The sequence below is a fragment of the Chrysemys picta genome, unplaced genomic scaffold, assembly GCF_011386835.1.
Source record: "Chrysemys picta bellii isolate R12L10 unplaced genomic scaffold, ASM1138683v2 scaf235, whole genome shotgun sequence".
NCBI lineage: Eukaryota > Metazoa > Chordata > Testudines > Emydidae > Chrysemys > Chrysemys picta.
In genome coordinates this window covers 13372-83617 of record NW_027052942.1, presented here as the reverse complement: position 1 = coordinate 83617, position 70246 = coordinate 13372, and the positions used below count along the sequence as shown (strand labels likewise).

The 70246-nt window shown below is 48.6% G+C and overlaps 3 protein-coding genes and 2 long non-coding RNA genes across 5 annotated transcripts; 4 read left to right on the top strand and 1 right to left on the bottom strand.

Moving 5' to 3' along the window:
* Positions 1-20007: 20007 nt before the first annotated feature.
* LOC135978383 (protein MROH8-like) lies at positions 20008-35490 on the top strand. Its single transcript, XM_065579336.1, has 10 exons — positions 20008-20126; positions 20799-20878; positions 21435-21579; positions 24613-24708; positions 25635-25739; positions 26450-26585; positions 27336-27445; positions 30318-30470; positions 31500-31619; positions 35431-35490. Exons 1-10 carry the CDS (start codon positions 20013-20015, stop codon positions 35488-35490), a joined length of 1119 nt encoding a protein of 372 aa, XP_065435408.1. The 5' UTR covers positions 20008-20012.
* A 1640-nt stretch (positions 35491-37130) lies between these two features.
* Positions 37131-38325, top strand: LOC135978385 (maestro heat-like repeat-containing protein family member 7). Its single transcript, XM_065579338.1, has 3 exons — positions 37131-37294; positions 37855-37992; positions 38162-38325. The coding sequence occupies exons 1-3, from the start codon at positions 37140-37142 to the stop codon at positions 38295-38297; spliced, it is 429 nt and encodes a 142-aa protein (XP_065435410.1). The 5' UTR covers positions 37131-37139; the 3' UTR covers positions 38298-38325.
* Positions 38326-39102: 777 nt separating this feature from the next.
* On the top strand, positions 39103-44496 carry LOC135978384 (maestro heat-like repeat-containing protein family member 7). Its single transcript, XM_065579337.1, has 6 exons — positions 39103-39532; positions 41771-41935; positions 42520-42675; positions 43075-43197; positions 43827-43926; positions 44340-44496. Exons 2-6 carry the CDS (start codon positions 41822-41824, stop codon positions 44408-44410), a joined length of 564 nt encoding a protein of 187 aa, XP_065435409.1. The 5' UTR covers positions 39103-39532; positions 41771-41821; the 3' UTR covers positions 44411-44496.
* Positions 44497-54602: 10106 nt separating this feature from the next.
* Positions 54603-58363, bottom strand: LOC135978382 (uncharacterized). Its single transcript, XR_010595787.1, has 2 exons — positions 58225-58363; positions 54603-57373 (listed from the first exon to the last, which is right to left on the bottom strand). It is a non-coding gene; the product is annotated as an uncharacterized LOC135978382 (long non-coding RNA).
* A 5246-nt stretch (positions 58364-63609) lies between these two features.
* On the top strand, positions 63610-65780 carry LOC135978386 (uncharacterized). Its single transcript, XR_010595788.1, has 3 exons — positions 63610-64231; positions 64364-64455; positions 64843-65780. It is a non-coding gene; the product is annotated as an uncharacterized LOC135978386 (long non-coding RNA).
* The last annotated feature ends 4466 nt before the right edge of the window (positions 65781-70246 follow it).

Genomic DNA, 70246 nt, shown 5'->3' with positions numbered 1-70246 from the left:
ATTCTGTCCCATAAGAAATTCTGACACTCGTTTCATCCTCAGTTGGGCAAAAAGTCAAAATATTGAAATACATCATGGAACAAAGTTTCAAAACATTTTTATTTGGAAAGGTTTAATTTCAGTGGTTTTGATCAAAACTAAAAATTTCTACATCCTGGAATTGACACATTTCATTTTGGTCTCTCTCTCTTTAATGAGGAGCTGTGGCAGCTCAACCATTGGGATAGACAGTGGTGCACCAAGGGAAATGTAGTCTGCATGGCAAGCAGGGACCATTGGGGTTAATGGATGTATGCGGACTACAAGTCCTTGAGGCACTCTGTTCCAGGCAGACATAGAGAAATAAAGTTGATTCAAAACAAAATGTTTTGTTTAGATGTTGCTGACAGAAAATCCAGCCAAAATCTATCTTTTCCTATGGAAAATTTAAATTTCAGGAAAACATTCCATGTGAAATTTTTTGACCAGGCCTATTTATATAATTTCTGGGGTAAGAATGCAGAGAGTGAATTTGCTCTGGTTTCTTATTATTCAGTGAATGTGTCTCATGGCTTTACTATCTATAATCGCCATCAATTACAGCCTTAAATCAGGGGTTCCCAGACTTGTTCCAAAAGTTTAGACCGTATCTCATCTTCATGAACAGACTGTCTCATGCATGCGTCTCCTTCCACTCATGAGTGCAGAGACTGCTTACTTGTGTTCAAGTAGCGTCCCCATGGCAAACCGTGGTTGCTCACTTGGGAAAGGAACATGAAGAAAGTATTTATGTATTTTCAACTGTCTTTAATGTGATTCAGCAACTTGAAGCAAGGAGGGCCAGGTGGAGCGTTGTCATTTTGGCAGGTTCTGCATGGAATAAGATCTTAAGCAGAGTTTTGCCAGGCCACTCGAGACGTCTCATGAAAGTTTGCAGGTGTGGCTGGTCAGTCACTCAGAGTGACAGCTAGCTGGAGTTACTACCTTTCAATGCAGTAGGGACTAAAATCAACTCCCTGGCTACAATCATTCTGAGTCATGTAAGACAATGTAGGCAGGAATTAATGGGGACCTGCCACCGGGAAAAAAATAGCTCCTGAAAGGGCTTCTTTGTTTCCTTAAAACGCAAGAGTATTTTTGTTTACATTACAAATTTGGGTCTTGTGAATGCTGGAAGACTCTATGGATGGCCAGAGACATGATAGGTTTCACTTGATGTCATAATCCTGACTGACTAACTGACAGAGGAAAGGATCATCTTATCCTAATTGTTTAAAATTCTCTGGGCCAGATCCTCAGCTGGTGTAAACTGGCACAACTCTGAAATTACATTGATTTATAACATCTCAGGATCTGACCCTGAGTTAATTCTTTATTTTTGTTAATAACCATCCTGGTCATGTGGCGCATATGTTAAAAAGAAGACTCAAATGCCATGTGAATATCTGTGGGGTAGAAGGGAAAGAGTCCATGTCTGCTACCTTTGCAATCCGGGGCTGAGAGAGCTCAAAAATAAATATACCGTGACATTATTAATGTCTGTAGATTTCCTTTCAAAATGACAGATACCAAAAATGAAAACTTTCAGTGAAGTAGAACGGGCGTGTGTTACCTCCTACTAACACACAGCATCAATGGATGGGGGAGCACTGTTTTCAGACCTATAAGCTATATATATGTAATTTTATGAGACTATTCTAACACCAACAAAAAAGTAACAGTTTGAAAATAGTCTGGAATGCTGCCCAGTTTCTTCATTTGATTTCCTAAGTGTTCTCTAGCCCTGTCACTTCTCAGCCTGTTTTTGCTCTCACTTAGCAATGGAGTTGTGCCTATAAAAATGTATTTAATGCATGCTATATAAATATTAAATGTAGAAGATAGGAGCTAATAGGTGATACAAGGTACCTCGTTAAACTCCAGTTAAGAACACTATGGCCTAGCGGGTAGCACCTTGGATTACAATTCAGGAGACTTGGATTCTAGTCCTAGCTCTACTACTGGCTGACTTTGGGCAAATCACTTTACTTTGCTGTGCCTTAGTTTTCCCATCTGTAAAATGGGGATAATGATACTGACCCTGCTTTGTGACCTACTACTGAAAAGTACTATACAAGAGCTAGATATTACTTTGTATGGTGGTGTCTACATGTTGATCACATCTCACATTTGATTTTGTTCCTTTGTATTTGCTGCGTCAGAAAAAGGAGATGGTCCAAAATTAATTAAATCTGCTGATTGCTTTCAATAAACACATAACTGACATGTTATTGCATTGGGATTCTTTGTGCTGACTTACACCATTTCCTGTAGGGTTTTCTGTGAGAGTTGGACAGCTCTGCTAGCCATTTTCCTTTGTTTGTCGGCCTTATTGCTATTTAACAGAGCACCTGAAAATACTCGCTGGGATTAATTTTGCTGTAATACCAAACTTCATTCTCTAAAAGCCTCACAAATGGTGGGATTGTTATTTTCTTGCTCTTCGTTTTGGAGGCACACAAATAGATCAGCCCACTTACTAACAGCTTCAGCGCCGACACCCCGGTTTCCATGGCAACACACCAGCCTGCGCAAGCATCCAAAGACTTTTTAAAAAAATCATAAGTACTCAAATAGCACTAGGCAGTCACTTCAGACAAGGTGTATATATGTCATAGCCATTTGAGATACGTCTAACTCCACCAGACTCACTGATTTCACACCACGGCTTCTCCTATGTGCCTACAGCTTGGGAGCATAGGGCCCCTGGCAGAATTAATTCATGCTTCAATTTATGCACACACACTCTTTTCCCATGTAGTTTACAGGAATTAGCATCCGATGTTTCCTTGTTGGCTCTTTTTCCCATACCAGTTTTTTAAACAATCGGAGTCCAATTACCAGATGAGCAAGTGGCAACCAGCACAGAAATGTATTAAATGCATAATGTGTGTGGCTGTATGACTGCTAGGGTGACTAATGGTGTTGTCACTTGTTTTAATAATGTTGCATGAAATACTTATTTCTACAGTGAAAATGGATTTGATGAGCTCTGATTAAGAATTATTTTTCTCTTTATAATAGACCATTGGCCTGCTAACAGGGGAGAAACTGCCTTAATCTCTTTAGAAAATGACAGCCAACAGTTTCTTCAGTCTGCTTTCGAAAAATAATCCTCTGGCCACATTTCCAGAGCTACAGTAGGTGTACCTTCTATTTGTGAACATGCATGTTTACTTGCAAACATCTGTATTTGCACCCACAAACTGGGTAACTGCACAAACAAGTACCAGTTTGCACATTCAAATATTCACTTTGCACACACAAAGGAATATGCCTGCATGACAATGATAGTTTGCATGTGCTACTAGTGTGTGCACATAACCCACACTAGGACACTGTGGATCTTTGTCCACCTCTACCAGCTGATTCACATAAGAAAATAAGTCTTCCACAGCTACCAGTTCATTAAAGTCTTTTAATGCTGAAAGTGCCAGGTTCAAACTCTCCTCATGGCCCATGGTAGGGAGCTGTTATAAATATGGCACACCGAAAGGGGGCTTGAACTCTGGTAGGCCTCAGATACTCAACACAAGCTTTCCCAGGCAGGGAAAGTATTTAATGCACGTTAAGTCATTGTGGGTCTATGTTCTTCCCTAGTGGCTAGTTAGGGTGACCAGACAGCAAGTGTAAAAAATCGGGACGGGGGTGGAGGGTAATAGGTGCCTATATAAGAAAAAGCCCCCAAAATCGGGACTGTCCCTATAAAATCGGGACATCTAGTCACCCTATGGCTAGTCCACATAAGAAGCTGAGCGTCTACTGCAGCTGCCAGCTAATGGAGTTAATGCTATAGCTCAAGTAGTACAGCCTCATGCTTTTAGGACTGCAGCTCCTGGGGTCAAATTCAGCCATCAGCCCAAGTAGAGTCATAATTTGTACATTTTTGGGGTGCATCTTTGTGCCTTTTTAAAATTTGACACAGTCTTCAGTGCTCCAACCCCCTCCAACAGCACATTTTCCACAAAAAAGTTGCCTCCTGTGCTGAAAAATGTAGTTACATTTACATGCGTGAATATTTGTCAATAATAATATGGACGCATTAAAAAGTAAAGGATCTTATTAAAATTTCACATTAATAAAACAAGTTATAAGTATGTCAGCAGGCCAAACAAAAAGTCTGCCTTATATAGGCATCTTAGAATAATAATTCCAAACTCTTCAACTAAGGGGCAAGAAAAAGACATATGTTCAATAGATGTCAGTGTGAAATTTCACAAATGTCCAGGTTTCTTTTCCCATCTTTTGACCAGCTCTAATGGATAATAGTTTTTTATGTTAGACTCACATCTAGAAAAGCAACTCTTTTCATATCTTTTGTTCATCAACTGATATGATGGGTATACAGAATTTATTACTAAGCCTTGATGCTTATTCTACCAATCCTCTACTTGGCCTCTGATATAGATAATTACATGATTCCTTGTAGAAGACCCAGTGGAAGATCTATCCAGACTAGAGGGTGCAGCATTATAATGGCTCCAATTATTCCTCTTAAAGTAGAGTGGTGATTGGCAGCTGCTTGCGATATCTCAGACCCCTCCAATGCTGAGTTCCAGAAGGATCAATACTATACTTCTGTTCTGTTGACTATCTATACGACACCTCTTGGAAAGTTTGTGAAATGCCATAGCCACACTGTTGCCAACAATACACTGACATCTAGCTTTGTATCTCCTCAGCAAAGACAACCAACACCAACACGCCACAAGGTGTCATCCAGGTTCTAGATTAGAGTCTAGAAGAGTAGCTGCCATAAACTGAACACACTCCGGACTGAATGATGCTGGTAGGAAAAGAACAACATGGTGACCTCTCCCTTTTCAAACCCACCTGCCTTCCATTTGCCAAGGTAGTATGAAATCTAGGGATCTCAATGGATGTATACCTGATCCTGATTTCAAGTCACTGGCGTGAGAAATGTCTTCCAAACATAGCTTGCTTGGAAACTATGTCCATTCCTCCTCACACGTGGATCTAGGTCCAGTCAGCTACATGTTCAATACATCTAGACTGGACTATTGTAACTTGCTGATCTGAAGGTGAAAGCAACATAGCAACTCCAATGTGTACAGGATGTAACAGCCTGCCTCATCCCGGGAAAACCACCAAGAGCACATCACACCAGTATGCCACACCCCATTCTGCTCTCAAGTCACTTCGAGTACCAATGAAATGTCTTGCTTTTGAGCTCTAAGGCCTGGTCTACACTGGGGGGAGGGATCGATCTAAGATACGCAACTTCAGCTACGAGAATAGCATAGCTGAAGTCAACGTATTTTAGATTGAATTAAAATTACTTACTTCGCGTCCTTGCAGCGCGGGATCGACGGCCGCTGCTCCCCCGTCAACTTTGCTTCCACCTCTCGCCGAGCTGTTCAGCAGTCAATGGGTTAGCGATCGGGGATCAATTTATCATGTCTACACTACACACGATAAATCGACCCCCGATAGATCGATCGCTACCTGCCAATCCGGCAGGCAGTGTAGATGTACCCTAAGGCCCTCGGCTAGTTGGGGCCCTGCTTTACCAGAGCCAACTCTTCACTTGCAACTCACAGACATGCCTATGCTCCCCCTGGAAAATGCAGCTTTTGAGAGACAGAGGCATGGTCTCAATTGTGGCAAGACTTGGCAGAAGAGAGAAGATTGAGGCTAGGCATAGCTGATTTCAGAGTCTGCTGCAAGTCTCACCTGTGTGCAACAGCCTTTCCCGCAATGACCAGAAATAAACACAGGAGCAAGCAACATCCCTCAAATAAATAATCTGCAGTAAGTAAACGCTGCCAAACGAGGGAGATATAAAAGGAAGAGTCCATTGTGAAAATCTTTATGGCAAGCTTACAGTGTTTGGCACTTAGATACAGATAAACATTTGAGCCTGTTAAATCCACTTGGGAACAAGTTGTGAAAATTTGTAACCACTTTGTAAAGCCAATGATAAATGTTTGAGTAACACTTCCAGTAGATGTTTTTGTTTTGCTTTTCAATAGAAGAGATCATTTAGGGCCCTATCCAGCTCAGATGTTCCTCTATAGCCCCAGATTGATAGGGTCATAGATTATAAGGGTCTATTGTGATCTAGTCTGACATCCTGTACAAAGCAGACCAGAGGACTTCCCTGAATTAATTCCTGTTTGAACTAGAGCAGATCTTTCAGAACAAACATCCAATTTTGATTTTAAAATGGCCAGTGATGGAGAATCCACCATAACCCTTGGTAAACTGTTCCAATGTGTAATTATCCTGACTGTTTTAAAAAAATGAAATTTATTTCTAGTCTGAATTTATCTAATTTCAGCTTCCAACCATTGGATCTTGTTATACCTGCCAATACAAAGAGCCCTCTATCAAACTTGTGTTCCCTATATAGGTCCTTATAGACTGGATGTGCAGTAGGGCCACTATAGGAGGACTTACCAGAAGCAGCAGAATAATACTGATTCTCACCTTTCACAGTCACCTTAGCCTAGATGCTTCTCAAGTTAGAATGGCAAAAACTCGGCAACCCAATTGTTATATATGCACACAGATTGCAAAAGAGGCTAGTAGGAAAGTGCTTAGCATATGTCATAGAAATAGTTTACATGTATTTAAAATTCCTTCTAATGTTTGTAACCTTCTAATCTAATCATCTAATTATCAGCTGCCTCTGACTTGACTATTGTGTTCATACATCCAAATTAAATGTGGACTCGTGTATTGCTTATTTAGGAAATGAAATGTTTTCTTCCCCTTTTGAAGTTTGAATCCAAATATCTATGTGGCCAAAACGTATACTTCTAAGAACTGATAGAATAATAGAAGAATGTAGTCTTCATTCATCAGTATCCTGGCATTGTAGCTGTATATCCAAAGGGGAAAAAAATGTATTGACAAGTTCTCCTTCGAATGATACATCTCCAAATAACTGTTTGAAATTAGTCTGTTTTTAAAAAGTTTATAGACCAGGCCTTTTTTCCAATATACAGTCCAAGCAGAACTCCTCGTTATGTGGCTGCTCAGATCTTCTTACACTGGCAATTTTGGATCTCTGTATCAGATCTTTACCTAATTCTTGATTTCCTGTGAGGTTCCAAAGATGTGCTTTTCCTATGCATCAATCCTACCCTCCCCCCTGCACACATATACACTCTGGAGTATCACCTTCTGGTCCTTGCATGTCTTCCTAACAAAGCCTCCTACAAGCCTCTCTAAAATAAATGACAAACATTTCCTGTCTTAATGCATTTAGTAACAGTAGCTTAGTTGACCATTTAATTTATGAAGGGCATAATAGAATTTTCCCACACAATTTTCCCAAGGAAAGTGGTGGGTCTCCTATTACTAGAGGCATTCATGTTAATACTTGATAAAACACTCTATCCAGTAGAGAACAATCCTCCAGCGGAAAGGGCTCCTGATTTGGTTGGATCTGATGAGCTAAGTAGTATTTTCCATCTATAATTTCTAAGGTTCTGTGATAATTTTTGAGTGACAACTGCAGATGAATGACTAACTTTCAAGATTCACCTTCTGTCTACATGCTGAAAATGGCATGGCCTCCACATTATTGCACCTGAATTGGATGTATTGAATTCTCCATGACAACCATGCTGCAGTTATGCTGCTGTAGCATCATAGGGTAGACACGTCCTACATTGCTGGAAGGGGTTTTTCCATTTATGTCGATAATCCACTTTTCTGAGAGGCAGTAGCTGGATTGACGGAAGAATCCTTATGTCATACCTAGCCGCACCTACATAGGGGATTAGGTCATCCTAACCATGGCGCTCAGGGCAAGACATTTTTCCTAGTCCCGAGCAACATAGCTAGGTCAACCTAAGTTTTAGATGTTGACCAGGTCTTGGAGACAGTAACTGATACCTTAGGGGAAGTGGAGGAAAGTTCAGTTTGGGAAATTAGTGAAAGTTGTCAAGGTAATGAGATACCTTTTCTTGTTTTCAATCCAGCCAAAATCCAGGAAATAGAACTTCTGTAGAATTATCGATATTGGCTCGACTGCTCACAAGCATTCAGTCTGTATTCCGTTTCTGACCTGCACAAACAGCACTGCTTATACTGTGTTCTTTCTGCCTCAAAACTATTCTTCTCCTTAAAAAGGTACAGCCTGATAAAGCTGAGATCTGCATCCTTGGAACATCCAAATGATGCCATATAAGTGATGTTGAGGTACCTTCCCAGGATGCATTTCTATAATCATTGGGGATGATTCCTAGAATAGGTACAAGGAGGGGGCAGGGGTAAGCTGTCAGAAGTTCAGTGGAGATGAATGACAGCCAGGCTGCATTGAGTGTAATAATACTTAACATTTATAAAGCACTTTTCAAAATATCATTATATCCATTTTGCACTTTAGGGAAACAGATAGAGAGCTGAAGACTTGGGCCAACACTTTCAAACCTGGGTGATAACCACCAGTCCTTAAAGCAGGGGATTTGCAGACCCAGCCAGAAAAAAAGCTGGGTCACTCTGGAATGCACATTAAGCCCTGTTTTACCAAAGCTGCTGCTCAGAGACTGACAGCCCTCTTATCTTTTTTTCCCCCAGACCATTTTAAGCACTGCCCACAGCTCGGCATGTGAATCCATATTTAGTTACATAAACAGAAGGGGCATGTTCCCTCAATGGTGCTCAGCTTTACTGTTTAGTATCGCTGAAAACAGTTGACTATTTTGAATTTTCTGGGCTTTTGGGGCTTGTCACTTGCACCAACTGATCCCTGGACTAAAAGGGGGCAATTGTTTGTTTTCGGCCACAGTTCATTGGAGGCATCTTCCCCTCTCTCTGTGTCATCCTGATCTGTTCCCTGCCGCCCCACCCTCACCTGATCTGCCATCTTCCTTCCCCTGGTCTGCACCTCCATTACCCCTGTGAATCTCCAATTTGTCCCCCTCATTCTGCTGCCCACCCCTTACACACTGTCCCCCCATTCCTTGCATCCCCATTTTGCTCCTCATTCTCATGCTCTCCCATCTGTTTCTGCTTCCCCATTCCTTGTACCCCCACTGGACTCCGCCATACCCACTTCTGTTCCCAAATCCCTTGCACATCCCCCTGCTGCACATCCCGTACCAGGGCCGGCTCTAGGGTTTTTGCCGCCCCAAGCAAAAACAATTTTGGCCGCCCCCCACCCCGTTTTTTTTCTTACCCCACCCCCGGCCCCACCTCAACTCCGCCCCTTCCCCAAATCCCCAGCCCTGCCTCCTCCCCGCAGGCTTTCAAGCCTAGGAGGGGGGGAGAGGGAGAAGCAGCGCGTGCGCTGCGGCCACTCGGGGTCTCCCCCTCCCTCCCGGGTTTGAGAGCCTGGGAGGGAGGGGGAGCAGCGGGCTCGAGTGGCAGCAGCGGAGGTGAGTTAGGGCAGCCGGGGCACATTTTTAGGGGCGGCATGGCCCGCGCCAGAATGCCGCCCCTAAAAATGTGCCGCCCCAAGCACCAGCTTGTTTTGCTGGTGCCTAGAGCCGGCCCTGTCCCGTACACTCTGCTCTGCCCTGTGCATATCTACTCTGCTTCCCCATCCCTGTACACACCCACTCTGCTTCCTATCCCTTTCACACCCACTCTACTCTGCCCTGTGCATGCCCACTCTGCTCCCCATCCCTGTGCACACCCGCTCTGCCCTATACACGCCCACTCTGCTCCCCATCCCTATGCACACCCACTCTGCTCCCCATCCCTGTGCAAACTCTCTCTGCTCTCTCCTGAACACGTCCACTCTGCTCTCCATCTGCACATCCCCTGCTCCCCATCCTGTACACTCTACTCTGCCCTGTGTACATCTACTCTGCTTCCCCATCCCTGTGCACACCCGCTCTGCCCTATACACGCCCACTCTGCTCCCCATCCCTATGCACACCCACTCTGCTCTGCCCTGTGCACACCCACTCTGTGCTCCCCCATCCCTTGCACATCCCCCCGCCCCCCATCCCGTACACTCTACGCTGCTCTGTGCATATCTACTCTGCTTCCCCATCCCTGTGCACACCCGCTCTGCCCAATACACAGCCTCTCTGCTCCCCCATCCCTTGCACACCCACTCTGCTCTGCCCTGTGCACACCTACTCTGCTCCCCATCCTTTGCACGCCCACTCTACTCTGCCCTGTGCATGCCCACTCTGCTCCCCATCCCTGTGCACACCCTCTCTGCTCTCTCCTGAACACGTCCACTCTGCTCTCCATCCTTTGCACATCCCCTGCTCCCCATCCCGTATACTCTACTCTGCCCTGTGTACATCTACTCTGCTTCCCCATCCCTGTGCACACCCACTCTGTTCATGGCAACAATGACATAACTGCTGCAGTGTGACCTCACAATGCTGTGATTTGAACACTGGGTCAGTTGGCCCTCAGTGTCAGTTGCTTTTACTTGGACTGAAGGAGAGGCTGGGTATTGTGCTGTCTAAAGTCGATTTCAGATCCAAGATCTAATCTATTACGGAGGGGAAAAAAGTAAGTGGGCTTTCTTACTCCCCATGGCTGTCCTACCTCTGACCAACAGAGACCCACTTTGCTTAAATTCTGTTTGAAAGGGGTCACCAAATTAAATTCGTTTTTTTGGCCCAGAACCTCAAAGATATTTAGGCACTTAACTCCCACTGAAATCCATGGGAGTTAGGAGCCTAACTCCCTGACTGAGTAAAGGTCAGAGTAAAGGTTAATCCATACTGGTTAACCACCTGCTCATAGGGAAAAGCAGGAACTTATGCCCCATTTTAGACAAAACCTTAACCTTAACTGGAGTCGCCACCAGGCACCTCCATAATACTTTATGTTGCTTATATGGTTAACAACCCTTGGTCCTTCCTTTATTACCCGCCCGTGTTCATGGCAACAATGACATAAGTGCTGCAGTGTGACCTCACAATGCTGTGATTTGAACACTGGGTCAGTTGGCCCTCAGTGTCAGTTGCTTTTACTTGGACTGAAGGAGAGGCTGGGTATTGTGCTGGCTAAAGTCGATTTCAGATCCAAGATCTAATCTATTACGGAGGGGAAAAAAGTAAGTGGGCTTTCTTACTCCCCATGGCTGTCCTACCTCTGACCAACAGAGACCCACTTTGCTTAAATTCTGTTTGAAAAGGGTCACCAAATTAAATTCGTTTTTTTGGCCCAGAACCTCAAAGGTATTTAGGCACTTAACTCCCACTGAAATCCATGGGAGTTAGGAGCCTAAATACCTTTGAGAATCTGGGCCTTTGTTCCATTTTATGTCTCTCTCGCTCTGGCATGAAAAGTGCCATCCTAACAGAATCCAGGAGGGAATCCAGCTGTCTGATCAGGGGCTACTTGTGCCCTACCTCTCTCTTACACTCAATTCTTTAGTTCAGCTGTAAAAATTGAGGCAGATAGGGAATAACTCCAGAGTTGATAAGGCTGCATGGTAAGGTTATATTTCATTAACCCAGCAGGGACTTCTGGAGATCACTGAGATCCCTAGAAAGACTTGCCCCCTCTGGGAGTCTCTTCCGCTGATCCCTCTCTGGGACCCTGTTCTAGGATCTCACACAGGGCCCTTGTCTCTGAAGTGGAGAATGAAAGGAAGTGGGTTCTGTTCCAGGCCTCCATTCATCTGTAGACGAGCTCCATACGCACAGACCCCAGAGGACACAATCAGGGGAATCGCCCACTAACTTCAATGGGCTTGGATCAGGCCCAGATATAGGCCCAATAAAAAGATGGCTCCTGCTGTCCCTGCAGCAGAGTGTGGAAAGGAGAGGCTCTTTGCTATGGCATTATTTCCTCCAGGTGCAGAATGGACAGTAGGGGATTTCCACTTCAGTTCCTGGAGATTTAGGGAAGCTGATCCCCATTCTGTGGCCTCATCCTCACAGCTGGCATGAGAGGCAGCAATTGGGCTCGAGACATGGTCCTTAAAATCTGCCTTCAAGTTGATTCTCCATAATTCTCCATCTTGGATGAAGAATAACATTTCCTTTCCCCACTATGGCAGATCATTTTGGTTTTGCGCTGCCCATTTCAGTGTTTAAAATTTTCCAGGATTAGGATGGAATGAGGAGATACATAAACATGCTCTTTAATGCTTTTGGGGGTGTGTCAAGGCTGCTTCCCCACTTGGAACTTTAGGGTACAAATGTGGGGGCCTGCATGAAGACTTCTAAGCTTAACTACCAGCTTAGATCTGGTCCACTGTCACCATTCCCAAATGGATTCCCTTCCCTGGGAAGCCTTGAGAAACTCTTCACCAATTCCCTGGTGAATACAGATCCAAACCCCTTGGATCTTAAGGCAGGGAGAAATGAACCATTCCCCCTCCTTCTCCCACCAACTCCTGGTGAATACAGTTCCAACCCCCCTGGGATCTTAAAACAAGGAGAAATGAACCATTCCCCCTCCTTCTCCCACCAACTCCTGGTGAATACAGATCCAACCCCCTTGGATCTAAAAACAAGGAAAAATCAATCAGGTTCTTAAAAAGAAGGCTTTTAATGAAAGAAAAAGGTAAAAATCATCTCTGTAAAATCAGTATGGAAAATAACTTTACAGGGTAATCAAACTTAAAGAGCTCAGAGGACCTCCCTCTAGCCTCAGGTTCAAAGTATAGCAAACAAAGATAAACACTCTAGTAAAAGGTACATTTACAAGTTGAGAAAACAAAGGAAAACTAACACGCCTTGCCTGGCTATTTACTTACAAGTTTGAAATAGGAGAGACTTGTTTAGAAAGATGTGGAGAACCTGGATTGGTGTCTGGTCCCTCTCAGTTCCAAGAGCGAACAACTTCCCAAACAAAGAGCACAAACAAAAGCCTCCCACCCCCCAAGATTTGAAAGTATCTTGTCCCCTTATTGGTCCTTTGGGTCAGATGCCAGCCAGGTTACCTGAGCTTCTTAACCCTTTACAGGGAAAAGGATTTTGGAGTCTCTGGCCAGGAGGGATTTTATAGTACTGTACACAGGACAGCTGTTACCCTTCCCTTTATAGTTATGACAGGGTGCAATTCTTCTCCGGGCTGAGGGTCAGCAAAAAATCATGTACCTCTTACATCTCACTAAAATCCAGAGCCTTGGAGAGTGCAATGAAATTTTGCAATGAATGTGAAGAGCTGTAATTTTTCCTGCTGTCTCCAGTGGAGCACAAGCAGCGGCGGCTCCAGGCACCAGCGCTCCAAGCACGTACCTGGGGCGGCAAGCCGCGGGGGGTGCCCTGCCGGTCGCTGCGAGGGCGGCAGTCAGGCTGCCTTCGGCGGCACGCCTGTGGGAGGTCCGCCGGTCCCGTGGATTCGGCGGTAATTCGGCAGCGGGTACGCCGAATCTGCGGGACCGGCGGACCTCCCGCAGGCGCATCGCCGAAGGCAGCCTGCCTGCCGTGCTTAGGGTGGCAAAAAAGCTAGAGCCTCCCCTGAGCGCAAGCATGTAGATTAAAAGTTAAATCTTTGACAGAGGATTTAAGTAATATTGGAGCACAATGTGATATTTTGAATACAGCTAAACTTTGTGTTGCCCACTAGACTAAGAAGTATATTGTGATATTGATTGATGACCATCAAGCCTGTAATCTTAGCTTTGTGAACTTCTTTCTCCATCTTTGTTCATAGCTCAAGTATTGGAGGAAACCAATGATTGTGAAATTAGTTAAGAGTCCCAACTTCTAAAGCAAGTAAACTTCGGGCTTAAAATGTGTTGGGTTTTATGGGCCAGATCTTCAGCTGCTATAAATGGACAGCTCCATTGACTTGAATGAAGTATTCTGATTTCCAGCGGCTGCGGATCTGACTCAACAAATGTATTATTCAAATGAAACGCGTATGTGATGGACAGTGTTCAATGTGGGTTTTTTTAGAAGCACCATAACTGAATTTTGGGTTGGCAAATATTGTGATACATATATATTTGTTTGGATTTTTAGGTGCTTTATAATTCCACTCTTGGTGCCGTCATTGTGTCAGGTTAGTTTTGTCGCCTCTTTTCTCTTTGCAAACATTAACTAAGTAACCTTCCTCATCCCTGGGAGGTACAGAAAGGTCAGTATCATCCCTTTTTGGTACATGGGGAAACTGAGGCACGGGGCGGAGACGTGAGTTGCCCAGCATCACACAGTGAGTGAGTGGCAAAGCCAGGATGAGAAATCTATTTCTGGTTTCCAGTCCCATACTCAAACCATTAGACCACACTGCTTATCCTTTGCATAGTTTTGAGTATATTTATTGACTTTATTAAAACAACAAAGTTCCAGAAGGAACCTCCAAACCTTTGCTAATATACAATTTGAGTCGAGGATTTATTTCTGTAATTAAAAGAACTAGATTCATTACAGCTGAGCATTTACATGCTAAAAAGGAAGGCAATTCTCAACTGAGGTTCTGGCACCAACCTTTCATCTGGCCCCAGCTACTTCTCATTTTGTAGAATCACAGAACTGTGGGGCTGGACGGCTCCTCATGAAATCATCAAGTCCAGCCCCCTACGCTGAGGCAGGACCAAGCAGGGTGCGATTCCCTGCTTGAGGAGACATCCCTGCGCTAGCTGTCATCAAGCTAGCGTGTTAAATAGCAGCGTGGCTGCGACAGTTCAGGCAGTGGCTTCGGCTAGCCGCCGGAGAACATACTCATAGGGTCCGGGTGGGGTTGTACTCGGGGTGGCTAGCCCCTCTCACCGCTGTCCATGCTATCCTTGCTACAGTGCTATTTTAGCAAGCCAGTGCGAATATGTGTATGCGAGCTGGGTATCACACCCCCAACTGCAAGTGTAGAGATACACTTGGTGGGGGGATTGGCAGGGGGTGCAGGGTCCAGGCCCAGATTCTCAGAGGTATTTAAGCTCCTAACTGCCATGGATTTCCATGAAAGTTAGGAAACTCCATACCTTTGAGGCTCTGGGCCCCAGTTCTCGGGCTCTGCTGTCTGTGGCTCACATTTTTAGCCGGAGGACGACGCACACATTCTCACTAGCTTCAGGCTGGAAATTGTCCCGCAGACAATAAGATCGACTGAAACAAAACTGGCCACCCTTCCTGACTTGTTGCAGAATGGACGTGCACAGCTTGCCAAGGGAGGAGAAGGAGGAGGACGCGGCTGCTGAGGGCACGTCCACCTTGGGAAGAGAGGAACATTCCAGTGGGAGTCAGCGTGAGCCGGAGCTGGCTCGAGAAGATACTCAAGATGGCCCAGCCAAGATGGTTCCTAAGCAGAGTGGGCCCATCCTAAGGTGTCTAAAGCGAATCTGCCAAAAAGTGAAGAGAGGCAAGATGCGATATCCCCGAACTGTCACTACAGGTAAAAGGAAAGGCTAAGGATGCGCTAAGGGGTGGGAATGAAGGGAGGCAAACTCAGTCTCAACCCCCATGTGTTCAAAGATTTGCAGTGATCCCAAAGGCTCTTGGGTTTGTGTTCCACTTAGGGGAAACTGAAGACAAGGCACAGAGAGGGGGGGGGGGGAAACATGGAAAAAGTGGAGGAGGGGAGAACAAATAGATGTGGCTGCATGGCTTTGCTAGTGGGTGGACGGTGCTCTTCCATGGCTGAGTCTGCATGCAGCTCGAGGGCAGCCCTCTGTTCTGCACGGGGGCAGAGTTCACTGCTGGAGCTTGGCAAATAAATAATGAGCTAGCAGTAATCAGTCCCAGTACTAATCATCCCGGAATCTCCCAGAGACTGGAATGACAGGAGACAGTGTTCCTGAATCAGGACCAGTTTGGTAAATGCTGGATCTCCGTGAGGTCCTTCCATCCCCAGTGTGAACACAATACTTACAAGCCCTGATACAAACACTAGACCGGGTGACGGTCAGACCCCTGTATTTCTAAGGCTCCAGCACTGGTGGAGGTGATGATGCCCCCAGAGCCTGTATTTCTCTGGGAATATCTGGCTGCTGGAAGAGGAAGGGCAGTTTCTATTTCTCTCCACCACACACTGCTCTCCCTTCTCTTTCTTACCCTTGTAGTGAAGTCATTGCTTGGAGCAGGCAGAACAATACAACACTAGGGATGACTGACTAGCCCAATACCTGGGTTGGAATGGGAGTCCTATTTCTGGATCCTAGAGCCTGGTTCTCATTACACTAAGGCCTCTTTCCACTGCTCTGGCAGGTACATCTCTCTCAGGAACCATAAGGAGGAATGGGGAGGGAGTAAAATGGGGCCTAGGTGTGGCCACGCCTCTGCACCCAGAAGTGTGCAAAGGAGACACCCCCACACACACTCTGGGCCCAGCTGGTGCCTCTCCACAATAGGGCCCTGCTCTTGGAGAGCCCGTAGGCATTACTGTACTAAAAATCTTAAATAACAGCTAGAGACTTACATTGTTTCTAAATGAAAGCTTAGATGCTGCAGAACAAAAAGGCATTAGAAAAAAGAAGCCAATATGCCAGGCCACCGCGGCCCATCCCACGCTGAGCCCTGGTTTAGTCCAGTCTAGTTTTAAATGTCTTTAGCCAATGTTTCTCAAACAGTGGGTCTTGACCCCAGATGATTACACAGAGCAATCAAGGGAGTCAGGAGGCATTGAAAATTGTATTATAACCTAAAGCAAAAATAATCTTGCTCCCCCACTCCCTGCACACCTTTACCCTTCAAGGTCAAATATTCTTGGCCAACCTCTCACAAAACACGTGCAGGTGAATTCTGTAGGGCTAACGTTGTTAGCAATGACACATTTCTAACTCTTATAGTGAGTGTAAAGGCGAAATTCTTTGACTTTGAATAAGTGGCCAACCTGAAAACCACAGACTTAAGCAATGGGGCTTCCACCACTTCCCTTGGGAGGATGTTATCCTGGCTGTTCCACCCATCACGAGCTCCTAGCTGCTTTCCCATGCTGCTGACGGCGGCAAAGCAGGATATGTGAACTGAATCCTAATTGCAAGAGCATCAGCCAGTCCTATTCAGCCATATTTGGCTGGCTAATGTTCATGCTGTCGGACAAATCTATTATTTGGTTGGCCCTATACAGTACAGCGAGTCCTGGTATTTCTTTGGGTCTGTGCTCATTCATGTCCAATCGGAGAGCACAAGATATTTATTGCGTAATGAATCAATAACATTTATCCAAGAAATAAAGGGGGCAGAGGATGTGACTGGAGTCAGGAGAACTATCTTCTATTCCCAGCATTGCCAGTGACCTGCTGTTTGACTGAGCCAGTCACTTCACCTCCCTGTGCCATGGTTTCTCCGGCCATAAAAATGGTGGTAATAATACCGGCCCACCTTTAAAAGCCATTTGGAGATCCTCCACTGAAAAACTCCATAGAAGTGCAAAGGAGTCTCATTCTGGGTCTCTCTTATTTTGTTTTTGTTTTTTAAGGAATCCCCAATTTGATTCTGATTTTGATCACCCCAATCTCTCTTGCTTTGAGAGTCAGTGGCTTATTTCACCAGCATCACAGTTTCCTTCACTTCTCCCCTGCTCAAGCAGGATATAGATGTCTAGCCCTATTCAAAACAAACGGTAGGAATCAAACCAATCAAGCCAACAAACAAAAGATAACCCTACCCAGAGCAGAGATAGCTTACCCCAAAAAGGGAGATGTGCCAGTGACGCCAAGCTTTCCACTAGGAACTTCGCTATTGCTCATTGATTTTAGCTGGAAGGAGCCCAGATACCACGGTGATGGGCAGCAGTATACAACCCCAAGACAGACAGACCATGTCCTTTCTTTGGTTTAAATGAACTGTCTTTTGGGCACCAATCAGTCCATGAATGACACCTCAGGGCGCGTTCGTTCCCCTTTAACCAGCAATGGCAGTAATTTCTTTCTTTCTGTCATTCCTTCTTTCTTATTAGTCCCAGATATCTCGTGCATGGAGACTATTTGGGAGGCGGATGAAAGTGGACGTGAGCAGCATGGCTGTGCTACGGAGGGAGCCATGCTCCTGCTGGAATCATGGAGAAACACTGTTGACTACTTCAATTGTAACAAAGAGGTATAAACCTTCTCCATCTAATCTGTAAACTAGTGTCCCCTCACGCTGTCCGTCCCACCTGACCCAGCCTGGGACATCCCAGAAGGTTTATCACATAGGGTCTGACTTCTCTTCAAACCCTTTGCCTACAGCACTCAACCTTTCTTCTTTCACTTACTCCAGACAATCCAGCCTCTGGATGCTTTTCTCCTATTATACATATTAGGTGCCTTCTCCAGATACATCCCACAAACTCTTTGGTGATCTCATGCCCCGTTTGTCGGTGGTATCCTTGATTTGCAGGGATTTCCCACCACTCTGTGCTAGTTTCAGTAGATTCTTGCCCGGCTACTCCCCTGCCTCACATTATCCGTTGGACTCAAGGACGAGACATTTCCACCCAAGGTCTCCCCTGGCGACTGCTCCTCTCTCAGGGCTGGTCTACACTGGGGGGGGATCGATCTAAGATATGCAACTTCAGCTACGAGAATAGAGTAGCTGAAGTCGACATATCTTAGATCGATTTACCTCGGGTCCTCACAGCGCGGGATCGACGGCCGCGGCTCCCCCGTCGACTCTGCTTCCGCCTCTCGCTCTGGTGGAGTTCCGGAGTCGACAGAGAGCGCATTCGGGGATCGATTTATCGCGTCTAGATGAGACACGATAAATCGATCCTCGATAGATCGATTACTACCCGCCGATCCGGCAGGTAGTGAAGACGTACCCTTAGACCTTCACTGACAAAACAAATGGGTCCAGCTTTGTCGCTTATACACATGGTGTCAAGGCTGAATCCCTACTCTGGCACGTCGAGTGCAGAAAGTGGAGGCTTGCAAGAATTTAAAAAATCAATACTTGCCACTCCAGGATTGTATTACACTCCCAAGGTTACAGCTTTTCTCTGACCTTGTCTTGGTAAACGCTGCCACCACCCAAATGCAAAAAAAACCCTTGGATCCAGGAAGGCGCACTTGGGAATTCTTCCCTGTGGGGTATCCTCAAGCCCTTTCAAATCCCGCCCCCCCCCCCGCCCCTCCCGGGGAAGAGCTGAGAAAGAAAACAAAGGAAATCTGCTGTTGCCACCAGCTAATTAAACAACACGCACAAACCTCTTAGGACACCAAAAATCCAATTCTGTTCTTAAAAAAGGTAAATTTTGTTAAAAACAAAAAGGAAGAAAGTACATCTGGAACTTAGGCTTTTTGCTAGATCTTAAAAGAAAACAATTACAAAAATTAAGCATCAAGATAGCTCTCTTGAGGTTCAGCTTCAAGGTTACAAGCAAAACAAAAGTATCTGGGGTTAGCACAGAGGAGATCCACAAGCCAAAATAAAGAAATAAACCTGATCGCGTCTAGTTAAACATTCCCTGTCCAATGATTTTTCTCGGTATGGAAGATGAATTTTCATACCTGGTTCCAGCCTTACACAGAATTGCTGCTCCGTGTCCCGTCTCCAGAGAACAGACACAGACAAAGAGAAGTTTTTTCCCCATTTTAAAAAGTTTTAACCCTCCCATTGGATCTTTTGGTCAGGTGCCCACTCCTTTTCCTTTAGCTGGGGAACTCTGTTAACCCTTTACAGGTAAAGCAAGCAGAGAACAGCCACCAAGAGGGACTTTATAGCTAACTGGCTGGCTGGGTGTTCATAAAAGGGAGCCCCCCCCTTCATTTATTACACATGGTCACGCTACATCTGGCTACTTGTCCTACAGAAAACAGACCCTGTGTGGAGTCCTCCACATGGAGTCCCATTGCTGTTCTGCTTGTTCTCCTTGATCCAACCCTTCTCTGAACAAGTAGCTCACACAGTCAGGTCCTACACAATCCAACATTCTGCTGGAAGCCATCAGAACCCTTCTTAGACTGTCAATTCTTGGGAGCTGGGCCTGTGTCTTCCTTTGTTTGCAGACAGAGCCCAGTATATTGTAGGTGCTGCCCGGATACATCATCATCCTCAACTCACCACGATTTCTGATCCTGACTATTCATTGCTCTGCAACATTGTTAATTTATCTACCAGGTGTTCCGTGTGGAGGGGTTTTGAATGAAGGTAGAAGATTCTACCCGATGATGTTCTCTATCTAAATCCCTTTCACCCTGATATATATTTTTTCTCATTTTGGTTTAGGATTTCATTATGAAAAAAAGTTTCTTAAGACTCTTGTTTGTTCTCAGCAAGAGCATCGACTGGCATAACATGCCTGACTTTTTTATTTACAACTTTGCATCAGACACTGCAGGAGCCATAGTGGTGAGTCAATAATATACACAGGGTCCGTGTTGTTGGTTGGAAAAGATTGATGAACTGTGGAGAATACTTAGCTGCTAAACCCACGCTAGGGTCCATGGAATCTGGAGAGTTGTAAAGAACTTTGTTGTATACACTGAAGCAATTATTTCAGTGTGTAAAATTGAGGTCTGGAGAGTTGTAAAGAACTTTGTTGTATACACTGAAGCAATTATTTCAGTGTGTAAAATTGAGGTCAGTGCTGATTGACTGGAAATATTAGTGTGAATGGACAGAGAGAGGATGCTAGTTGGTGGGAAGTAGGAGATGAGTGAACAGAGATGGATGAGGAAATGAGTGAGTGAATTTGTGGCTGGGTAGAAACAGATGAGATCCCTTTGGACAACGCCACTGGCTGAGCAGCTTCATGATCTGGGAGCTCTTCCATCAGAAAGGAAGATCCTGGGGTTTGGCTGGGCTCCTTGTTACTTTTGGAATATCTGATGTTCTTTTAGCTGGGGATTTATTGGAGACTCCGGAGAAGCCTGTGGCTAATTTTGCCTTTTTTAAGGCCTCCAGAGTTAGCTGTGATGCCAGGGCTTTGTATAACCTCCTCAATGAATGTGTGAGGGAGTAGGACTGATGCTGGGAGCACTTGTGTCTCATTTACTATGTTTGCCCCTTTGGGACTTACAGGAGATGATTAAGAAAGAACCCCGGGACTCTCTCTCCAGCACCATACGGCTCCAGGCCATGGCCATCATTATCGAGCTGAGGTAACGTGACTTCTAATTTAACTGCCCAGCCTTCACACCTGGCTTCTCACTCCATGCTTGGTGGGACCAGAGTTGCCAATAGCAGTCCCTCACTTCGTGCCTTTTTCTCTTTAGATGCTGAGGACTCTTTGGGGAGGAGGTGGGGGACTATTGCATGGCTGACTGATGATTTTCTACCCAGTAACATTGTAATCCTCTTTACTCCACATGTGATTCAAAGCCAAGAGTCTCTGCAGACATTTTGAGATGATTTTCTTTCTGGAGGTGTCAGCTGAGTCATTTCCTTCACTCTCTTCTGTAGCATTTCTGAGCCGGATTTACTATTCGGGTCACCAATCCCTGCCCTCCCGTGCTTTTCCTGTATTCTGTTAATCTTTGCCAGTGTCTTACTCTCCTACATTGTTACTGTTCACATGATCTTGTTCTCTTGTATAGTCCAGATGTCTCTTAGTCTCACGCTCCTTCAGCATAACCCTCAGTTCATGTCCTCACCATCTGATGCCTCCGTTACGCTTCAGCACCTCAAAGTCCAATCCAGGCTTCTTCCTTTTACTAGCAAAAAGCATGTGGTGAAGGCCATGGGCTCCCACCAGAGATGGGTCCTGCTGAGAACATTCCTCAAGAGCGTGTTTTCCCTGCCACTTCTAGTGACATTGCAGGTGCAAGGAGTAATCAGGAATATAAGCGGCCAGTACACAAAGGTAACTCAAGAATGGTTTCCTGTTACTTACTTTGGGCCCATATTGGGGATATGTGACTACACTGTCAGCGAAATTTCTCATGGAACACCATTGTGGAGTAGCAGTTGGGGACTTTAGCCCCGGTGACGTGGCCCTGATCATTCGTCCCATGCATACAGCAAGTAGCTGCCACATTCCCAATTATGAAAATGATCCATCCGTTTTCAATTTACTAGGGAACTACTGGGGATCCCAATCTGGGTGGTGAAGCTAGAATGAGGCATGTGGAATGAGGAAAACGTACTTAGTGCTTGCCCCAGAAATGGGGCTGGCTATTGTTTGATCACTGACCGGGTATTTCTGGTGTGTGGCACCTCCCACAGCTAGGTCCTCTTGCATGAAGGAGCTGAATAAAGTTGGGGTCCTGCGGCACTCGATACAGCCACATTTTCAGCCTGAACTTTACTTTAGTCCCTACTTTTGACCTGCAATTATTTGCAGTTACACCTTAGCTCACGTGGGCACCTGAAATACCTGATTTCACACCTAAATCCAGTACTTTGGCATCGAAGTGATCAACTTGACGGGTGAAAAGACCAGTAGGAGCAAAGCTGCGCCTGCAAATTGTGGGTGTAAATATGGTGGCAAATCTTTAACCATCTGACCCGTACTGTCAGAGTTGCTAAAGCTTTCATTGCCTGCGCTTTTTTAATTCTGAAAAGCCATTTATGGCCCTAAAGTTGAGGGGAGAGAAATTACAGACACTGGACCAAATTCACTACCAAAGTCAATAGAATTTAGAACACTTAATTTGCCTCACATCCCGCATGCTCACATATGCTCTCTCTAACCAAATCATTGGAGTGAATAGTATCTAAGACCCAGAGGAGTAAAGGGCAAAGACACAGGGCCGGCGCAACCCATTAGACAGTCGCCTAGGGCGCTACAATTTGGGGGGTGGCGACCACAGCGGTATTTTGGTGGCAGGACCTTCCGCCGCCTCTGTGGGGGGCGGCATTTCAGGGCGGGACCTTCCGCCGCCTAGGGCAGCAGAAAAGCTGGCGGCACTCCTGCAAAGACAAGGTGATATATTTATTAAAGTGATATTTATTTCTAATGTTAAAAAATCTCATTTCAATGTAGGACTTTCTTTTGCTATAACATTTTCCTTACTCTCTGATAAGGGCTTTGCTGCATGTTATCTTCCCAAGGGAGGCATTGATGAATTCATTACATCAGGTTTGGGGAATGATTTGGAAGATCAATTATAAGAAAAGGGTCATTTATACCGCAGATGTCTTTCTGTTCTCAGTTTCCTTTGGTTTATAATGGAAATGAGGCAGGGATATAACGATGCATCTGGCTTTCTGGGTGATTGTCAAGAGCACAGCTTTGAATCACGGCAGGCCAATATCAGTTGAAACATGAGGCTAGTTTTCTCGAGATTCCTGAAGGATTCACTGCCCAGAACAAATCTAAATACGGTTTCTCTTGCGCTCAGGGCACCCACATTATTGAATAAGTGAAGTAGCTAATTATTTAGCAACTATTGTGTACAAGAAGTATGGGCCAGACCCTTCGCTGGTATGAATCCGTGTAGCTTCACGCCCGCTGATGGAGCTATGTCAATATGCACTCATTGAGGATCTGGCCTTATTTTTATAGACCTTGTCTTAGGACAAGGTCTGAACTATAAATTCTATTGGTTTATGACTTGGAAGCCAGAAAGGACCATTAGATCATCTAACCCAGGGGTGGCCAACCTGAGCCTGAGAAGGAGCCAGAATTTACCAATGGACATTGCTGAAGATCCACAGTAATATGTCAGCAGCCCCTCATCAGCTCCCCCACCCCACTCCCAGCGCCTCCCGCCCTCTGGCATCCCCGCTGATCAGCGCCTCCCCCTCCCTCTCCGCACGTCCCGATCAGCTGTTTCGTGGCATGCAGGAGGCTCTGGAGGGGAGGAGCAATGGCACGGCAGGCTCAGGGGATGAGGCGGGAAGGGGTGGAGTGGGGGCAGAGCCTGTGGCAGAGCCAGGGGTTGAGCAGTAAGCACCAGTAGCGTAGCTAGGGTGGAAGCGGGGCAGCGGCCGCTCCCCCACCGAGCACAAGTGGCGCCTTTTTCATTTTACTCACCTGAGAGCAGGAAAAAAAAAGGCGCCACCTGCTGCGGCGCTTTTACTGACGGGGCGGCGCTCCGGGTCTTGACGGTACTTCGGCGGCGGGACCTTCACTAGCTCCGGGTGTCTTCGGCGGCACTGAAGCTTCATCGTCGAAATGACGCCGAAGACCTGCAGAGCGAGTGAAGGTCCCGCCGCCGAGGTGCCACCGAAGACCCACAGAGCGAGTGAAGGTCCCGCCACCGAGGTGCTGCCGAAGACCCACAGAGCGAGTGAAGGTCCCACTGCCGAGGTGCCGCCGAAGACCCGCAGAGCGAGTGAAGGTCCCGCCGCCGAGGTGCCGCCGAAGACCCGCAGAGCGAGTGAAGGTCCCGCCGCCGAGGTGCCACCGAAAACCCGCAGAGCGAGTGAAGGTCCCGCCGCCGAGGTGCCACCGAAGACCCACAGAGCGAGTGAAGGTCCCGCCTCCGAGGTGCCACCGAAGACCCGCAGAGCGAGTGAAGGTCCCGCCGCCGAGGTGCCACCGAAAACCCGCAGAGCGAGTGAAGGTCCCGCCGCCGAGGTGCCGCCGAAGACCCGGAGCGCCGCCCTGTCAGTAAAAGCGCCGCAGCGGGTGGCGCCTTTTTTTTCCCACTGCCCCTGTTCCCTGCACCTGGCTACGCCCCTGATGAGCACCCTCGGGCAGATTGGAACGTTGGCGCCTGTAGCTCCAGTCCCGGAGTCGGTGCCTTTACAAGGAGCCGCATATTAACTTCTGAAGAGCCGCATATGGCTCCGGAGCCACAGGCTGGCCACCCCTGATCTAGCCTGATTTCTTGTATAATACAGGCCAAAGAATTTCACCCTGTGATTCTTGCCTCAAGCCCATAAGATAAATTATTTGTATAATCCACAGCTCTGTGGCGCTGAGCATAACGGTTCCCCCTCCTTTCAGGTTCTCTTCATTGAAACATTGCAGACCCTCAACGAGATGCTCCAGAGTCTGATTTTAGAAAATCCAGTTCCGTCTGAGCTAGAGAGGATCTTGCAGGTAAACAGGATCTGGAGATGCCGGTTGGAGGATGGTAAGGTAGGGAAGAGGAACAGGAAAATCTTGTCAAGAGCTTGTGAGGGAAAGGAGAGTTAAGGAAAGAACGGAGTGCCCCATCTCCACAGGGTTCTCCTATTAGGGCATATGTGACAAGGTTCATGTAGCACGGGGGAGTCTTCTATTTCCATCGGTGAGGTCTGACAATCTCCTCCATTGTTACCCTCAGTTTCTTTCCTGTCTCCAGGTGGACCTTACATCACAGTGTCCTTTCCAAATGAGGACGTTATTCCCTTTACTGCCCATCATTGCCACTCCTGATTCAATTGGAGGGGTCGCTGCCAGGACTCTAGTCCCCCGTGAGGGCTGGCACCTGGCCTCCACAGAACTCCCAGCTCCAGCTGTCCCACAGTGAGAACCAATGGGTGCAATGGGAACCAAGACTGCCGCTAACTACAGAGCATGAGGGCTGGCCCAAAGTCTGCAATCATGAAAGAATAGAAGTTTTCCTCCAGCTGCTCTTATTTTGCTGAATGAAATGCTGGATTGTGTGGCTTGTCCAGAGAAGACTTGGCCCTTCCCTTCCTTACATAGGACCCAATCCTGCATCCATTAAAGTCTCGATCCAATGCTCATTGAAATCAAATGGGGACCTTTCCGTTGACTTCAATGGGCATTGGATCGGTCCTTAGATCAATGTCAAAACTTTCATTGACTTCAGCGGGTGTGTGACTGGGCCCTCAGAGAGAAATGCACTTTGCTTTCGTTCAAAGAGAAGAATTCCATGTGTATTTTGAGTCTGCACAAAGCAGACGCTGCCTGTATCTGTAAGAGTGAGATGATTCAGCCAGAATAAAGATATCCTTTGGGGATCACTTGTATACACCCTTTCCCCCTGTTATTTTTAACCTCTCTTGTTTTTCCTGCAGCTCATGGACTCCTGGATGCAGTCCAGGGAAGCTTGCCGGCGGGAGAGGGCTGTATGGAGCAGCATACTGCTCCTAAACTTCGTGGCCACAGAAGTCAAACTGGATGTGAGTAACTCTTGACTTCTAGTGACCTGATTGCAAACTAGACCTACAGGGCACTCTCCCATGCCAGAGAAACTTCCTGCTTAGAAGTATGTTGAGGGGCCCCGCCGTGCAATGCTCCCTAATAGGCGGAGGAAAAACCGATTTTGTTGCTCGTCCATCATCCTGACTGAGATGGGTTGGCGTCTGATACACTTGGAAAATAAATCCAGTGCCCTGGAGGAATAGGCCACCTCTTTCCAATGCAGGAAAGGCAGCTAACAAGGGGCACAGGAAAAACGGGTTTTTCTATGGTTGGATCTAATGAATTTCAGAGAAAAGAGATTTCAAAATCCTAGAGACTGAAGACATTTCATCCCCAGCTGGTTCCCTGTTTGCCTCCATTCCTCATCCTAGTACCATGGGATACTTTCCTCTTGTGGAGCTGCAGGAAGAGGCCTCTCCATTCCAGCCCACCTCAGCCGTTACAGATCATTATGATCCTGATCTTGCTCCCACTGACGTCTGTGGCAAAACTCCAGTGGACGTCTGTGGTGCGGGATCGAGCCCTATATTCTTCTTCTGGCTCCCAAGCCTCTTCTGAAGAGGGAGAGCTGAGGATCACGCCCCATTATAGAAAGGGACTGTGTGGATATAGACTCCTTGCCTAGGAGACACAGCCCACTTTACCTGCAGTGGTAATGGATTCCTCCTCTCCTCTTTTGTACAATTAGGAAGCGTCTCCATTCACCAGGCTCGGACACCTGGTTGCAGTGCTGGGGATCCGCTGTGGGGATCCCGTCAAGGCGATCAGCTCAAAGGCAGCAGGGGCTGTTCATTACCTCGTCTCTATTGCGTGGCGCCAAAAGAGTAAGAGAAGCACTGATGAGCATCTGAATCCCCCTCCTGGGAGCTAAATGCTAGAGACTTTCCTCAGGCAAAGCTCCCGTTCAGGATAGTGCCTGAGGAAGAAGTAGAGCCTCTGGCTCGGTATTTGTTCCTTTGAACAGAGTGCTGGTTTTTTTGTGGATCTAGAAACAAGCGTCTGATAGTCATCCCGTAATTCTAGCCCTGACTTTCAAAGAGAGGAAAGGGGAGGGGGGGAATACAGAGAAAGGCAACACACGTTATCGCAAACTGAGACTGGTAGAGCTCATTCCATCAGTGGGAATGGGAAGGGTCAGTGGGACATGATGATAGGGGATTCAACGCCATCAGACCAATTAGTTCAGTTCGAGATGCCTGTACCCCGAACGCCCCAGAACTTTGATGGCTGTTGGAAATCTGGATCCAAATCTGGGGCTCGATTCATGACTGTGTTAATCCACTTCTATGCCACTGAAGTGTTTTGGCTAGATTCCAGTCACCATTTGATAGAGCCACTTTACTCTGGGGGTCAAGGCCCTGATCCAGCACAACATTTACGCACATCTGTAACTTTCATCAGGCGAGTAGTCCCACGGAAGTCCCTGGGATTATTCATCTGCTTAGAATAATGTACGTGCTTAAATGCTTTCCTGGATCAGAGCCAAACAAAGGGCTTTGTTCAGTAAAGAGGGATGAGAGCAGAAGTCAGGAAGCAGAATGGAAAGTTAAGAGTGTTATTAACATGTATTTCAGTTGCACAGTTGGACAGAAAGAATGTGGAATGGACTGAACAGAGGAACAAGGAATTTCTGGCTGCTTGGAGCCCCACTGTGGTTTACAACAGCCCCTCCAGGATCGCAGAGGTAATCACATCCTGGCACTAATGACCATTCTACATTGGTGTCAGTACAATACGGTATCGCACAGCTCCAAACTACTTCCTGTCCCTGGATCGCCCATCTCTATTGTGTATGGCTTACCCAAGAATTACAGCTCCTGCCCTTACTCATGGCTAGAAATGACATGCTCAGAAAGAAACAAGATGGGTGAGGTCCAATTTTTTTATTGGATCAACTTCTGTGGGTGAAAGAGACAAACTTTTGAGCCATACAGAGCTCTTCTTCAGACAGAGACAGAAGAGCTCTGTGTAGCTCAAAAGCTGGTCTCTCTCACTACCAGAAGTTGGTTCAATAAAAGATATAACCTCACCCACCTTGTGTCTCTAATATCCTGGGACCGACACGGCTACAACAGTGAAGACAACAAATGCTCATAAAGAGTGATCTACTCTGCAGCAAGTGGTTCTCAACCTTTCCAGATTATTGTACCTGATTTCAGTCCCAGGGGGCGGGGTTCGGGCTTCAGCTTCAGCCCTGGGCGGTGGTAAGGTGGCCGGGTGCCCGGTTTTCGACCAGAAAATCTGGTTGAAAAGGGGATCTGATAGTGTCCGGTCAGATCTACTGACTGGACACCCAAAGTCCAGTTACTGCGGGTGAGGGAGGTGGGGAGGTGCCAGGTCATCACCCGCACCAGCCCCTACTCAACCGGGGCCGCCACCTACCCACATCATGCGGCTGCAGCTCCCAGCAGGCAAATTGCTCCTGACCTGGGCGGGGAAGAGGGGAAGAGCAGTGAGAAACAGTGGAAGGGGAGAAGAGGACCAAATGCGGGGCAGGGCCTCGCGGGGAAGAGGCAGGGCAGAAGAGGTCCAGCACTCCTGCATGAGTATCCGGTTTTTAAATATTACAAAGTTGGCAAACCTAGGCAGTGGGCTTGGCTTGGGCTTCAGCTTCTGCATGTATCTTAGATTTGCAGGGGCCCTGCTTGCCACCCCCAATGGCGACCCTAAACTTGTGACCCCCCTAAACCCATCCCATGACCCCCCTGGGGGTTGCCACCCCCAGATGGAGAAACACTGATATAGTAGATAGTATAAACAAGTCATTGTCTGTATGAAATGTTAGTTTGGACTGACTTTGCTAGTGCTTTTTATGTAGTCTGTTGTAAAACTAAGCAAATATCTAGATGAATTGATGTACCCCCTGTATCCCCAGGGACGGCAAGTTATGTGGGCCCATAGTGCCCGGGCTTGAGAAAATTCAGGGCCCAGGGGACCCGGCTCCACCAATATTCGGGGCCGGGTCTCTCTCCCGGCCCCGCCTGCCGCCCCCACGCACCTCTCCCAGCCCGCACTCAAACTTCCTCCCAGAGCCTGCACCCCAAACCCCTCCCACACACAGACTCCCTCCCAGAGCCCGCAGCCCCTGCTGCACCCCAGCCCCCTGCCTCAACCCAGACCCTGCACCCAGCACCCAAACTCCATCTCAGAGCCTGCACCCCTCCCGCACTCAAACTTCCTCCCAGAGCCTGCACCCCAAACTCCCTCCCGCACCCAGACTCCCTCCCAGAGCCCGCACTCAAACTTCCTCCCAGAGCCTGCACCCCAAACCTCTCCCACACCCAGACTCCCTCCCAGAGCCCGCAGCCCCTGCTGCACCCCAGCCCCCTGCCTCAACCCAGAGCCTGCACCCAGCACCCAAACTCCATCTCAGAGCCTGCACCCCTCCCGCACTCAAACTTCCTCCCAGAGCCTGCACCCCAAACCCCCTCCCGCACCCAGACTCCCTCCCAGAGCCCGCAATCAAACTTCCTCCCAGAGCCTGCACCCCAAATCCCCTCCCGCACCCAGACTCCCTCCCAGAGCCTGCACTCAAACTTCCTCCCAGAGCCTGCACCCCAAACCCCCTCCCGCACCCAGACTCCCTCCCAGAGCCTGTGCTCAAACTTCCTCCCAGAGCCTGCACCCCAAACCCCCTCCCGCACCCAGACTCCCTCCCAGAGCCTTAGGCAGGTGTAGGGGGAGGCGGGACTTGGACACATTCTGAGCAATGCCAAAAATTATACAAACCTGCCACCCCTGTGTGTACCCCCAGGGGTATGCGTATCCCTGATTGAGAACCACTGCTCTAGGAGATGGGTTCCCAATCTGGGGGGCATAGCCACCCTGCCCTTTCCTTATTGCCAAATGGGACAGGGTCTTGGCTAGTTTGGAAGGGGACTCTGGGTGGGTCCTAGTATAGGAAAGGGAGTGTCCATATGGGGAAGGTTGAATGCCTGCTGCTCTAGTACTTTGGGTTGTTAGAAGCTGTCACAACGAGGTCTATACTATATAGGCTTGATCCAAAACCTATTGAAGCCAATGGAAGTCTTTCCATTGATTTCAATGGTCTTTGGGTCAGGCTGCAAGCCAGGAAGTATGGTGATGGTGTCGTAATCAGGATTTGGGTGCTGTATTTCTGCTGGGATGTGTTGTAGGAGGGTATCACATACAGTCACAGTCAAAGACCGAGTACTGTAACAGTCATTACTAATATTACTACATGGATCCCGCAACTGCTGATCTTTTAATGGTGACCCTTGCACCTCGGATGCCTGAGAAGTAGGTGTCTGACACCACTAAATGCACATCCTGACGTGCACGGCAGCACTCCTAGGTTGGCCACTGTAATGGTTTAACTAGTCCTCTTGCCTCACTGTGAGTGATATGGTTTCGCAGCAGAAGCCTCATCAGCCACTGGGGCCCTGTAATAGAAAGGAGTAAAACAGAGCCCCTGAGAAGCTGGAGAGGACCTGCAACCCCCAGACAGGGCTTTCTCTGGGCTCCAGTAGTTATCAGCCCCCCATGGAATCAGGACGAGGCCTTTTGTAAATTACACTTTTCCCTGTATGCTTCAGCTCTTTGGAGTCTATTTCAACCCAAGAGAGAGGACAGATTTCATTCTGACTGTTATGGATGGCCTGACGAATCACTGCAACAATAACTGCCAGCCAACTGCAGAGGGATTGCTGTCTGCCATGGTGAACAGCGGTGGGACTAAGGTGGAGAAGGTATGGGGCGCTGCTGCTGAGATGGACGGAAACTAGAATTCCCTGTGCTGGGAACAGTCATACGTTCAGAGAGTTTAAGGCCAGAAGGAACCATCAGATCTTCTAGTCTGATTCCTGTATATTGGAAAACATAATCCCAACTATACATACAAACGGAGGGGGTCTAAATCAGCTGTTACCACTCAAGGGTGGAGTCATCATGGACAATTCTCTGAAAACATCCACTCAGTGTGCAATGGCAGTCAAAAAGGCTACCAGAATGTTAGGAAGCATTAGGAAAGGGATAGATAATAAGACAGAAAATATCATATTGCCTCTGTATAAATCCATGGGATGCCCACACCTATAAATTCATGAATGGTGTGGAGAAAGTAAATAGGGAAGTTTTATTTATCCTTTCACACACACACACACACACAGACACACACACACACACAAACCTGGGTTAATACAAACCTAAGGAAATATTTCTTCACACAACACAACTCGTAACTCATTGCCAGGAGATGTCGTGAAGGCCAAAAGTATAACCAGGTTCAAAAAAGAATTAGAGAAGTTCCTGGAGGACAGGTCCATCAATGGCTATTAGCCAAGGTGGTCAGGGGTGCAACACTGTGCACAGGGTGTCCCTACGCCTTCTGATTGAAACTGGGAGTGGGTGACAGGGGATGGATCACTCGATAAATTGCCCTGTTCTGTTCATTTCTTCTGAAGCATCTGGCACCAGCAGAAGACAGGATACTGGGCTAGATGGACAATTGGTCTGACCCAGTATGGCCATTCTTATGTTACCCCTGTATTGTGCCTAGATAGGACTCATCTCCTTTGAGCCATTGATATGTGGTCTTTGCGACAATGCACCTTGTAAGGCTCTGAAATGAGCCCTGCCAATAATATAGGAAATTGTGACTTTTAGGCAAAACCTAGAGGCTAACTCTGATTCTCCAGGGATGCTGAGGTTCCCTCTTGCCCCAGCTGCAGGATGGGATGAGAGTCTTGTCCCATCTCATCTGGTTCCCTCTCTCTCAGGCAGCAGACCTTGTGGCTGGGGTTTGCAGCCGGTTGGATTCAGTCCAGCAGCCCAGCTCCAGGACCCTGATGAAGAAGTTAGTGGCCCTGCTGGCTGGCGAGGCGGAGCATCTGGACACAGTGATCGCATGCCTTCTGGACTACTCCTTCCCTACAGACAGGTACGAAATGCCTCCACTCTTCAGGCCTCGCGTGATCCTTTGAGGCCCTATATGAGAACCTCACCACTGAGCACATTGTTTGGTCTTACTAAGGCAAAGTATAAAGCACTGACTGTTGAGGACTGAATCTCCCCCCTCTACATGGGACAAATTACCTGCCCTCTCCTCCTGATGGCTCTTCTCTTTTCAGCCACAAACCACAGCGAGCGAAATCCGCCTGTCAGAGATTCCTCTCCCCCATTCCCTGAATGTGTCTCCCCATGTGCAAGGCAGGAGCTCTCATTCCCAGTCCCCCTCTCCCGGCCCCTGGGACTTGTTAGAGATCTGCCTATGGGAGAGGTTCTCAAAAGCACAGCCCCCCACACCTACGGTCAGTGCTCATGGGTCCTGGAGCAGGGGGTGGATTTAAGTCTGTGTTCTTGAGTTCACTATCCCTTTGCTACTCCGGCTGGCAAGCGCAGAGCTCATTCCGCCGTTCTCCTTCATCTGAACGTACAGATAGTGAGCCTAGGTGGAACGTTTGCTGTCTGAAGCACATTTGTGTTTGGGCAGGAAAAGTTGAGCAACAGTGATTACGCAAAGCGTGGTTTTATGATGGATGATCCCAAGCGGTGAGTTCCAAAAACAATCCATATCAGCAGGGCCGGCTCCAGGCACCAGCAAAACAAGCAGGTGCTTGGGGCGGCACATTTCTAGGGGCGGCATTCTGGAACCGGCCATCATAGGTGCTGACTCCGGGGCATGGGGAAAAAGTGCCCCCGCCACCCCAGCTCGCCGCCCCAGCTCGCCTCCGATCCGCCTCCACCTGCTTCCCTGAGCGCACCGCCGCCGCTCCGCTTCTCCCCCCTCCCTCCCAGGCTTGCTGGGCACAAAACAGCTGTTTCGCGCAGCAAGTCTGGGAGGGAGGAGAAGCCGAGCAGCAGGGCGCTCGGGGGAGGCGGCGGTAGTGGAGTGGAGGTGAGCTGGAGTGGGGAGCGGTTCCTCTACCCCCCTTTACTTCCTGCGCCCCCCCCACCCTAGCTCACCTCCGCTCCGTCTGCTCCCCTGAACGCGCCGCTGCTCCGCTTCTCCCCCCTCCTTCGCCTGAGAGGGAGGGGGGAGAAGCAGAGCGGCAGCGCACCCGGGGGAGCAGGCGGAGCGGAGGTGAGCTAGGGTGGGAGGTCGTGGGGGCCCCCAGGAAGCAATGGGGGGGGAAATGTGGCACGCCCGGGGGAGGAGGTGGGGCTGGGGATTTGGGGAAGGGGTTTGGAAGGGGTGGAGTTGGGGCGGGGCTGGGGGAGGGAGGCATGAAAAAAAAAGTGGGGGCGGCCAAAATTTTTTTTGCTTGAGGCGGCAAAAATCCTAGAGCCAGCCCTGCATATCAGAGGACTCCACTGAAACCCTCCCTCACACAGTTGTTGGCTGAGCGCTGCAGAGATCTGAGCCACGCTGCTGCATGCCCGCTCCCCTTTTTTTTTAAAGGGAATTTAATGCTGGTGAAAGGTGCCCCATTGACACCCTTGGATAATGAAAAGCTCAGCTGCAGCCCAGGAAGTGACGATGAAGCTTCCTCCACACTGCCCCTAACAACACTCTGAGCTCATAGCTGGAGGGGCTGCCGACTAGGCAAGAAAGGCTCATTCAGCCTCCATGTCCCGTTCAATCCCTGAACCTACCAACAAGGGCCAAGTATGGTGGTTGACTCTGTAATGTGGACAGCGCGCACTGGGCACTGGTCCGAGACCCTTAGTTCATTTCGTATAGGACATCTGCTGCCAGAGAAGCTGTATTAGCCATTAGCCATCAGCCAGTAACAGGTCGTGACCAATTGAGGCCAGATTCACACTGGCAGCCTTGAGCTGAAATGCTCCATATCCTGTGCCAGTGATTCTCAATCTGAGGTCCATGGAGTCCTTGTTCATGCTCCACATTGAATTGCACAAGCTCTGGGGACTGGACTGCTGGGCAGGGCGTTGGCTCCACAGGAGGATTTCTCTTACAAAGAGATTACATTGGTGAAGAGGTTTAATAGCTTTTCTCCTAAGCCATCCAGTCCCTCATGTTGCCGTATTTCTGAATTTCTAGCAATGCGGCCGAGCTATGGCAGTTCCTATCTGCTGACCCGGCCCTCGGAGGACAGGTGATGGAGAACCTGGTTGTGAAGCTGCAGAGTCACCACAGCTCTGAGCACCAAGCCTCTCACACGTCTGCTGCCGTAAGTCACTGTTCGAACATCCATAGCCCCATACAGTTAAATCTATCCTATGTCTCTGTCACAAGGCACACTCACCGCCAACGCGCCTCCTCATGCCAGGACATGATGTTGCAGGGCTTATTCCACACTGGTGCCCCCTTGTCCAGCCTCCTGGTTCTGCAACACTCCGCAGGTTCCATGGTCTGGCCCTCTGGCCACGTCACCTCTTCCAGGGTTAACAGAAAAGTCCAATATGGGAAAACCCAACATGTAGTGGCCTCTGTGCCAGGCCCTCAGCCCCCATCTGAGCCTCATCATTCTTGGTCTCTTAGTCCTGAGGTCAGTACTTTGCCTCTTGCTGGGGAACCCAGACCTGACCTCTGCTCTGGGTTCCAGCCCACGGACCCCATGATAGGCTGCTAAGGACTGTTCCTTCAATCCCTCACCACTTCCCTGAGCTGCTCCTCCCTTTTTCCTGCTTGTTAGCAACTCCCATGGGTCTGCAGCTTCTGCTTTTCCTGCCCTGGATTTGTGACTCCTTGTGACTTCTTCCCACCCAACTTCTGAGGAGCTTCCTCAAAGCTGTTCCCAGCCTCCCTGGCAGCAGCTGGGCTGTGTTTCAAACAGTCCTTCTGGTTTCCCTCCATAAGATAGGAGTCCCTGCCCCCTAGCCTTCCTCCTGGAGGTGGCATTTACTTCAGGCAGTCCCTCCACCTCTCCTGCAGGCAGGACTCCCCCAGTCTCCTCCTTTATGCTGGGTTGTAAGTTAGCCAACTGTGGGGCCTTAGCCAGATTCTCCTGGTGGCCCTTTTTCCCCAGTCAGTCCTCAGGCTCAGAAGGTTCAGGCATAGGTGCTGGAACTGGGGGAACGGGGGTGCTGTAGCACCCCCTGGCTTGAAGCAGTTTCCATCATATACAGGGTTTACAGTTTGGTTCAATGGCTCTCAGCACCCCCACTACACAACGTGTGCCAGCACCCCTGGGTTCAGCCTTCTCCTGCTGGTGTTTTCTCTGCTAGGAGGGAGGAGGCTGATCCCCTTCCTAAAGCTCATCCCAATTCACTGGGAGAGAGGGGAGTCCTGGCCCTCCCATTTTGCAAGGCTCCTGGTCCCAGGTCCTTACAGAAACATAACAGGAGTTCCTCCTGAACACGACTTATTCCTTGGACCACTTCTTCCCTACCAGTATTTCCCAGCTCCTTACGTATATCAGACATCTCAAAATCTGACAGGGCCACGCCACGTGACAAGGGTGGGCTGAGCCCTAGCACCGCTACCTTTACAGGGACAGACTATCCCCTCCATTTTGGGGCTACTCCATAATGTCCTGACAAACCCTTGGGGGAGGGTTCCATTCATCGCATCCATGTTGGAGCTCTGAGAAACCCCTGTGACACTGCCTGCCCTTGTGCCAGCTCAGGATAGGGTTGCAGGCTAATTCACTCAGATGCTAACAGAAATCAAAGAAGTCAAAAGCTATTGTAGTGTAATCAGGCAGTTCACCTGTGTGTTTGTTTAGTTCAAAGGAAAAGTTAAAGGAAACACTTATCTTTATAACCTGTTGATTGCTATTGTATTGTGTATATCCCTGTAATTAGTTAAACCTAGATCAAAAGCGTGCGTTGGTGTTAAAAGATGAGAATGAACTTGATGTGTAAAGTTTATGAAAACTAATGAAGGATTCTTGTTTGCTATTACATTACATTGGCATCGTGTATATCCCTGTAATTAAATTACCCATCAAACACAATTGGAGCCTTGGAAATGTAAATGAGGAAGACTGCTAACTTCAAAGCAAGGGCTACTGTGTTTGACAACGGGAATTCACAGACTAAGTCTGAATTTCCTACTCATCAGAACCCACTTGGGTAAAGACACTGTTCAGATTGGTTTCTGGAAAAGCTATAAAATAGATGTCAAGGAATGATCCTGTATCTCTGACTGTTTGGACTCTTACAGGGAAGATGCCAAATGCAAAATGGAGATCCCCAGAAACATCTGGGTTCCTGAAAAGACTTTTAGGAAACCAAGAGATTACTACATCTCCGCTATCATTTGGGATTTACAAAGTTTGACTCACCTGTTAATGTATTTTACCTGCTTTAACCTCTCAATAACTCTCATTTATTTTTCCTAGCTAATAAATCTTTAGTTAGTTTACTAGAGAATTGGCTGCCAGTGTTGTTTTTGGTGTGAGATCCAGAGTACCAATTGACCTAGGGTAAGTGACTGACCCTTTGGGGTTGGGAGTAACCTGATGTGGTGTGATTTTTGGGTTTAATAACCTTTAATCACAAAGTTCAGTTTGTCTGGGTGGCAAGATAGGCTGGAATGTCTAAGGGGACTGTCTGTGGTAAGACTGTCCTTGGTAAAACTGGTACTGTGATCCAGGAATGCACAATTGTTACTGGCTTTGTGAAATCCAATTATAGAATATACTACTAGTTTGGGGTGCCTGCCCTGTTTTATGACAGTATGATCTAAGATTGGCATTCACAGTTGTGAACCACTCCAGAGAGCGTGACAATTGGCGTAGTCAGCACAGGAGTCACATGCCACAGGTCAATTGGGCTTAAAGATCATAACCCAACACTATTTAAAGTTTAAATTTGATATGGAGAGTTTTAAGGGTTAAAGATGAGTTACAATGGGTGAATCACAATCCTATGAGAGTCTTGACTCAAAAGAACTTGAAAAAGTATGTAAAGAAAGGGGGCTATCTGTTAAGAAGAAAGCCGCAGAACACGAACTGAGAGATTTGCTCATGGACTTTGACCAAAAAGCAGGGTCTCAGCCCCCCTAGACCCCAGATGCAGAAGAAAAGGCCCCATTGAGGCACTTGGAAGCCAAGAAACAATGCAAGCATGAAAGAATGACGGTGGAAGTCCAAATGAGGGAGAAGAAAGATGCCGAGGAAGCTGATGAAAGAGCCACTCTTCTCTTCATTAATTTATTCTCTCCCATTCTTAGTCCCATGAGGCATTACCCCCACCCCAAGCATGCTGTCTCTGCAGCCCCTGCAGGTCAGGAAGCTCTGCGAGATCCGAAATCAAAGCTAGGTCCCCTGTGTGGCAATGCAGCCTAGTGTCATCAGACTCCACAAGGCAAAGCCTTCAACCTGCCAGTGCCCGGCTTCCCCCGCCCTGCTGCTCAGGGCAGTTTAACTCGGTTTGTTTCTCCATGAATCAGGGGAGTTTCATAGCACAGAAGCAGGAAGTCCTGAGAACTGACGCAGGAGGGAGTAGGATTTCCAAGTAAGCTTGTGTCTGTCTTGTTCCCTCTTCAGGCTACATGCGCCCTCTATGAGATGATCTCGGTGAGCAAGTCCAGAGATGCCACAACCCGCCTCTATCCTCAGCTGCTAATGGCGCTTCTTGTTGAAATCCATTTCAGCCTGGGACAGAGCATACCAGGGGATAAAGTCTCTGGAAGGGAAAGCAGCCGGCAGAGCCTCCACACCAGGTACTGCGCCTACTGGAAAGTCAACGGTCTAATTACATGGACAGTCATAGAGAAGTCATAGTTCTCTTCTCCAGCTCTCATGTGGCCCCTGCAGGTTTTCCATAACTCTCTAATTCTGAGGGAGTTAGCAGGCAGGGCTTAGGTTGCAAGGGTGTCTCTCAGTGGTAAATGACATACCGACCAATGCACTGCAGAGGAAGTAGAAAGACTATCCCAGAAGCTATGGGGAGAAATTAGTGGGAGCCAATTTGCCAGTGTGTCAAAGGAATGTGGGTCCGACACTAAAGGGCGGAACTTCTCCTGTTCTGTGACATTGACATGCCCTAGTGCTGATGTGCAATTGTCTGTAGGATTTGCTCAGAACTCTTTCTCTTTCTTCATATTATTAAATTGTATTACTATAGTGCCTAGGAACCCCAGTCACGAACCTGTGCCTTCCTAAGCTCTATTTAAACCATTGGTGTGTCTTTCCACACACAAGTGAATCCGTCACTCCCTGACAGACCTACCATGAGGGGGCTCCTGGCACTCAGTCACGCTGGTGTGTTGTTTGAATCTAGCTCTGCAGTGGAGGCTATAAAGATGCTGCTTCTCTGTGTTGGCTGCCGTTCCGAGCTGACTGTTATGGAGAAGGAGCAAGGCTGGATCCTCCTACAAAGCCCCCAAGATCACCTCCATGGGGTGAGCCTGCTGGCCAGGTAATACACAAGCATTTTCCATGCAGTCAGTCCTGCTAGTGGGGGCAATTCCAAAATGAAACATTCCTCACTTCGGGCTGCCATGTGGTCCCAAGCTGACCCCTCACCCCCTTGTTGCAGAACGTGCTTCTTCCCTTACTATCAAAGGTATTTCTGCTTTGTGTCACAGAGCCATGGTGCACTATGCTTGCCCTGAGACCACAAGGATGCTGCTGGACCTAGTGATCCCGCTCCTCGACAGAGGTGATAAGAAACACAGGCTGACCATGATGGCCTTCTTTGTAGAAGTAAGTTTCATTAGCTGATGAGAGCAATTGGGTCTTGTGTCCTAGATTAGTGAGCAACTCCTTAAATCAAGCCTTTGAGACTCATTATTGCGCTACATAAACGATGAGCTTTATTGGTCATGTCCACATTGCCAGGTGTCCATGCAGCACTGACTAGCTCCCCCAGTCCTGTCCCAGCACGCTCAGTGTAAAATCTGAGATGGATCCTTTAGGGGATCATTGGTTGCTCCAAAGTTGTAATCAGGAGCCTGATGAGAATATCCAAGAAACTAAGGTTCTGTAGAACAGCATCAGCCTGGACTCTCCCGAAGGGCAGCTGGGTCTCCTGTCGGCATCAGCCTTTCTGCAGGTCCATGAAAGGTTCCTCCCTGCGAAGTCACTAAGGAAAAGCAAAGAGGGGCATTGAGAGTGGGTATGGAGGAGAGAGGATCATGGTAAAAGCTCCCCCAGATGCAGGATCATTAGCTCTGAATGTGGCGAGCAATCTTTAACCTTCTCTATTGGATGGGTTAGTTAGAGGCACATCACCAGGAATGAGGTGGCTCTATAGTCCATCGCTAGGTTGTCCTCCCCATTTCCACGGGTTCTGTCTGGCTAGTTCCTATTGACAGTTTTCAGGGATTGTCTCCTCATCTAACTCATTAAGGGATGGGGTTTAATTCTCTCCTCACCAGGAGTCCAATCCTGGGCCCATTGAGATCAAAGGCAAAACTTCCACTGACTTCAGTGGGGTCAGGATTTCAACTCAGGGGTTTGATTTCTCAGTCCCAGCTTTCGCGTTATCTCAGAGCGGCTTGTTCTGCTTCACAGGGTCACCACGAGGGGTTCGGCTGCTCTTGGCAAACCCCCAGATGCACAAGAGTCCGCCATACAAATGGTCACTGAACATTTTGTTGCCCTACATGTTCTCCTGGAGGGTAGAGCAGCTCTGCCAGCGCCTATGGCTGAGTCTAGTGCTAACGGCCAGGAAGTCAGTGGGAGGACTGGGTGTCACACACAAAGTGGGGCTGATGTATAGCAATGGACAGTACAACATGGAGGTTATGATGCTCTCCAGAGAACCGACACACAAAGTTTTCCAGTAAGCACCCTGCTGCTGATTCGCTCTGTGTTGTTTTCAGCTTCTGCGTTACGAAGAGGCCAAGAATCCAGACACTTTGGACCGTCTCGAGGAGTGGACAAAACACCCCAGCCCAGTTTTCCGTTCACTTGGTCTAAGAGGACTCGGCATCCTGGCAACCCAACCAGGGAAGGTGAGAGCCCAGGCTTGGTTAACTGGAAAACGACGAGGTGGCTGTGACCCAGTGGACTGAGTTCTGGGCAGGCAGTGAGGCACAGTGTTCTGAGCCCACCTCTGCTGCTGGCTTGCTGACCCTCTCGGTGCCTCCATTTCCCCAGCAGGAACGGGGATCACAACGGCCTCTCAATGCAGATCTTTCCTCGGAGAGTATTTTAGATGGGATTTTACTGCTTGGATTTCAGGTGGACGTTATCATTCTCCTAGGGCTACCACACGTCCGGGTTTCCCCGGACATGTCCGGCTTTTCGCTCTTTAAATAGCCGTCCGGGGGGGATTTCTAAAAATCTAAAAATGTCCGGAATTTCCCCCCAGTCGGCTATTTATCGACCGAAAAGCGGCTGACAGGGCGTCCGAGCGCTGCTCGCATTGGGGCTTCGGCAGCCAAAGCCCCTTCCCTGCCCCCCCCCCCCCCCCCGCATCCCTTGCAGCCTTAGCACGCCGCCTGGCAGCGCTGGGGGGCGGGGCTGTGCGCCTGTGAGGGAACGCGGCGGCAGGGCTGGCAGCGGCGGCCAGAGACCCTCCCCCGCTTCCCCCCCTCCTCCACAGCCACAGCACGCCGCTCGGCAGCGCTCGGGCGGGGCGCTCCTTGGGGCGTGGAGCCAGACACCTGCTCTAAGCTGAGTGGCACGGTAAGGGGGCCAGGGAGTTGGAGAAGGGGGGCAGTCAGGGGACAGGGAGCGGGGGGGGGTTAGATGGGTTGGGGGTTCTGGGGGGGCTGTCAGGGGGCGGGAAGTGGGAGGGAGTGGCTAGGGGGCAGGGCTACCCCCCCAATGGAGTGTCCTCTCTTTGAAAGTTCAGATATGGTAACCCTAATTCTCCCCCATGCAAATTACCCCAGCAGCATTCCTGTTCCTTCTTGGAGAGACCATTCCTGGTGCTGTCACAAAGGAAGACCTTGATTGGTCTAAAGACCTTAGCGAGCACACAGGGCCCTGTCTCATAGCCCCCTCCAGTGGCAAGACCCAACATTGCAGCACTGCCTCAGTTTTCCCCTCCTCGGCTTGACTTCACAAATACCTCGTTCAATAACACCCTTATTCAGGCTCATTTATTAAGACAAACAAGCCTTTGAAGGCCAAAGATAAAACCCTCAGAATCAAACCTGACAGTGTCCAATGGACTAAAAATCAGAAACAGGATCTTCTGCCATTACCACATCTCCTCTTCTGAGCTCACTCAACAAAGGTTCCACCCTGTCCTTAGTAAACATAAGAAAACTTAACTTTGGCCCCCTTCCTGGGCACCCCTTCTGCAAGCTTTTTGCCCCCAGGCTCTGCGGAGTTCTTTGTTCTCTTGGGGGAGGACTGCTTCCCAAGGCTTCCTCCCTGGAGGCCCTTTTCCCTCATCAGATTCCCCCTGCCTTCCCTCCCAGGGTACTCTAGGAGCCACTCCCCCCTGCTCCTGCTTCCCCTTCCTTCCTGACAGCCCAAAATAGTTCTCTCCTCCTCCGCTGCATCTGATTAATGCATGGAGCTGGCTGGCCCCAAAGTCTCTGGCCCTGAGAGAGGCAGAGCACTCTCTTAAAGAGTGTTTGTGACCCTGCCCCCAAATGATATTTCAATGCCTTGCACTATCAGGTCCAAGTTTCTCAAACTTTGCAGAGGGTTCAGCTCTCACCTAGGACACCCCATGGGCCAGGTTTGATTTTTTCCCCAAGTTTCACCATTTGGGGGATTGTCTGCATGGGAAAAGAAGGTGGCTAGAAGTTTTCGTTTGTTTGTTTGTAAGTGGAAAAACTGTCCTACAGCTCAGAGACACAATCACCCCAGGAAAAAATCACAATTGACTGGGGAGACAGCATGGAACATTTCCATCCAAAAAGGGAATGTTTTTAGGAGCGTATCAAAAGGAGCAACTAAAATGGAAACTGTGTACCAGCCTTAACTATGGAGATTGCTGCCAGCATCTGCTATAATAATAATTAATAGCACGTAGAAAAGAGAGAAAAGCCCCGAAGCAAACCACAACTTTGCCCACCCTACACCAGAACGACCCGGGACGGGGTTAGGATTCACTGATTGCCTCGTCAGGCATCCCCATCGATTCTAAAGCACCACGCCTCCAACTGTGGAGACGGAGCTTCTCTCTGACTTGGTGCCATGGGGTAGAATAAACACAGCCCTGGCACTGTGGCGTGTACTCACTGGAGGGCTGGGAGATCTGATGAGCCCCCCCATGTGTGTGTGTGTAGGTGGAACAAGTCAAGGCCCTGCTGCCTGCCATCCTTTGGGGCTCGGATGAGATGGACGATGGGAGTATTCTGGAGGCCATCTCAGCTGTTCAGAACCTTCTGCAGAGCCTGGATGGGAGTGAGCTCACCAGCGTGGCCAGGAAGCTAATCCCCTTACTCGATGCTGTAAGTCAGGGGCTCTTGACCTGCCCATCCCCAGCCAGGCAGTGTTGTGACTCTGGAGTCGTAGTGGTGGCATATCTGACCTGATCAGTTCCGAGCCATTGCCTGGGCCTCAGGCATTGGTGACACCTTGGTCTCTCGTGTTCTGTGTGTGGCATGCAACCGTTTGGTCTCCTGAGGACTGATATGCTTTAATCTAACTCAAGTTAACATGCTCAATGTAGTGGTCATGGGGTGAAATGTAATGTCCTGTGCTTTGGAGTCTAGATGAATGAATGACCCTTAAATGCTATGAAACTATGAAAGTGTTGAACCCATTAAAGAAACCCTCCAAAGAGCCCTTCACTGTGGATGGAGCAGCACTTACAGGAGGCCTCCAGGGAAATTTAGGAACCACTGTCCTAACCTGTGTTGTCTGCCCCTCCACCCAAACCTTTCTGCAAATGGGTGCCCTCTTGGTGGGCAGACCATGGAGTTATTAGTCAGACTGGCCCCTATCTGTGGTTTGCATTGTGCCGAGCTCACCGTGTAAGGAGAGTGTGAAGCTCCCTCGGTGAGATCCCCTCATGGTTGTGTGTCCATCACAGGTGAGACCCCAGGTGCGCTCTGCTGCCATCATGCTCTTTACAGAGTTGCTTAACACAGTGAAGAGGAGGCAGAAGCCCCTGCTGCAGGAGGAAGTGACCCGCAGCCTGGTCCCACTGCTCCTTCACTTACAGGACGAGGACCCTGACGTGGGCAAGGTGAGTCCCGTTGCCATATGCTCCCTGGTGCAGCAGGCCCTGACTGCTCCAGCTCTCCTGCTAGGTCTGTCTCCAGAGCCGCCTCCCAAAAGTGAAAAATCTCAGCCCTACCCGCTTACCCAAGCAAGTTCCCTGGCCTTCAATGGACACACAAGTGGAGATGTTTTATGGCTCCCAGCAGCCACTTCCTAAGTCACTGAACTGCAGCCACCATGAAGATCAAACTCCAGGAGCCTCCACTAATAGGAACAAAGAGACACCAAGGGTCAGCAGGATACCATGTGACCCCCACATTCCTTTCCCTCATTGATCATTTCAGCTGGCTTTTCACTGCAGAGTGACCACAGATTCCAGCTCTTCTCATGATGCAAACTCTCCTTGTCCCATCTTGTGTTGCAGAGGTGTCAGAAAGCCTTGGCTGGGTGTTTTCAGCTCCTGGGATGGTCTTGTCCTAAGCAGATTAACAGCAAGAAGGCTTGGCACACCCATCCCCGGGTGGTGGACAAGATCTGCCAGCACTCTGTAAGTGAACAATCGGCTTCTCGTGAGTGCTGCTTCTAGATGTGGGACCGGAAACGTGTTCCCTCACTCACTGCTCTGATTGCATGTCTAGTACTAGCATACTGCACTCTGGCTTCCTCTTAGAAGCACCCAGCTCCCCCACTCCTCCCAGTGCCTGTCAGATCTGAACAGCCAGACCTGGCCAGGAGTTCAGTACGGAGGTGAAAGCTCACAACATAAAGAATCAGTTGATGGCAAAAATGCCTTCCGAATCCTGCAGGAAACTGGATGTCCCCATTTTTCACCTTACCCCAGCCCATTGGCCACTTCTGCACCGTATTTCCTATGCTCTGCACCCTCTCTAATGTCCTCCCCAGATGAAGCCCATACAACCGGGCTTCAGTGTTCTCTAGTGCCAGGCTCCAGCCCTGCAGTGCCAGCAGCTCAGACACCAGCAATGTGTCTGGTGATACTTTGAAATGGTCATTTAATGACTCCCTGGCATGTAGATGGTCGCCCCCAGGATACATGGAGATGGGAGCTGCATTCTTCCCACCCCTCCAAGCCAAGCAGCTACCTGGAGATGAAATCTCTCTTCTCCTCACCCTGCGGCCCCAGCAACGAGAAGCTTCTTTGGTTTCTATTCCTAGGTGCTGAAGCTCAAGAGCGTATCTGACATCTTGCTCCAATGTCTGGATCACCTCCAAAGCCCCCAGGCTCCAATACGACGGGCAGCAGCCATCTTTATCGGTAACCACGACTTTTCTTAAGCAACTTCTATCTGAGAGGTTGTCCCGTGTTCTGCTTGGAGGGCACTAGCAGCAAGAATTAACCCCCTAGGATCCCAGTGTCTAGATTTCCTGTCCTTGAGGCAGTTGGGCTGGGGATTATATCAAAAGGCCTGGAGCAAATTACAACCCTACCCTCTAGCTCCACCGACTGGAATCCCTGCGGGACTGCAGCAATACCATAGCCATTGGCAATCAGGCTCTCTGTATCTTCCAAGACATGAGCCTCTTTGTCTTGGAGCTTGTGGACTTGTCTGATTATCCCAGGGACCACTTGAAAGCTGTTTTGCTTGTTGGAAAGACTGACATTTTTTAAAAGGTAGCCCCAGGGGAGGTGAAAACTCCTGCAAGATTCATTTCCATTGTACGTTCCAGGTTGCACTGTTCAAAGCTCGGAGCCCGCCACGGTCAGGCAAGAGAAGGAGCTGATACTTCAGTGTAAGTAGTTGCCACATGGCTGTGTTTGCATGTGGAAGGAGAGCTCATGCTCCTTGTAGAATATCAGGGTTGGAAGGGACCTCAGGAGATCATCTAATCCAACCCCCTGCTCAAAGCAGGACCAATCCCCAGATAGTGTTTGTTTGTTTTTTAAACCCCAGGTCCCTAAATGGCCCCCTCAAGGATTGAACTCACAACCCTGGGTTTAGCAGGCCAATGCTCAAACCACTGAGCTATCCCTCCCACTTGTGAACCAGTCTAGGAAAAAGTGCAACTCCCCCGCCATGCTGCTGCATTGAGTTCAATTTAGACGTGGCCAGAGGTAGCTGTTGAGAGAGCCTGGACATCAGTCCCAGCTTTGTTTTCTCTGATGTCAGGCGTCACTTCCATCTCCAGGTGCCAGAAGGTTTTACCAGGAGAAAGTAAATGCCAGGCAGGGTGAGAGGCCCTGGCATGTGTCAGGGAGATGGTGCTAAGGAGGTGGATGCCCCAGAATGCAGTGGAAGATGGTGCTGCCAAGGGCAGATGTCCCTGAGGACTTAAGCGGTTATCAGATGGCGATGACACTGATAGCCCTGGTAGGTCCAGAGCATCTGGGAGGAGTTAGTTGCTGTGGAAGTTCAGGGGCGGCTCCAGGCACCAGTGCAGCAAGTGCGTACCTGGGACGGAAAGCCACGGGGGGCGGCGTGCCGGTCGCCGTGAGGGCGGCAGTCAGGCAGCCTTCGGCGGCATGCCTGCGGGAGGACCGCCGGTCCCGCAGCTTCGGCGGCAATTCGGCGGCAGGTACGCTGAAGGCGCGGGACCGGCAGATCACCGACAGAAACGCCGCTGAATCCGCGTGACCAGCGGACCGCCCATAAGCATGCCACCAAAGGCCGCCTGACTGCCGTGCTTGGGGTGGCAAAAAACATAGAGCCGCCCCTGTGGAAGATACAGAGGCCCATGGTGCAGGTGCTAGGGCATGCTAATACGATATGTGTTTTGACCTGAGCTTCCTCTCTCTGCCTCAGCTCTCAGTGGCCTGCAGCAAGATCCGGATTCCTCTGTCCGTCTCAGTGTCTCACGGGCCATTCAGCAAGTTCGGGATGGTGGCAGAAACCAGTCACCTCAGACCCTAGGAGCTAGATTCAGGAAGCTGTTCTGCTGCTTGACTGGCCAGGAGGAGAGGGAAAATGCTCCTGACAGAGATCTCTTGGGTGGCCCGGACCCTTCCCAAAGCCACCGATGGGACTCAGGAGGGCCCTGAGTTTCAATTTCATTTTGAAAACTTTCACTGCTGCACACATTTGAAAGATAAGTTGATTTTTTCCCTGAAGTTGAATGTTGAGATCATTCAGGTGTGCTGTAATATCACAAAAGAAAAAGAGATCTTGATTCCAGGACTCATTTTCAAGCTCTAGGAATTTTATTGGCCCATTTTCTAGGAATTTTGCTACCTCCTCTTTCAAAGCAACGAAACGCTGGAGCACTCTTCCTCGACTCAATCACCTCATTTCTGTATGGTAGTTTAAGTCATTGCACTCGGTGTCTACCCCTTCAAGAAAGGCTCAAAATGTCCTATGTTTTAGTCCTCTAGAACGGATGTAGTTTACAATGGAAACTACCACTGACATTACATGCTCAAATTTTAAGACTTTGCCTGCTGATGTATAATGCAGTGATGTTTGGTTATTTCTCTCCCGATAAATTCTTCAAGAAGAGTAACTGCTCCAACATTTTTTTGGCACATAGCTGGAGCACCATCAGTACAAATGGCCACCAAGTTTGTGAAATCTAATCCCGACTTATCATTCATGCACTTTATCACTTCACTGGAGATTTCTTTTCCGGTTGTGCGACCCGTCATGGAGCACATGCCAGCAAGTTCTTCAGTAATTTCAAAGTTTTTATCACTACCTCAATAAAAATAAGAAGTTGGGCAGTGTCTTTTAAATCAGTGCTTTCATCCATAGCTAGGGAGTAAAAGCAGAATTCACTGACTCTCTGCTTTAACTGATCACTTAAATTGGTAGAAATGTCAGCTATTCTTCTCCGTACAGTCATGCGTGATAGACTGACATTCTCAAATATTCCCCTCTTTTCTGGACATAACTCAGATATAGCAATCAACATACACTTTTTTAATAACTCGCCTTCTGTGAAGCATTTCCCAGCAGCAGCAATTTCCTTAGAAATTTTAAAGCTTACTTTAGTAACTGTATCGTTCTCAGTGCTCACTTTCTTGAAAATTTGCTAACTAAGCTGTTCTGCTGCTTGACTGGCCAGGAGGAAAGGGAAAATGCTCCTGACAGAGATCTCTTGGGTGGCCCGGACCCTTCCCAAAGCCACCGATGGGTCTCAGGAGGGCCCTGAGTTCCCACAGAGAAGTTGGTGACTGGAGGAGGTCAGCTGAGCCACCACCCCAGCGCCGAAGCCAGTGCCTGCATGATCCTGTGGTAATTACCTGCATTGTTCCCCATGAGATGTAGGCAGCTGGGGATGAGTTTAAGTGACCCCAGTACTGAGCAGAATGATGGCTACTGGCTCCAGCTAAACAAAAAGGTGACAAGACTGTTAGTGTAAAACCAAGGGCATTTGCTCTCACGTCTCTGTCTTCCTTCCATAATGGAACGAGTTGCAAGAGAGCTGGTTCATTACATCAGCCACGGCATTAATGACCTTTTCCCTTTCTTCTGATTAGCCTCCGATCTCTGATACAGTCTTTGTGACCTTGTAGGAAGAGATGGAATCTGGATGATGGGGATGGATCACTTGATAAATTGCCCTGTTCTGTTCATTCCTTCTGAAGCATCTGGCACTGGCCACTGTCAGAAGATGGAATGCTGGGCTAGATGGACCACTGGTCTGATCCAATATGGCTGTTCGTATGATCCAGGCCTCTAGTTCCCCTTGGACAGTTAAATAAAACCCTTCATCTCTCCATCCATTGACATTATATAATCTCACTTTTCTTTAGACACTTGGGCCAACACTTTCAAACATGGATGTCAAAAGTTAGATACCTAAATCCATACTTCTTCTTCAACGCTTAGCCGAACGGTCGGCCGTAGCAGTTGTTCACCATTGATCCGTTCCTGTGCTTGACGGGCCGAGAGCCCAACGTCGGAATAAACTTGAGGCACCCATGTAATAGGGGGCCTGCCTTTGGGCTGCCTGCACCCCTTGATTGGTGGAATTGTCTCTCGGATGTTACGAGCCACTCAGAACGGCGTCTGCGGACAATGGCCCCAGTAGTCTGTAGACCGGAGCGACCATAAACATCTGCTTTGCAAATGAAGTCATTCCACTCTATGCCCAATATACAACGTTGGCATTTTATGTGGAAAGCCTCCAGCTTTGCCCACTCTGAGTGGCGCAGTCCCAATGTTTCTTTTGTGATATTACAGCACACCTGAATGATCTCAACATTCAACTTCAGGGAAAAAATCAACTTATCTTTCAAATGTGTGCAGCAGTGAAAGCTTTCAAAATGAAATTGAAACTTTTCAGAAGTCAGCTGTCAAAAGGTGAAATGTGTCACTTTCCCACTTGTGCACAGCGTATCCCTCAGCACAAACACGCCGAGTTAGGAGAAAAATATGCAAAGCACATCATTCTTTTGATTGAAGAATTTGACAGAAGACTTACTTTGTCTAAAGAAGAAGACGTCCAATTGAAGCTGATTGAAGATCCCTTTTCTGTGGATCCAGAGGAAGTGCCACTAGATTTGCAGTTGGAGGTTATTGAACTTCAGTGTTCGGCAGTTTACCGAAATAAGCACAGAGAAAGCAGCTTGCGGCACTTCTACAAAAGTCTGGACAATGAAGTTGCACTGAAAACATTCAGCATTTTTGGACGCACTTACATATGTGAACAAACATTTTCCATCATGAACATGAATAAAAACAAGCAACATTCTTCTCTGACTGACGACCATTTGGAAGACATTATGAAAATATCCACTTCAAATATGACCCCCGAATGCGACAAGCTTGTTGCCAAAAAGAGATGTAATATTTCTCAATAAATTTGCAAGGTAATTATGAAAAGTACAAATGTTTTCTTTCAACGGAACAGATGTTTTTCATTTTTCCATGATTAATAAAAATATTAAAATAATTTTAAAAATTGTTTGATTTAATTGAAAAATTCTTAATAAAGTATCACACACCCCTCCCCCCCAAACCTTAGCTGTTTCGGCGGGGCGGTGCTGGGGAAGGAGGGTTTGTTTCCGCGGGGCTGGGTGACGCTGGGGGGGGGGGGGTTCTGCGGGGCCGGGGGGTTTTGGCCCTCAGCTGTTTTCTTTGGAGTAATATGGCCCTCGCCGCTTTACGAATTGTGCAGGCCTGTTTTAAAGCTTACTTTAGTAACTGTATCGTTCTCAGTGCTCACTTTCTTGAAAATTTGCTGTTCTCTACTAAGGTTTTTCGCTAAACTGGCTGCTTTAATTATTTTTTCATTTGGGCTCAATTTGGCGAGATTGAGTTGCTTAGTTTCAAAGTGCCACCGAACATTGTATTCTTTCAGAACGACTAACGTTTCGCGACACACGAGGCACAGTATTTTGTCTTTGGAAATAGTACATAAGTATTTATTCGTCCATTCAATGTTGAAAACTCTGTGCTCTGATTCTGTTTTTCTCTTTTTCTTTTCACTCATGGTATCCATTATGAAGCTCAAGATTTTGTTGAATAAATTCACACACAAGGGAAACACTCACAGTCACACACAAAGAGAAGAGATATCTCACGGCGCATGGCACACTAACAAGGCACTGACGGTGTGTGGAAGCCTGTAGGTCCAGGGGTCACTATATTACTGCACACAGCAGTCAATCAATGCAGTTGTAGATAACTCTCTGCATTATGCATTTTTGTATAACTTTTATATGACTTTGTATTGAACCTTGGTACTATGTTATAGCGGGCTCCTAAGATAGTATAATTAAGGTAAAAGAAAAATTTCTTCTGTGCAAATTTTTGAAGCAGAGTTCAAATTTGTGTGCCATGAGGCAAATGCGCCCAAGTGAGTAAAATGCTTATACATTTAAAAAGTTTTAATTTGCAATTTGTGTCAATTTATATGGGTTTTCCCTCCCTCCCAGTGCCCTTCCCCACAGCCCCACCACCACAACTAAGCAATGCCCCACACAGACCCGCAGTGCCCTGACACACACAGATCTTTGAGTGGGAGTTCCATTGGAGGAGAAGGTACCTGTATTTGCGTCTGTCTTTGTATTGCTTGTATGTGTAGAGGCCTGTAGGGGCAGCGTGCTGGGCGGGCAGCTGAGCCTTGTTTGGATGCGGAGCTTGGCTGAGGAGAGGGCCTATAAAAGCGGCCACCCAGTCAGGCAGCGGCAACAGCTGCGAGCAGCGGCACAGGAGGCAGCGAACAGGGCTGCTAACGGGAGTTTGAGTGGGAGTTCCATTGGAGGAGGTGGAAGGGGAGGCAAGAGGGCATGGTGCCCTGTGTGCTGTGTTTCCCCAGGTGCAGAGGGCACAGCTGAGCAGGTGGGCCCAGGCAACAGCAGCCATGAGCCAAGCCGCAGGTGACACAATGCAGATGATTGCATGCGGCAGCTGCGGTATGTACATGGTCCTAGCAGCGGTACCTGAACAGAGGTATGTGTGCATGAAATGCCGCCTAATAGAACTGCTGGAAGAAAAGATCCAAGGCTTGGAGATGCAGGTAGATACCTTGATAGAGTTTAGAAGGGGGTTCGAGCACCTGATGGAGCAAAGGCAAGTGGGGGCTGAAGGGGAATGCTCAGGGGCACAGGTGGTAGCAGGGGCTAAGACCTGTGAGGGGGGAATGCCGGGGGGAGAACAAGGGCAGTGGAAGCATGTGACTGTGAGAAGCAGGCAAAGGAAAAGGAGGGCCAGTGAAGGAGAAATAGAGCTCAGGAACAGGTTTGGGTGTTTGGAGAACGAGGAAGGGGTGCAGCAGGTGGTAACTGAAGGGGGCAGGGTGAGGAAAAAGAGATGAGCAGCTAGTCCCATAGAAAGAGGGGAGGAGTTGATGGAGACAGCACCAATTCTGGGCCCCGGGAGGATACAGGATGACGTAAGGGGGACTATAAGGGAAAATAGGAATGGACAGGGGTTGCAACTAGAGGGAACAGGGGATAGATTAGTAGATCGCACTGCCACCAGGCAAAGGCAAGTGCATGTGATTGGGGACTCCTTACTGAGGAGGTTGGACAGGCCTGTAACCAGGGCGGACCCAGAGAACAGAAGGGTGTGCTGTCTCCCGGGCTCTAAGATACGGGATGTGGACTTGTGGCTGAAAAGGATCCTAAAAGGAGCAGGTAAGAACCCCTTGATCATCCTTCACGTAGGAACAAATGATACGGCTAGGTTCTCGCTAGAGAGAATCAAGGGAGATTATGCCAGGCTGGGGAAGACACTTAAGGAATTCGAGGCTCAGATCATCTTCAGTGGGATTCTGCCTGTTCCTAGAGAAGGGCAGTAAAAGGGTGAAAGGATTGTGATGACAAATAGTTGGCGAAGGGAGTGGTGCTATAAAGAGGGCTTTGGGATGTATGGCCACTGGGAGGCTTTTGGGGACAGAAAACTGTTCTCACGGGACAGACTTCACCTGAGTAGGGAAGGAAATAGACATCTGGGAGGGAGACTGGCTCATCTCATCAAAAGAGCTTTAAACTAGGAATTTGGGGGAGACGGTTGGGAGATGTCCAGTTAATCTCCACACCAGATTATAACATTGAGAGGGAGGACAATGAGATAAGAACAGATACAGCCAGGGGGAAGAGATTGGACATAAGGAGGGGGGGTGGATACCAGACTAGTGGGTCATACTAGCAGTACGGTGTCCATATCAAATGGGAGAACGAATGTGAGAGAGGCCAAAAGGCATAAATTAAGATGTTTATACACCAATGCGAGAAGCCTAGGTAACAAAATGGAGGAATTTTGGAGGAGCTCCTGGTCCGAGAAATGAAACCGGATATCGTAGGAATAACTGAAACGTGGTGGAACAGTAGTCATGACTGGAGTACAGGTATGGAAGGGTATGTGCTGTTTAGGAAAGACCGGATCAAAGGTAAAGGTGGGGGAGTAGCATTGTATGTCAATAATGAGGTAAACTGTAAAGAAATAATAAGCAATGGAATGGATAAGACGGAGTCTGTCTGGGCATTACTCACATTGGGTAAAAGAACTACTAGAGCCTCCCCTGGGATAGTGCTTGGGGTGTGCTATAGACCGCCGGGATCTAGCCTGGATATGGACAGAGAACTTATTAACGTTTTTAGGGAAGTAAATACTAATAGGAACTGTGTAATCATGGGAGACTTTAACTTCCCAGATATAGATTGGGGAACAAATGCTAGTAACAATAATAGGGCTCAGATTTTCCTAGACATAATAGCTGATGAATTCCTTCATCAAGTAGTTGCTGAACCGACGAGGGGGGATGCCATTTTAGATTTGGTGCTGGTGAGTAGTGAGGACCTCGTTGAGGAAATGGTTGTAGGGGATAACCTTGGCTCAAGTGATCATGAGCTAATTCAGTTTGAACTAAATGGAAAGATTAACAGAATTAAATCGGAGACTAAGGTTTACGATTTCAAAAGGGCTAACTTTAATAAATTAAGGAGACTGGTTAGGGAAGTGGATTGGACTAACATATTTAGGGATCTAAAGGTGGAAGGGGCCTGGGATTATTTCAAGTTGAAGTTGCAGGAGCTGTCAGAGGCATGTATCCCAAGAAAGGGAAAACGGTTCATAGGCAGGAGGTTTAGACCGAGCTGGATGAGCAAGCATCTCAGAGGGGTCATTAAGAAAAAACAGGAAGCGTACAGGGAGTGGAAAAGGGGAGGATCAGCAAAGAAACCTACCTTATTGAGGTCAGAGCATGTAGAGATGGAGTGAGAAAAGCAAAAAGCCGAGTAGAGTTGGACCTTGCGAGGGGAATTAAAACCAATAGTAAGAGCTTTTATAGCCATATAAATAGGAAGAAAACAAAGAAAGAAGAAGTGGAACCGCTTAAGACTGTAGATGGAGTGGAGATTAAGGATAATCTAGGCATGGCACAATATCTAAATGAATATTTTGCATCGGTATTTAATGACGCTAATGAAAGGCTGAGGAATAGTAGAAGCGAGACGGATGGGAATAAAGGAGTGGGGATTGACATTACCGTATCCGAGGTAGAAGCCAAACTCGAACAGCTTAACGGGACTAAATCGGGCGGACCGGATGATCTTCATCCGAGAATATTAAAAGAACTGAAGCGGGAAATTGCAAGCCCGTTAGCGATAATTTTTAATGAATCCATACACTCGGGGATGGTACCGTTTGACTGGAGAATAGCTAATGTGGTTCCTATTTTCAAGAAGGGGAAAAAAAGTGACCCGGATAACTACAGGCCTGTTAGTCTAACATCTGTAATATGCAAGGTCTTGGAAAAAATTTTGAAGGAGAAAGTAGTTAAGGACCTTGAGGTCAATGCCAATTGGGACAAATTACAACACGGTTTTCCGAAAGGTAGATCGTGCCAAACCAACCTGATCTCCTTCTTTGAGAAAGTAACAGATTTTTTAGATAAAGGAAATGCGGTGGATCTAATATACCTCGATTTCAGTAAAGCGTTTGATACGGTACCGCATGAGGAATTATTGGTTAAATTGGAAAAGATGGGGATCGATATGAAAATCCAGAGGTGGATAAGGAACTGGTTAAAGGGGAGACTGCAGCGGGTCGTACTAAAAGGTGAACTGTCAGGTTGGAGGGAGGTTACCAGTGGAGTTCCTCAAGGTTCGGTTTTGGGTCCAATTTTATTTAATCTATTCATTACTGACCTCGGAACCAAATGTAGGAGTGGGCTGATAAAGTTTGTGGATGACACAAAGTTGGGAGGTATTGCCAATTCGGAGAAGGATCGGAATATCCTGCAGGGAGATTTGGATGACCTTGTAAACTGGAGTAATAGTAATAAGATGAAATTTAATAGTGAGAAGTGTAAGGTTATGCATTTAGGGATAACTAACAAGAATTTTAGTTATAAGCTGGGGACGCATCAGTTGGATGTAACGGAAGAGGAGAAGGACCTCGGAGTCCTGGTTGATCGCAGTATGATTATGAGTCGGCAATGTGACGTGGCCATGAAAAAAGCTAATGCTGTCTTGGGATGCATTAGGCGAGGTATTTCTAGTTGGGATAAGGAGGTGCTGGTTTCGTTATACAAGGCACTGGTGAGACCTCATTTGGAGTACTGTGTGCAGTTCTGGTCTCCCATGTTTAAAAAGGATGAAATCAAACTGGAACGGGTACAAAGAAGGGCCACTAGGATGATCCGAGGAATGGAAAATCTGTCGTATGAAAGGAGACTCGAGGAGCTCGGTTTGTTTACCTTAACCAAAAGAAGGCTGAGGGGGGATATGATTGCTCTCTTTAAATATATCAGAGGCATAAATACCAGGGAGGGAGAGGAATTATTTCAGCTCAGTACTAATGTGGACACTAGAACGAATGGATATAAACTGGCCGTCGGGAAGTTTAGGCTTGAAATTAGACGACGGTTTCTAACCATCAGAGGGGTGAAGTTTTGGAACAGCCTTCCAAGGGAAACAGTGGGGGCGAAAGACCTCTCTGGCTTTAAGATTAAGCTTGATAAGTTTATGGAGGGGATGGTTTGATGGGATACAGTGATTTTAGTCAATAGGTCCATAACAATGGTCAATGATGGGATATTAAAAGTTACTACAGAGAACTTTTCCAGGAGGACTGGCTAGAGAATCTTGCCCGCATGGTCGGGGTTCAGCTGATCGCCATATTTGGGGTCAGGAAGGAATTTTCCTCCAGGGTAGATTGGTAGAGGCCCTGGAAGTTTTTCACCTTCCTCCGCAGCATGGGGCAGGGGTCGCTTGCTGGAGGATTCTCAGCGACTTGAAGTCTTTAAATAATGATTTGGGGAGTTCAACAGCTAAGTCAAGGGAGAGAATTCTTCCAGGAGTGGGTGGGTCAGGTTTTGTGGCCCGCATCATGCGGGAGGTCAGACTAGATGATCATAATGGTCCCTTCTGACCTTAGAGTCTATGAGTCTATGAGATCTCCCTCACTGCCCAGCACCCCCCAACAGGCCCCCACTGCCTAGCACCCCAAAACACACAAACCTCCCCCCACTGCCCAGCGCCCTCCACACCCTCACAGCCCAGCACCCCCCGCACACCTCTGTCGGAGAAAAACAGAGTTCTCACTATTTGTTTAGGTATAGCAAGTCAGATGCTTTATTAACTCTCACAATTGCGCAGAGGGAGAGAGCTAAGCAGGTCTCTCAACAGATAAACAATTACAGCAAGCATTTATACCTTTTGTTACAGACAATAATGAGCAACAGTTGCATTTTGTTTATACATAGGTCATTCTGATATCTTGTTTTGCTCACTAATGTAGACTCTTAGTCTACATTCCATATTATCTACACAAGGTCGCAGCAACTTCTCACACAGTTCTTTCCCACTTGCCTCACACATTCCTCGCTTCTACAAATCTCGCGTTATTAGGGTTACAGTTAGCCTAACTCTTGCTAACTAACTGTCATGCATTGCATCCCCTTCCTGTCAGTTCTTTCTCTGCTTCCACAACCCCCCCTTTTGTACTACTAGTACAACAAACATTTTCAAATCTCTATTTGCATTAAATCTCGGAATTCAGATTCTACATCAGATGCTTCAACCTTAGGGGTTTTGATTGGATGTAATGACAATGCATGATGAGCATGGACGTGAAAGGTATTACTATTATTACGTCCTTTACAACAACAATAACATACTCCTGCACAACACAAGCAATAACATTCCCATAGCGATAATATGATGGGGTTGTTGTACAATCTTAGTCATATAACACAATACATCATACTTAGTACATAAGGTGGATACTCTATAAGCTGTCTGAAAGGCATACTTTTTAACTTGATACATATTTTGAAGCATGTGAATTTGCCCTTGTACTTCAGAGATTTTCTGAACCTCTGGTAACAGTGAAAGCAAATTTTGAAATCGATCAGGTACTAAACTAGTCCAATTAAAGGGTATCTGGAACCTAAGGACTACTTGCAAAATTCTATCTGCAGGCCAGTAAATAATATGATTGCCTGCAGTGGTAATGAGATTAAAATGTATGTCTTGCAATGTGGTGGCTTTAACATACACACAGCTATCATTAGCTTAAAAAAATAAGTGTCCTGTCAGGGTAGTTCCTTGTCCCCTACCCTCCCAGCAAACGTAGTCATGAAGAGTAACAACTTCTCCTGGCTTCAGTTTACGGATACACTGAAGCTGTGGGGGTTGTAACGGCCAAAATGTCCATTGACTCCCTAACCCCATCCAAATGTCAGATGTAATCCCAGGAGCACTGACTAAAAATCGATTGGGCATACCAGGAGGTCTAATTTCCCAGATGTCTCGGTGAATTACCCAATCCCACATGCATCCTCCCCATGGACCCGGCAGGATTCGGTATGTGGGAGCCCACACCCCCTGAACCGGTCCATATACTTGGAAGGAGCACTGAGAATGTCTGCACTTCCACCCAGAAAGTTTCCAAGTATGTCTCCATGGCCACAGATCAGATGGTACTCCTGATGTGTCTGTAAGGGCAGTGGGCCAAGCCTGATGCTCTAGATCATTCCAAATGGCCATTAGCTGGTCATTCAAGAAATCCTGAATCTCTGAGCATGCTAGATCCCACTGCAATGCCTTCCCAGCCTCAGTGATATTCAATACCATCTCTGTCAGCAACTTCTGGGTCATTGAACTAAGGGCGGAAATAACATGTAACTCATCAACTCCAGCCTGTACCTGGGTTAGTTGTGCTCCAGAAACAAGGCCAATGGCCTTCTCTAGTTGCCCCAATTTCTCATCATGTTCTTGGTTCTTAAAAATATTCCAAACTGCTGCTGCATTATTGGCCCCATCCCAAAGGGATCCGGTCAAGTCTCTCTTCTTTCTAGAGGAAATAACCCAAGCCCTCTGTTGTGCTAATCTAATGGCAGCCCCCTGTGAGCAATTATAAATTCTTGGGGTTCACTGGTAGTGATATCATATACTTTTATCTCCACTGATCCATTCAATTGTTCGCTTATATGGGATATCCTGAACCTTAAAAATATATTTTTTCAAACAATATTTAAATAAATCACTAAAGTGTGAAGGCCTTAGTCATTGGTTTTTATCAAATATATGGCATTGTCTGTATTTGGATGTGTTACAGGGGTAATAGTGTAATGGAGGAGATGGCAGGGGCAATGGCAACAAGGTGCCTTTGGTACTTATTTAAAATCCAATTAGGGAGGGCAATACATGCTGAAGGACTTATCCAAAACACAGGGCGCAGCCTGTAGAATAAACCCCAAAATCCAATCAATACCACGTTCCCAAGCATGGGTTTCACAAGTTTCTTCCTGCCAGTGTATAATTCTTTGTTTCTTCACCAGGGTCAGTTCTTAATGTCTCTTGTAGTCAGGAATCCCTGGACTTTGTGGTTTCAATTAAGCAAGTGTTCCTTCTTCTCTTTTCCTGAAACAGTGTGGTTTAGCATCATACAGGGGAGAGGTTACTAGCACATCACCCTGTAATGGTTTTGCTTCTTCTAGAAAAATCCAGAGGCACAGTAGGTCTGTCAGTGGACAAGGGAGAGGTTACTAGCACTTCACCTTGTCTTTTTTCTTTCTTTCTTTCTTTTTCCTGCTGTCCAGAAGACACAGCAGAGCTAGAAGGAGAAATAGGCTTATCATCAGTCGGAGAGTCCTCCCGAGGTGGAGGGGTCTTTTTACAGTGAGAAGCATGGGTCTAGGCAGGTAGTCCTTGGCACTTCACAGTGGTGGTGGTGGTGGTTAACAGGACTTGGAAAGGGCCTTTCCAGTGTGGAGCCAAAGCAGTCTTTCGTTGATGGACTTTACGTAGACTCAGTCTCCTTGTTTCAATGAATGGCAGGGCTGCTAGGGTCTTTGGGTAGCACTTCTTTTATCTGTGAGAAAAGAAACCTAACACATTTCATTAATGCCTGGCAGTGTTTTGCAGATCTCATAGTTGCTTGGGCACATTCAGGCCCCCCTTTTCTTGGCTATCAGCCAAGTCTTAGCTGTGGGCAGTGTCCTTGGATGGTGCCAGCATCTTATCTTTGGACTGAGCTTGCTAGCTATTTTTCCTCAGTTAACTCGTTCTGTTCTTTTTCCTTCTCCCCTTCTTGGCTTCTTTTAACCTACAAAGGAAACTTCCACTTTTCACTCATACACCTTTTCCCAACAATGAACACATACACATTGCCATTATACAGTACATTAGTCTTATTATTCAATGTATGCCATGTACACCCTTCCAGTAAAATAACTTTATTACAGAGCTTTGGAGCAACAAACCAGGACAAGCACACCCACTTTTGAGGAGTCCACTTGGTACAACCTCAGGTGTCCAATAGCTTTCCTCCCTCCCCAGCCCTCTGGCTAGAAATCTGAAGTAGCCAGAAGGATCCCATGGGCAATATGGGGAGTGGGTTAACCTTCCATGTCCTTGCTTCCAAAGACTGTTGGTATGCAAATTTTAACAACAATTTTTTTCAATTAAAAAAAATCTGGCCAATGAAGTTTCTTTTTCTTACTTAAGCAACTGTATTAGACTTTAGTATATCACATTTTCCTGATTTATCCAAACACTTTTTGTATTCCAAGTTGAATAAAACAAGTATCTGCTTTTTTGATTTAACCCTTCTATTTAATTTTGAACTAGACTGTCTTATGAAAATATTAAACCCAACAATTTTGGCCACAAGACAAACACCACAAGACAGGACAAAGAACACAAAAATAATTCCTATTGTACCAGTAAATGCATGGTACATTGAATGCTGTTCAGCTGGCATCCATTTTCTCTGATGATCTGAAAGACAAAAGAACAGAGGTCTACCCCTTCTGGGTAGTCAGTCATTGCTTAAAATATTTCCTTTATATACACACATACTCTTGTTGATTTTAGACAAAACAGAGGAATTACCCCATATTTCCTTGTATTTGTTTCATAGGCAGCCCAGGTTTCAGTGGCTTCTACCTTATTAGTTAGAAAATTGCATTAATACAGATGCTTTCTGGCTTGCTTCCAGATTCAAAGCTATCCACAGCTTAAAAATTCTTATGTAAAAAGGGACACAATTAACTTTCCCAGACTTTTGATTGCCTTTTACTTCTAACTCCTGCTTTCAAACACCCAGTGATCTGAAAAGAGACAACACAACCTATATTGGTAGGTTTGCATTTCTTTTACCTCTGCTACAATATACACTGCACATGTTCTGGGGAAAATGCACATCCTATCCACAATTCAATTTCCACAACACTAGCCACATCAATTTCTACACAAGGTGTAACTGTTTCTTTTGTGCTTACAAAATCTCCATGCACCCCTAGTAAAGTGACAGCTCGACCACACAGAGCCAGGGGCACTGTCCTTCTCTCTCTTTTTACCAGATCTTTTATCTGCTATTTTGTTACCCAAAAACAAATTCAAATCTTTATTCTTTCCTGAACACTGGGTAAAAGCCATTTATTTAACATATAATTCAAAGGGCTATCCTTAGAGGGTTTTACCAGAGACCCACCCATCTGCCTGCTGATACTCTAACAGAGAATTACACAGAGAACAGAGGGAATTATGGCCTAATAGGATCCTATTACAGGAATTTCTACTAATACTGACCGCTACAGGGGACGGGACAGAAGGATCCCAATTCAACCTCAGAGCTTCATTGCACGCGATGGCTTCCACTCTGAGGAATTACAAATGAGAGGCTCAGTTCCATCCACACACCTAACACCTAAATGTATAAGACAGAAATTCATTAACCGGAGTCGCCAGTAACTGTCACCAAAATATCGGGTCCACCTAGCTGAGAGCCAATAACAGCCAGACAGGGATAAGGAAGAGTTGCTTTATTCAGCAGAAGAAAGGAGAGCCTTGCACCTTGGTACAAAGACTCTGTCTTACACACATTTTACCGTTTCAATTATTATCCTGGGGATTTGAAATCCCCATGCTTATAATTACTTACTCCTTTCCTTCCACTATGCCCTCAAAGTTTCCAACCTGTTCTCCAATCTCTCTATCTATTGCCTGCCCGCTTGGGCCCGATCCTGCTTTTCTCGCTGAACCGTCCCTTCCATGGGCACCAGCTTTTTCACTACCAATTTAGATAGGAGGGTGGGCTTCTCAACTAGCCCCCACCCTTCCTGGTCTCTTCTCTTAAACATTCTTACTCACAAGGCTACCCGAGTCCTCCCTCGTGAGGCTTGCCACTTGGGCAAAACGCATGACCCATTGGCGTTTAACTATTCAATTTTCTCTTGTGGCAAACACACTGCTCTTACAGCATATGCAAACACAAATGGTTAAATTCTGACAAGTCCCTGAAGGACCGGTACTTGCTTAGCCAGTGCTTCCTTTTCTGCCTGGAAGTCCTGTCTCAAGGCTTGCAACTTGCCCTGGGCGTAGGTTTGAGTTGCTGCCTGGTTCATGATCTATGCTCTTAATTGCTCAATTCTAGTTATCAAGTACACAACTCTTCTCTTTTCTCCAACTTCTCTATTGCCCAGTCCTGCTACGACTGGGGTAGATCCACCTGACACCCTTCCCGGTCAGCCGGGGTGGAAAGAGGAATGCTAAATCCCTCTCCGGTTCTCAGACTTACTGCAGCTGAGAGTAGGCACACTTTCATACTCACACACGTACGTCCAGACTGGCCACGTCTGTGTATAATGTTCAGAGAAGGTGCTGTGCAATCTCCAACTTGCTTCCTCTCTTGGGAGGGCAGTTCTTTTACACCCTGAGGTCTCCTGGGGCGTCTTTTCAGTGATTCCAGTAAAGGCCGTCTGCCTGTGGCTTCTTCAGCGTCCCCAAACCACGCCGGCTCCAGGGTCGCAAAGGCAGACTGTTGGATCTCACTGGACAGTTAAGCTTTGCAAATGTAATCTCAGCACTGTAACTTGTATTGCCTTTGGTTTGACTATGTCTATATTTTTTCACAGTCAGCTGGGGCCGAAAGCAGTTTTTCTTTGTACTTAGCCTGGTCTGCATTGATTCTTGACCTTGAACGCAGATTAACTTTCTCTTTATCTCTGGACCAAGCTGAATTTCAAATTAACCCGTTCCTTTCCTCAATAGACAAATTGCTCCCATTGTGTGTCAGAGGCTTTTTTTGTGATTAAAAGCTCCTCTGAGATGTATGATCTTATCTAGATTGAAGGTAGCTTCTAGTGGGCATTGTTTAGACGAATTTTCACGCGTGTAATGATTCCAATTCTCTAAATACCTGCAGGTTTTAGTACCATAATGTACGTACATGAAATAAGCTGGGGTACCCTTAGTGGGTGAGAGGGAATCCTTAGACTGTCCCCCACCCATTTTCCAATCACACACACAGGGAGGAGGATGCCCTGTCCGCGCTAGCGGCACATAAACTAAGGATCTCTCCCTACAGGGTATTCACACAGGAGAGACTAACAAGGATGGCCACGACCCTCCTACACCTCCCTTCAGCAAAGAGCGTCGGCTAGTCTCAGAGAGACGGCGCCGCTTACTCTGTTGCATCCAGTGAGATGATCAGACTGTCAGTGGCTCACACGGAGAGGAAAAGGGGAGGGAAGATGGGTTCACACACTCCTAGACCCAGGTAGCCTCCTCGCCGGACGATGCCAGGCCGAGTTAGCCCACCGTGGGTCGGATCTCCTAAAAGATCCTCTAGTTACCGGGCTTGCGTTAGAGTATTTCTGGTCACGAGCCAAAAGGCTTCGCAGAGTACTCTGGGCGTCTTCCGGTAACACTCAATTCACACTGGTGTACACACACACACACACACACACACACACCAAGGCCTTATTCCGGGTACTATTCCCAAGTACCTCCAGGTACTATTCCCAAGTACCTCGATGCATCACTCGAGGCGGTAAAAACCCCTCCTGAGGCGGTAACAACCCCTCAACACCGGTGCATACCTATGCACCTCGCATATGCATACAGGGGGCGGCAACAATTCCCCTAAGCCGCTCAGCATCTGACCTTGCTGCACAGTCAATAAGTTCGGATGGCGTGAGCCCAACAGGGACAGACGGCCCCACGGACAGTCCTCCTCCGACACCCCAATAGAGATTTCAAAAGGTCTCCTACCTCTATTGTGGCGCCATGGGGTTCAAAGGGGAACGATCCGTAGCAGCTGCCGGTGCCTCTGCGGGCGTTGCCATCCCGGACGAGCCCCCAAATTGTCGGAGAAAAACAGAGTTCTCACTATTTGTTTAGGTATAGCAAGTCAGATGCTTTATTAACTCTCACAATTGCGCAGAGGGAGAGAGCTAAGCAGGTCTCTCAACAGATAAACAATTACAGCAAGCATTTATACCTTTTGTTACAGACAATAATGAGCAACAGTTGCATTTTGTTTATACATAGGTCATTCTGATATCTTGTTTTGCTCACTAATGTAGACTCTTAGTCTACATTCCATATTATCTACACAAGGTCGCAGCAACTTCTCACACAGTTCTTTCCCACTTGCCTCACACATTCCTCGCTTCTACAAATCTCGCGTTATTAGGGTTACAGTTAGCCTAACTCTTGCTAACTAACTGTCATGCATTGCATCCCCTTCCTGTCAGTTCTTTCTCTGCTTCCACACCTCCTAGACACTCACTCCACCACACCCTTCCCCCTTCCCTGGCCGCACTCACCAGCCCTGCTGGGAGGTCTCTGGCTCCTAGGGTGAGAGCAGCAAGGGGAGTCTCCAGTGGTGAGCGGGAGCCGGTTCACGGGAACCGGTTGTTAAATTTAGAAGCCCTTTTAGAACCAGTTGTCCTGCGCGGGACCGGTTCTAAAAGGGCTTCTAAATTTAACAACCGGTAAGTTGAAGTGACCAGGACCGTAGCTGGGGGGGGAGCAGAGGGAGCGGCTGCTCCCCCTGAGCACATTATCCAAAAATGGCGCCTTAGGAGCCGACCCCATGGGTGCTCCAGCTCTCCACCCCGCTCCCCGGCCCCAGCTCACCTCCGCTCCGCCTCCGCCTCTGAACACTCTGCCCCGCTTCTCCCCCTCCCCCCCCGCTTCCCGCGATCAGCTGCTCGCGCGGGAAGCCTGGGAGGGCAGAGAAGCAAGTGGCGGCTTCGCGCTCAAGCCCAGGGAGGCGGAGGCGGAGCGGAGGTGAGCTGGGGTGGGGGGAGCCGTCCGCACCACAGCAGGTAACCCGGGGGGAGGGGCGCGCAGGGGAACCGCTCCCCGCCCCAGCTCACCTCCGCTCCGCCTCCCTGGGCCTGAGCGCGAAGCCGCTGCTTGCTTCTCAGCCCTCCCAGGCTTCCTGCGCGAACAGCTGATTCACGGGAAGCGGGGGGGCTGCAAGCTCAGACTGACTCGGTGCTCCAGGCACTGCGCAGTGGCAGTGTGGCCTGGCTCCAGCCGAGCGGCGCGGCTGTAGCACCGCCAGCCACCTCCAGGCAGCGCGGTAAGGGAGCAGGGACGGGATGTTGGATAGAGGGCAGGGGAGTTCAGGGAGGTGGGGGGGTGGATAGGCGTCGGGGCGGTCAGATGGCAGGGAACAGGGGGATTGAATGGGGGCAAGGGTCCCGGGGGGCAGTCAGGAAGGAGCAGGGGTTGGATGGGGTGGTGGGAGGCAGTCAGGGGCAGGGGTTCCAAGGGTGGTCAGGGGACAGGGAGAAGGGGTGTTTGGATGGGGAATCAGGAGAGGAGTTGGATGGGGCAGCGGAGGGCAGTCAGGGGACAGGGAAGGGGGTGGATGGGGCAGGGGTCCCGGGGTGGGCATCAAGGAACGCGGGGGGTTGGATGGGGCAGGAGTCCCGGGGGGGGTGGGCCAAAAAGCGCTCAGGACGGGGGCGGTGGCTGAGCCCTGTGTCCCGCTGGGGGGGGGGGGGAGCGAGCGCTCCGTGCCCGTGTCCCGCTTGGGGCAGTGGGGAGGGGCAGCAACGCGCGCGGGCTCCGTGTCCCGCTTGGGGTCGGTGGGGGGGGGCGGGTGGAGGCGCGGCGGCGCACGAGGGCTCCATCCCCGTGCCCGTGTCCCGCATTGCTGGCTCCTGTCGGCGGGCAGGCACGCCACCAGGAGCTGCCCCAGGAAGCGCCGCCACGCCAGCCTCGGGACTTTGTGTGCGTGGGGTTTAGAATCCCCCCGCGGGCCGCACAGTGAGCCCCCACACGCCGCATGCGGCCCGCGGGCCGTATGTTGTGCAGGCCTGGTCTTGTGGCATACTCGCGACATGTCTGAAAAGCATAAAATGCCATCTGCGGACAATGGCCCCAGTAGTCTGTAGACCGGAGCGACCATAAACATCTGCTTTACAAATGAAGTCCTTCCACTCTATGCCCAATATACAACGTTGGCATTTTATGTGGAAAGCCTCCAGCTTTGCCCACTCTGAGTGGTGCAGTCCCAATGTTTCGCAACCGTACAGCAGTACAGAGAGGATACAGCTCGATTAGATCCTGAACTTGGTTGTCGTGCCGAGATGATGTTGATTCCGTATTCATTGTAAACGACCCATAGCAGCGGCTGCAGTGCCACACTCAGGCACCTAAATAAATGGCCTGACCTTTCTCAAATGCTGAATACCAAGAACTTCTCACTCGAATCTGCCGAAGCCGTGGCTGTTCAGCTCCTCTGAAAATCAGTCCACTCGTCTAGATGCCTGAATATGAATGTTAGTGCCAGACTTTGGACAGTGACATAGGAAGACATTGGCCTGAGCCTATGCATGGACTCTCATCCTACAATCCAGCCCCTCAACAGATACATCCCAGCTTCTGACTGTGAACCATTCAGCTACAATGGGGAGGCCTAGATGCTGTAAGTGAATTAACATGTAATGATAGATAGACAGATAGATAGATAGTATAAGCTATTCTTTCTACCATCTGCCGTACAGATTTGCTCTGTAGAGCTTGCTGTCCCTGTTACTCATGGGTATTTATGTTGCAGAGCCCCACATGAGAGAGGGAAGGATTTCAGGCCCAAGGCCCAAGTGGGGCAGGAAGAAGCACACGCTCACCTCAGTTGCCTTCTTTGCTGAGGTAAGTTTTGTTGACTTGTTGAACTGAGATTGCAGAGCGTTGCTCAGTCCCATATTCTCACAACTGGCAGTGCCCCATATGTATGTCTGGGGCACCTTGCATCCTCATTTCTTGACCTGTAAGTGGGCTGGCCTGGGGTTTATGTAAAAGGCAGGGATTGTGTTGAAACCATAATCATCCAGATACTTCTGAGGAAATCCCTCTGGAACAGTGGAAATAGTGCAGCATTTGGCCATCAGTCCCTCGGTAATTTCCCAGATTGTGACTGCATTTGATTTCCCGTGAGACGTCTTGAAAACTGCTCTCTTTGTTGAGAGGCTGAACCTCTGAAAGTTCGCCCTGGAGAATGTAAGCATTGACAGGAGAGCCGTTGTGTTGATTCCCTAGGGCGCACTGTCCAGCACGCCGGCAGACAGACCCAGATCAGAAGGCCTGGACTTGGTACGTGAACGTAAGTAATATCCTTAGGTTAGTGCAGTGAGGAAGCAGAGGTCCCAGGGTGTGGGTCAAGGAGATGGCAATGGGGACGCAGAGGCCCTGTCATGGCACCAATGGGGTCTAATTTGTACTGTGTGCTTTGGTCATCCACTGTGTGATCATCCTCTTCTGTAATGGGCGCCATCGGCCTGTTGTAATGGCTCCAACACCACCCTCCTCCCAGCCTCAGGAGAGGGAGGTGTTCCCAAGGGAGAGGGGGCATGGCTGCGGCATCCCCGAGGCTTCTCTGCTTTATGCTGGGGGCTGGCCCAGTGACCAGATGGCTTCCAAGTTGGTGGGGGTGGTGCACAAAAGCGGCTTTCAGGCACATTCCCACGCAGCTGCCAGGATCTGCACTGAGCCTAGGATCTGCAGAACCATATCACAGGCTGGGCCTCAAGGCTGGCAGGTTGGCAGATGCTGCACTGAGCAGCAGAGTTACTCTGTATCCTGAGTCAGGAAGCTTTTCTGCTGCTTCGCTGATCAGAGGAGCCTGGTAGTTAAATGAGGCAGGAAGATACACTTGGTTAATGCAAAGACACAGATGGAGCCCTGGAAGCCCGTATTTCCTGGTGGTTAGTCAAAGAAGATCAGGCCAGGGCAATATGACTTGACAGTCCTCAGCAAGGACTCATCAGAGAGACCCTCAGATGTAAAGAGGGAGGAGGTGGGGGATATTGGGTACAAACTCCCCAGATCCAGTTCCTTAGTCCGGGATCTGAGTGAGGGTGAGACCAGCCCGTCAGTCAAAGGAAATAGTGGACAGTGAGATGGTTATAGGCTAAGCCTAGAGACGCAGGAATGAGTCCAACCCCTCTTTGTTCATAGTAGCCTGATCCAAACAAAGCTCACGGAAGTCAGTCTCTCTGTTGTCTTTAATGGGCTTTGGCCCAGGCCCATGGAGAAGAGAATGTGTTCTTTGAGCCCTACAAAGGACAGAGCAGAGACCATTTCCGTCATTAATAGTGTGATGATTTAGCTGGAATAAAGCTAATCCAGGGTTCCCCTTTCTCTGCTGTTGCTAAACTTCTTTTTTCCTTGTTGATCCCCCAACACACGAACTGCTGGGCACCGCCAAATTCCACAAAGAGGAGAAAAGAGGGAGGAGCAGCATCCGCCTGCTAAAATTCATGGCTGAGGACGGACCAAATAACCTTTGACCCTGACTAGCTCATTATGCGTTCCACAGGGGACCCTTATTACATAACAGTACAGTGATTGGCCAGCCCCAGGCTGGCAGGATAAACCCAGAGCACAGCAACCTCTGTCCTCATGACTGAAATGGGCTAGTGCCACTAGACTGGGCCATGCCTCCTTCACCTCTATTACGCAGCAGTAAGGGTGTGAATCACAGCAAGGAGATCAAAGCTCTGTAGAGTTAGAGACAAGCTCTCTCCTCGCCACCTTTCATATGGCAATTCTCACCCCTCCCCCACCCCCACCCTCACCCCTCCCCCCACCCTCCCACACACACACACACATTTACAGAGGAGACTGTAGACAAAATACAGCAAAGTGCAAAATAACTGGTCCCTGGACTGTGGGAGGAGAGTTATGGGCAGGGAGTGAGGGAGCTGACAGCAAGGAGAAGGCTCCGGGGGAGTGTGGTCACGGTGATCAGCGAGCCTATGGGAGTTATTCACATTCTCAGGAGGCCAGGACAATTGCTTAAAAGTAAGACAGGAAAGCTGGAGGCAAGACCACGCTAACCATGAAAGCAGGTTTGCCTGGCACGGGAACAGTCCAGCTCGCAGCGTAGTTCTCCTACAGTCGCTCTGGACTGACTCTGGCTCTTGTCCCCACTGAGTCTCCCACCCCAGCCACCATGCACACATGAGCCCAGGGCGATTCTGAGGAGATCCCTATTTTCTGAACAACGGCTTCAGGAAGGACCTGGCTGGCTGGGAAAGCGCAGAGCACTACAGAGCCGGCTGGGCCCTTCATTTTTTTTCAGCCTGTCAGCATATTGGATTCAGACTAATTCTCAGGCTGAACTCTATTTAGAACAGGTACCTTTGTTCCTTCCTGTGGTAACGTCACTCCGCTTTGGGGGAGAATAAGGACAGAGGCCTATTAGAGATCTGTAGAAAGCCCATCTGGGAGACAGATTCTTCCACAGCTGCTTCTGTGAGATTCTGACAGCTTCCTCTGAACCATCGGGTGCTGGCTGCTGTCAGAGATGGGGTCCTAGACTGGGTGGAACTCAAGTTTTGATTCAGTCTGCTAATGGCTATAGCTAGTCCTTCACTAGTCAGTACCAGGCTCCAAGAACCAGCTCCTCGGATGGTGCAAATTGGCTTAGCGCTATGGACGGCAATGGAGCTCTGCAAATTCCCACCAGCTGAGGATCTTTAGCCCTGCAGCATCAGTGACTCAGGACACTGGAGTGTGTTGGCTGAGGCTTTGAAATGATCATGGCAGTGAGAGATGGGCTCAGACTGGAAACCCCAAACCCAGCACTGGTGGACTTGGGGACGCTGAGATCTGGATCCGGAGCCAGAGCTGAATGATGTGGCTTGGGGCAGTCGCTGATTACAATAACCCCTGGTGTGTAGCTAGGCTGTGTGCACTGCACACTGGGTTCCCAACTGCAGGATTTGACTAGTAGCCTTTTAAAAAAAAAGTTTTGAGGTGCAGAAGGACAAGGAAAAATGTGACACCCTGTCCCAGACCCTGAGCTATTTCTGTAGTACAGGGGTCCCTTTACGAACACAGCAGCCATCTCCATACAGCAGCCAACAAAAAAAAAAGCTTCCATGATCCTTAAATCCTGACCCTGTCCCTCTTCCATCCTGCGCTGTCCTTTATTACACAAACGCCTTGTCTACATTTACGTCCGCACGTAGGGTGCGTGTAGCTACACATGAAAGGCTGTGGTAGGGAGGGCAGCCAGGCTCAGCTTGGGGAGCTGCCGGTGCCATTCCGCACTGCCCCCCCCCCCCAGAGCCTTTCCCCACTGGAATCTTTCACTGCTGTGGGGAAAGGCTCTGGCAGCGGGGAAGGGGCAGGACTCTACCCTACTAAATATAGCAGCGTAGACACGAGAGGCCCTGCATGGGCATGTAGGGTGCGTAGCCATAGGGTTCAAGTGTCCCTTTACTTGCCTTAGCCAGGCCTCACCGTCTACACTGCTGTTACACCCGTGCTAGCAGGGTCAAAATAGCCCCAAATGTAGACCTACCCAAAGCAACCACCTCTGTTCCTGGAGTCCTAATTGACTGCGCTTGAAGAGGCTTGGGGATTGCAAAGGAAGGCAGGGTCCAAGTTAACACCCTAGCCCAGCAGCAGCCCCTCTGGTGGGAATTCGTCCTGGGCTCACTGCAAGGAAACAGTTCCCCCTTAGTTAGGACTTTGTATTGTTCTTCCAAAAAAGTAAGGCAGAAACTAGTCATGTAAGCCACTCACCACAGGGTGGCGCTGATGCTCTGCCTCCCCTACAAAAACAACAAGGAGTCTGGTGGCACCTTAAAGACTAACAGATTTATTTGGGCATAAGCTTTCGTGAGTAAAAACCTCACTTCTTCGGATGCAACTCAGGTTTTTACTCACGAAAGCTTATGCCCAAATAAATCTGTTAGTCTTTAAGGTGCCACCAGACTCCTTGTTGTTTTTGTAGATACAGACTAACACGGCTACCCCCTGATACCTGCCTCCCCTACGTTTTTCTCCTCTTAGGTTCCTTTGCAGCGAATCAGATTATGTCCGGTCTCTGTGCCCATTGATGCAGTCTGAGTAGCAGGAGCCCTTCAGCCCCACGGTGACATGGGCTGTTATGTGTTTGAATGATTAATCCTTCCTCTTCCTATTCCAGGCCAGAAGGGCTGAGGTGCTGTTTCCCGAGGAGCTGTTCCAGGACTAGCGAGGTAAGCAGAGACACAGGCCGTGCACTACAGCTCAAGGTACACCCAGGAGCGCCGCCAGCGTTTTTGCTGCCCTAGGTGGCGGAAGGTCCCGCCCCCGAAATGCCGCCCCCGACAGGCGGCAGAAGGTCCCGCCCCCGAAATACCAACGACAACGGGGGCAGCCGAAGATCCGGCCGCCGCGGTCGCCGCCCCCCAAATGTTAGCGCCCAAGGCAACCGCCTAGGTTGCCTAATGGGTTGTGCCGGCCCTGGGTACACCCCTGTAACCCTAGAGGGGCAGGAAACGTGGTCCTTTCAGGTGGAAACGATGGTTGTTTTAATATGAGTGTCGAGTGTTTAGATGCAAGCTGGATGGCTAGAAACAGAGAGTTTGGAAGATCAATATATAGCTGAAGATCATTGCTTTTTTTGTGTTTTTTTCCCCTCTCATAGGAGCCTTTCCAAGCGTCACAGAAGTACGGGCCAGAGTTAACACGGCATTGTGTTGTTTGTTGCATAATAAAGCTGCTGCTGATTTCCAAGTGTGTGCGGCCAACTTTCCTCACTGTGCACTAGGCCGCGTGTAGCCATGTGACTGAGATGTCGGCCTTCTCTTTTCTGGGCACTGCACCTTTAATAGTAGAGGAATCTTGCTGGCTGCAAGCATCCTGGCTAGGGTTGCCAGGTGTCCGGTTTTCGACCGGAACACCCGCTCGAAAAGGGACCCTGGCGGCTCCGGTCAGCACTGCTGACTGGGCTGTCAAAAGTCCGGTTGGCGTGGGGCTGGCAGGCTCCCTACCTGGCTCCGCGCGTCTCCCCGCAAGCAGCGACATATCCCTCGGCTCCTAGATGGAGGGACGGCCGCAGCCCCATGCACAGCCCCCACCCCGAGGGCTGGCTCCGCATCTCCCATTGCCTGGGTGGAGACAGCGTGCAGAGCTGCCTGACTGCGCCTCCGCCTAGGAGCCAAGGGACATGTCGCCCTTTCCCTGGAACCGGCTGAGGTAAACACCACCCGGAGCCCGCACTCCAAAACCCCTCCTGCACCCCAACCCCCTGACCCAGCTCTGAGCCCCCTCCTGCACCCAAGCTTGGGGATTGGTCCTGCTTTGAGCAGGGGGTTGGACTAGATGACCTCCTGAGGTCTCTTCCAACCCTGATATTCTATGACTCTATGATTCCCTCCCAGAGTCTGCACCCCCCCAACACCCTACCCCAGCCCTGAGCCTCCCCTGCACCCCAAGCCCCTCATCCCCAGCCCCACCCCAGAGCCCGCACCCCAGGCCGGAGCCCTCACCTCCCCCCACCGCATTCCAACTGCCTGCCCCAGCACTGAACCCCTTCCCCCACCCGTCATCCCCTGCCCCACCCCAGAGCCCACACCCCCAGCTGGAGCCCTAACCTCCTCCCGCACCCCAACTCTCTGCCCCAGCCTGGATCCACCTCCCACACCCGGAACCCCTCATTTCTGGC

Coding starts and splice junctions, on each gene's coding strand:
- LOC135978384 (XM_065579337.1), top strand. CDS start 41,822: ATGGACGATGGGAGTATTCTGGAGGCCATCTCAGCTGTTCAGAACCTT. Junction 42,676..43,074: donor AGGACCCTGACGTGGGCAAG/GTGAGTCCCGTT, acceptor CTTGTGTTGCAG/AGGTGTCAGAAAGCCTTGGC. Junction 43,198..43,826: donor ACAAGATCTGCCAGCACTCT/GTAAGTGAACAA, acceptor TTCTATTCCTAG/GTGCTGAAGCTCAAGAGCGT.
- LOC135978383 (XM_065579336.1), top strand. CDS start 20,013: ATGAAAAAAAGTTTCTTAAGACTCTTGTTTGTTCTCAGCAAGAGCATC. Junction 20,879..21,434: donor GCCATCATTATCGAGCTGAG/GTAACGTGACTT, acceptor TCCTTTTACTAG/CAAAAAGCATGTGGTGAAGG. Junction 26,586..27,335: donor TATTGCGTGGCGCCAAAAGA/GTAAGAGAAGCA, acceptor CATGTATTTCAG/TTGCACAGTTGGACAGAAAG.
- LOC135978385 (XM_065579338.1), top strand. CDS start 37,140: ATGATCTCGGTGAGCAAGTCCAGAGATGCCACAACCCGCCTCTATCCT. Junction 37,295..37,854: donor CGGCAGAGCCTCCACACCAG/GTACTGCGCCTA, acceptor GTTTGAATCTAG/CTCTGCAGTGGAGGCTATAA. Junction 37,993..38,161: donor GGGGTGAGCCTGCTGGCCAG/GTAATACACAAG, acceptor TTTGTGTCACAG/AGCCATGGTGCACTATGCTT.